The 61,929-nt window shown below is 51.7% G+C and overlaps 3 protein-coding genes and 2 non-coding genes across 6 annotated transcripts in view; 2 read left to right on the top strand and 3 right to left on the bottom strand.

Moving 5' to 3' along the window:
* Positions 1-25,455: 25,455 nt before the first annotated feature.
* Positions 25,456-32,437, bottom strand: RPL3 (ribosomal protein L3). Its single transcript, XM_069002752.1, has 10 exons — positions 32,373-32,437; positions 31,181-31,373; positions 30,527-30,695; positions 29,513-29,648; positions 28,133-28,319; positions 27,582-27,742; positions 27,207-27,308; positions 26,649-26,744; positions 26,212-26,331; positions 25,456-25,566 (listed from the first exon to the last, which is right to left on the bottom strand). Exons 1-10 carry the CDS (start codon positions 32,373-32,375, stop codon positions 25,522-25,524), a joined length of 1,212 nt encoding a protein of 403 aa, XP_068858853.1. The 5' UTR covers positions 32,376-32,437; the 3' UTR covers positions 25,456-25,521.
* LOC138104820 (small nucleolar RNA U83B) lies at positions 27,923-28,015 on the bottom strand. Its single transcript, XR_011148304.1, has one exon. It is a non-coding gene; the product is annotated as a small nucleolar RNA U83B (small nucleolar RNA).
* LOC138104815 (small nucleolar RNA U82P) lies at positions 29,649-29,697 on the bottom strand. The gene has a single exon (XR_011148300.1). It is a non-coding gene; the product is annotated as a small nucleolar RNA U82P (small nucleolar RNA).
* A 2,160-nt stretch (positions 32,438-34,597) lies between the features above and the next one.
* SYNGR1 (synaptogyrin 1) lies at positions 34,598-53,951 on the top strand. Of its 2 annotated transcripts, none has more exons than XM_069002750.1 (4): positions 34,598-34,790; positions 45,451-45,688; positions 46,549-46,694; positions 49,276-53,951. In XM_069002750.1, the coding sequence occupies exons 1-4, from the start codon at positions 34,692-34,694 to the stop codon at positions 49,492-49,494; spliced, it is 702 nt and encodes a 233-aa protein (XP_068858851.1). In that variant the 5' UTR covers positions 34,598-34,691; the 3' UTR covers positions 49,495-53,951. The 2 variants fall into 2 exon arrangements, with proteins under 2 accessions (XP_068858851.1, XP_068858852.1); XM_069002751.1 differs by having other exon boundaries at positions 48,037-49,368.
* Positions 53,952-58,856: 4,905 nt separating this feature from the next.
* Positions 58,857-61,929, top strand: part of TAB1 (TGF-beta activated kinase 1 (MAP3K7) binding protein 1) — an 8,879-nt gene continuing 5,806 nt past the window's right edge. Inside the window, exons 1-5 of the mRNA XM_069002748.1 lie at positions 58,857-58,941; positions 59,723-59,859; positions 60,052-60,205; positions 60,822-60,908; positions 61,465-61,603. Coding sequence (XP_068858849.1) covers positions 58,909-58,941; positions 59,723-59,859; positions 60,052-60,205; positions 60,822-60,908; positions 61,465-61,603 — 550 coding nt within the window. The 5' untranslated portion in view covers positions 58,857-58,908. The remainder of the gene's footprint in view (positions 58,942-59,722; positions 59,860-60,051; positions 60,206-60,821; positions 60,909-61,464; positions 61,604-61,929) is intronic.

Below are 61,929 nucleotides of genomic sequence, written 5' to 3'. Positions count from 1 at the left end.
TGCTGTTCCAGGTACAGTCCCTCAGTACCTAAGCAGAGACAGAGATGGGACTGGAGATGAAGTGACCCACAAAGCAGGTGTAGAGTCTGTCTAAGAAAACTGGTCAGGACAGCTGGAGACCGGAACAGGCATGGCTCTACCTCCAGAACAGCTGGGGCTAAATGGAGCATAACATCACGGTGTGTTCTCACACCTCGGGGAGGTCTGGGCTCCGTGGATGGCTCCTTGTAAAATGCCCTGGCTGCTATGCTTGGATAACACGCACCAGGGTCATGGAACTGGGTGAGGATGGTGGCACAGGACCAGTTTAAGGTCACAATGTGGAGACAGGGGACTTGGAGCCAGGTTGGGATCATAACTTGGAAGCAATGCAGGCACATGAATCTGCTTTAGAGACACAGAGATGAAAAAGGCTCCCAGAGGCAGGCAGACGTGGGGAGGGGCTGCCAAGCCCTCACTGTGGAGAAGCCAGGGAGTGGGAGGGGGCAAGGGAAAGCCAGTGCTGAGAAGCCACAGGGACAGAAAAAGGAATGCAGTAGTACCCTAAGGTCACTAGGGAAGCAGTGGGGTGCAAGGTCTGTGGCTTTCACCCAAGAAGGAGGTGTGGGTCTGGGTCACACGTGGCCCCAGGACCAGGCTCCAGCACAGCTCAGGACTGAGGAGAGCTCAGCTCAGGCCAAGCACACTCCCAGCATGGTCCCACAGGTGATCAACACCACAAAGGTGACAACAGGGACAGATTCCAGTCACAGCCTTAGACAAGTGAAGATCCAGTCAGGAGCAGCAGGAGACAGGGCTGAAGACACGGCTGCAGCACAGGTCCAAGGTGCATCCTGGAGACCAAGATACCACCAGCTAAAGGCTGGAGTCCACTTGGAACAACCAGTCAGGAAACCAGGACATCTGGGGACAAGGCTAGGCACAGATGCACCTACACCATAGCTCAGGCCAGGAGCAGGTACCTGGACCTGAGCTTAAATTGAGCTTATATGGGGTGAAGGTCCCAGGTGAGCCTGCTTGGGGCCACTGAGCTTCACCAATGTGCCCATGGCACTGCCAAGCATTAGCCATCCCCATGGCAGGATATTTCTGGCCTCTTTAGGGTGTGGGGCCTGTAAATTTGTCCCTGGTGAGGCTCACCATCTGGGCAGGATGTTGATTACCTAAACCAGCCAGAGGGAAAAGAGGCTCAAAAGCCAAGACACACCTGAGCAACACGTAGTCAAGCTGAACTATCCTTGCCTGGCCTCATCCTTCTTTCACTCACCCTCCCTTACTCTCTGGAATGACAACGCAAGATACTGCCTCCATCTCTGAAACCTATGCCAAGAAACTTTTATTTTTAAGTTCACAAACAATGACCTAGCAGCTGGTCCAAGGCTTTTTTTTCCCCTTGCTAACAGAGTGGAAATTATATATATATTTAATTAGCTCATCGGAGCTAAATTTCCCTTCCCACCATTCTTCATTAAAGGCAGATGTAAAATGACCCCCGACTCCAATCTCTATTGAAGGGGGTGTGACCCCTTGCCATCTAACAGAAGTTTCCAGAAAGCCAGTTTCTCCCATCCTGCCTCTTTGCTTTGTCCAATTGTTGGTAGAGGGAGCCAAGAGTTTAAAATGCCATTTTGGCTGCCTCTCCATTATCTTGGGCAGACGGAGGGTTGAGATACCTCAGAGAATGGAAAAATGCCGATAAAGGAGTGTGGTACAGATATACCCTCACATCTCACCAGCCCTTGGACCCAGCTGGGATCCAGAGATGCTTTCTTGCTGTTAAAAAAAAACAAACCTATTTTTTTTTAAAATACCAGCCATCTCGAGTTCTGGCTGGACTCGAAGTAAAGCCCAGCCTGCAGGTCTTTAGCTTCTGCACCCAAATATTAGGCCTTCCCTCTGCACTGGCCATGTGCCATTTCAGGGCAACTCTCCTGAGCTCAGGAGAGGGGGCTGCCTGCCACCCTCATGCACACCACGCTGCCAGCAGTGCCACCAGTGCCAGCAGTGCCAGCAGTGCCAGCAGAGGACCATGGTCACTGCACGAGGTCTACTACAGGTGCATGCATTCAACCATCTGAGGCACAGCAAGGGCATACAATATTCTGTTCACACCTCTGAAAACTGTGTTGAAACCTGTAAAACACTGCATTTTCTCCATGTTCCCCCTGAAGATATTCCCTGAAGGCATTGCTTTTCTTCTGTCCCCTTTTTTGAGGAAAGGTACTGGACTGACTGCCCTGGTCCCTAAAGTCTGAAAGGAGCACGCATCCCCTTTTTTCTGCCATTGCCAACCTGCCCAGATATTTGTGTGAGCAGCAGGAGACAGAATTCATGGCACATACGTCTCATACAACCACTGCTCCTCACCTTGAGAAGGGCCTTGTGCTCCAAGGTTCAACAAGGCCTCCTCCCTTCCACTGAAGTGGCCAACCAGAGATACATGAAACACGGATTTTGGTACCTTTGGTAAATCTCAATCTTTCTGCCATCCTTCCTGTCATTCTCTCCCCTCTCCTCCCTTCCCCCTATTATTTACGACCTGCATCTGGACTTGTCTTAACTAAGCAGAAAATAATACCATGATGGATGCTTCTGGCATGCTTGGGTGCCACAGTGACCTGGACTCAACTCCAAGCCATTGGTGGTGGTCGTCTCTTGCTTCAAGAGGCATCCTACAGGATTTTGAGATGAACAGTCACTAGATGCATATGCTGTGAGTTAGACCCCTGCAGATGCCCCAGCCTCCCAAGTCAATCTGCTTGGCATAGGTCCAGGACAGGGCATGCCAGATGGGCTGTTTTGGACCTGGCAGCAAGGCTGGGCTTCTCTGCATCACTGCAGTCCCATACTGGGTATGCCTCAAAGTTTGGGAGTTGTTTGATCACTGCCTTAATCTCCTTCAATGTTTGAGCCACAATAGAAGGTCAAGAGAGACGTAAAGGTCGGCTCCTGCTGTTGCTCCAGAGTGACTGCAAATAGGTCAGACTTATCTCAAGAAAACACAACTCTAGGAATGGCACAGACCCTCTTGTCCACCTGTCTGGCCTCTCCTTCTCCCTCGCTCACTCCCTGCAGGACTCTCTGCAGGGCTGCCAGGGCCGCGGGAATCTCAGCAATGCTGGTCACACAAAGCCCTCTCCAGTGACACTAGCTCCTTCCTTCCTTCTTTCCTTCCTTCCTTCCCCCATTCCTCCTTCCTTCCCCTATTCTTTCTTCCACCTCTGCAGCTCTCACACATTCCCGAAGTTGCTCCCAGGGCTTTGTAGAAGTTCCTGAGCAAAACCACCTTCCTGCCCTCCTCCCCCAGCATGGCTGGCTGCAGCCAAGCGGGTGCTTTTGGGGAGGAGGGATGTCCCACGATGCAGCTCTGCTTGGGAACAGACGTATTTACATCTCTGTCTGTGACTGAGGGTGTGGTTTCAAAATTGGCGCAAGTCACTTGGAAAAAAGCTTCTGGAGAAAGCAGCTCTGCTGCCTTCTCCCTTCTCCTTCCAGCTGTGCATTCTCTTTTTTAAACTTTTTTTTCCCCGTGGTTCATCCATTTTGCAGGGATTGTTTTCAGCCTTATCAGCTCCATCATGCCACCCTGCCACCTGCTCGCTCATGCTGAGAGAGGAAGCGGGAGAAGGCATGGCCAGGCTGGAGGCCCTTTTGCTGCCAGCAGAAGCCAAGACCAGTGGAAACCAATCCTAAAACCACTTGCTCCCAATCCCTCTCTCCTCATACTGGGGAGTATCCCTATGGTTATGTGGGGTATATGTACCTGTGGCTCCGCCTCTAAACAAAAGATGCTCCACACATCCCCAGAAGGCCACGTAAGTGTGTGCAGGGAGATTTTTGCCATACAATTTCTTACAGGGGAATGGATGCCATGAAAGTGGCCTGAAGGTTCTGTATGGACTCACATGTATCCCTGTATGGGACACATGGCCTGTGGGATCATCTGTGTTTCTTACATGAGGCAGCCATGCACAACTTTGCCTTTTTCTTGCCCCCATGGAGTTGGATGGGCCTGGAGCTGGGAATCAAACCCACACAAGCTGCTTTGTTCTTCTGGGACTTGGCTAAGGGAAGCAAGTCTGGAAGAAGCAGCAGGGTTGCTATAACCCACTATCTTCTCCCCCTCCTCCTCAGCCTGTTTCCTGACACAGATCCTATATAGGACAAGTTTCTGTTGCAATCAACTCTTAGGTTAATGAAACCCTGCATTAACCCCCCTTTTCTCCCACCTCTTCAGGGAAACAGCCCAGCAGGCAAAACAAATCCTGGGTATCTGTTCTCTGCTCCAAGGGAGGTACATTCCCAAGGACATGTGTGGGAACTCAGGCTGGAGTGGCCTGCAGGTCGAGGACCAGTTGATAAGGACCTTTAAACATTTAAACCCCACTGCACATAAGTGCACAGGGACATTTGCCACTCTCATGGAGGATGGTAGGAAGAGAGGGAGGGAGAGGCAGGGTTGTGTAATTGGGATTCCTTCATCCAACAGACAGTAACGCCCCAGGGCAGCAGCAGATAAGGGGCAGGGAGATCTTTCAGACATTGCCAGCAAGGTGTTCACTGTCCCCAGACAGGCTGGTTCACTGATGGTCTGAAGGGCAACCTGGCTGACTGGCTTGGGATAAAACACTGGATTTGGAGAGAGGATAGTCCCTTCCTTCTTGAGCTTTCCTACCAGGTGCAGGGGCACTCCAGCTGCTGGCTTAGCCAGGGGTGGTGAGCACATTTAAGACCTGCCTATGCTGGACTGATCAGTCCATTTTTCTAATATCGTGTCTTTCCTCATTCAGGGTTTGCACTGAGGTTTGTGCCTGACTACGCATATTTCCAGAGCCATTTTTTTGCCTTTAGCACTGATGGAAATTACCAATCTAAAGACTTCAGTATATTAAACTATATATTTGTTTTCCTGCCTCTTCTTCTGGATTGAGAGGTTGCACTTTAGCTTGTGGTGGGGCTAGTAAAGTCCCTCTGCCTTTGATGTTCATGCTAGGATGCTGAAGGAGCAGGCCTCCCTCTCTTTTGCACCTTTACTGCATCCTAGATCTGGAGTGATGCTGACCTCCTTCTGCTGAGGGACTGGGCTTGTCAGGAGTGAGATGTTCTCTGGTCCTGTTTCAGCTCCAGGCAGGGATGCAGCAATGGGTTCTGAATCATAAAGACCTGTGATTTTTGCCGAGAGGTGGTGCTGGGTAGAAATGTCAAACTTGGACTGATGTTTCTGTTAAAATGCAGGGAAGCTGTAAGGGGCCTGGGGGAGGGACCATGAATTATACAGAACAGATCCTTTGGTCCTGCCTGGCACTAGCACTTTTAGCAACAATGGTAATATTCATCATCATCATAGCATTCAGATAGCAATTTCCATCTTGCAATTGCTGTGTGTGCACTGACTCATTTATTTTCCCTTGTGAGACAGGGAGGAATTGTTAGCCCATCGCTAAGATGTGGGGAAGCAGACATCCCAAGCCCTGCAGAGAGGGTCAATAGTGGGGTTTAGTTGATAAAATGGTCCCTGCCTTCTAGTTCCACATCCAAAAGACTCTGTGTGAAAAGTGCCTACTAAAATACAGCTACACTGTCATGGTACCCCAGCCACAAAGGACTCGGTGAATCAAAGTATCCATCTCTCCCCAAACTATGTGAGATTTTTTTTCCCTGGCAAAGCTGTTTTGGTGCGTGGGCACGTGGGAAGGTTTTTACCACCACTGTAAGCTCCTAAAGTCCCGTTATGGGCTTTAATTTCTAGTGCTGAGGTTCTGGTGCCTTGCAGTGGGACTAAAGGGGCTAAGAAGCATATCTAAGCACGGAGCCACCCGTGTGACGCACAGGTCACCGAGTGCCATGAAAGGCAGGCTCGTGGCTAAAGCCTTTTTCCCAGGCCAGCCTCCCCCGCTCCCAGCTGTGCCGGGCAGGACCCTCTTCGCCATGACGGGACCGTTGCGTCTGTGGCTCTGTGTCATCGCTGGCCGTGCCTGCACGGACTCAATAGCAGCCATTGTCCCGGGAAAGGTCACCCGAGCCAGGCACGCAGACTGCAGCGAGCGTGGACGCTGTGCTGGAACAACTGAGCATGGGGAAGGGAAGCGGGGGCAGAGGGCAGAGGGAGATGAGGGGATAGAAGGGGCAAGGACATCAGAGAAGGTCTGGGTTGCCTCCTGCTTGGGGGAGGTTTTGTGTCTGTTCGCAGCGAGGAACTGGCCGATTTCCACAGGGTTAAGCTTGCATTTGTGTGGGCAGCACCTGGACCCTTGTTGGGAAATATCTAGCGCCATGAAGCTCAGGGCTTTCCTTGGCAATCTGCTTTTCCCATAGCTGGCTGTGCTATTCTCTTCTTCCCATCTTGTGCGAAGCGCTTGCAGCGCTTTAATGACTTTAGCACCACACCTACAGCCGACATCGCCTGATCTCCTCTTACACGTCTCAGTCCCCAGACAAGTGCCGTGATTTACTGTGTCTGACCTCCTGCTGTGTCACACAGTGAAGGAATGTCCTCTGCACAGGATCCCATCACCTTCAACACCTTTATCATCCCGATGAAGTGCTACATTCATAGTGCCAAGGATTTTTACGCCTGTTGAGCAAGACCTTCGATCCCTGGCCTGTTAACATTGGGTCATTTGTGCTTCTTTCTGAAGCTTCACAAAGAAAGCGGGGCTGGAGCCATTCTGGCAGTCATTTCCTTTCCCCTCATCCCAGCTCTCTGGAAAACACACTGGAATTTCAGTAACAAATATTCCTCCGATTTCACGTTCAGATGTCTGGGTCATGAGTCCCACCCTGGTTTCTTAAACACAGGGTTCACCAGTCCAGAATGGGTGTCTGCCTCACCAATTCCTGCGAGGATATCCATGAAACCACTCACAAAGTCAAAGCAATTGCCAGCATTTTTTCCTAATCTATTCATAGTTCTGTAGGGTTTTAGTCAATGCTCTGGAAGCATATGCCATTGGGTGATCATCTTGCATTTGAACAGCTGCTAATCTCTGCAAATTTGCATTCACTGGGTTTTTTTAGCCTCCTCAGTTAATCTCAAGGCATTTGCTTTTGGGGTTTCTGTAACAAGTACTTTTTAATTTTCGAAAGCAGTTCTCATTATCGGAGGGATCACCCTGGGACAACCATTCTCCAGGGAGAATAGAATGGAGATAAATTAGAGATGCGTTTAATTTTAATTCATTTAACATGCCCAGGATGAGCTGGAGGGTGGGCAGGGCAGCAGTCAGGGAGAAAGAAAAGTGAGAGCAGTTTGCCCCTGGGTACCTCTTGAGAGAGGCTGGCTCGTTAAGTTATGAGACATCCTCATTTAGGAAAGATCACAGACCTGGGTTTTGCCCTAGACCCCGTGGAACCTCACTGTGCCCCTGGATATGCCTGCAAGTCTCCAGGAAGCACCTCTGCTTTGGGATCCTTCTTCACAAACTATATCCTCCCAACACTCTCCATATGCTTCCTCTGCAAGCCAGGGGAATAAAGAATAAGGAGGGAAGGCAAAGCCACTCTTCCAAACTCTGCCTGCAGAAGGAAGTCCACCAAAGTGTGCTGCCAGCGGGAGACCCCGGGACTGCAGAGTTCTCTGCTTGCACGGAGCTGGTAAAGCCTCCAGAGCCCGACTGCCCCTGGCTGAACCTGCTTGAACCTGCCCTTGTGCTCTGCCAGGCTTCTGTACATTGGCACTGTCTCCTGTTCAACGAAAAATCAGGGGACTTTCCCAGGGATTCTCTTGTAGCAGTACCAAAATGAGGCAGCTCTGAGCAGGCTGTTCTCAGCTACGCGTGTCCCTCTGCCTTCCCCGGGCCTGACTCTGCCAGGAGCCCTGGGGGCTGTAGTTATTGGGGTTTGGCTGATATCTCCTTCGGACTCCAGTTATGATTTCTGATCAATTTTATTCCGAATCACCATATTGGCCACGGGCATTTCTAAACTCTCAAGTCCTTCAGAGACACGTTTTTTTGAGAGACCTCAGTGACCAAGAACAGGGTCCTTTGCAACATCCAACATGGGAAAAGAGTGGAAAAGTTTCCACTTCCTTTGGCTTTGACTCTAGAAAGATTTTCTCCCCCACCCCCGGGCTGAACAGACACTTTTATTCTGATTGATTTATGATCAGTTCATTGGAGGTTTGCCTACCTAAAATCCCCAAGGCACTGTCAGAAAAGGATGAAAATTAAGCAAAATTAAATATTTTCTTCTGTGTATTCATAATCCTGGGATCCTGTTGCCAAAATGAAGTGGTTTAGAGTCATTTGAGATGTCTTAGGGTATCTGAGACACATGAAGGGGGCTGGCAGATCTGCCATGGAAGTTACTGGAGCCCAAGACCGTCTGGAATAGCAGCTGGAGGCCAGGCAGGATACACTACCGCATCTAAAATGAAACGGGAAACCAATATTTGGGCAACTACATCAAACCACAGCTGAGTGAGTTGTGAGTGTATCCCCAACTCAAGAGAAACAACCTCAGGAAGAAGAAAAATCTGAGAACTGAATAAAAGTGGCACTACCAAGCCTTGCAAGCACCCTGTCTTCTCTGCCAAATCAAATCCGGTTCTTGCACTAACACTGAATTGAGCTGCTTGTCAGATCTGCTACAAAATAATTTCATCCCCGCTCAGGCTGGCCATCTGTTCACTCTTTGGATTCACATGATTTTATGCCACCACTCTGTAACCTGATGATCAATAGCTTCGCCATTTCTGGCAGCTGGCGTGCTGCATAAAATCTTTCCCAAGTGCTCTTCTTACAGGAATGGGTGGAAGGGGCCTTGAGATTTCATGATGATGTTGACCAGCATTTTGTCCTGCCTCTGCCAGAAAGGAATATGGGTCCCCTTTATGCCTGCCTCTCCCTCATGTGGTGTCAGGGACTATTTCAGCTCTTCTGCCTGCCCTGAGGACCTCACTGCTACAGGGGCATCCAACCACCTGCCACTGCCTCCTCCTGTCCTCAGCCATCGAGCCTGACACGCTGTGCTTCTGTCAGAGGGTTAATTGTTTTAGGTCACTGTGTAAGCACCCTGCAACTCGATGCAGGGCTGATAAGAGCCTGAGCTTTATTCCTCGGCCTCAGCTACCTGTTGCTGATCAAGTGAGCTGTGTCACCGTCATGTGGCTGGGGCCAGCAGGAATCATCTGTTCTGGCCACCCAGCTGAGTGTGTGCTGGGAGCAGCACCAAACCACGGTACTGCCAAAGCAAAGCAAAAGGTTCTCAATTAGCTGGGGGGTCGTTGGCGTGTGGGATGAGGGTTGCAAAGCCCAGAGGTGCTGTGGTGGACACTCAGGTAAGCACAGAGGTTCAGACATGGCAGGGAGGGTGTGCCTAAGGGTGTCTGGCGAGCTGCGGGCCGGGAGCCCCCATCACATCCCCAGGGGAGGGGAGTAGGGGAGGAGAGGCCCCTTGAGGAACAACAGAGCATTGAGCTGCTGCCCTATCTCTCCAGGGGGAGGGAAGCGGAAAGGTGATAAGAGCCCTCTCAGATGAGGAACTCCTTCTCACTTTCCCCTTTTTGTTTGCCTTTCATCAGAGATAATGTGAGTCTTGGGCAGCTTACCTGGATGCTGAGCTGCAGCAGAAGGGGTAGCCACCCCTGGACCCACCCCCCTGGGCCCCCCTGGACCCACGGCTGCCGCTGTCTCTGGTGGGTTCCACAGGAGCAGTCCAGCCCCGGCCCCTCTCCTTCCCCACCATCTGACCTGTGTCCTCGAGTCCGCTTGCATGACATCCCATTGATTTACATCAGTAGCTGTAATGTGAGGAGCAGTTCGGAAAAGGGGAGCAAGATTATGGGCAGTAAAGCTGAGGCTGATAAAGGTGGCAGAGTATTTGGGTAGCGTTTCACAGCACAGGCCCTACCTTCCTGAGAGGGAGCAGGAAGCCTCTGAATGCCTGCCCATGCCGTCCCCAGCCTGGGCTGTGCAGGCTTTGCATGGCCAGGCCATGACCTGAATTCTCAGAGGCCTTGGGTCTATCTCTTGCCCCCACAGATGTGATGGGCTTGAACTGAGCAGAGCTCTGGCAGGGGAGGCACAGAGGAGCAGCACTACCAAACCATAAGTCCTTTCTGTAACTATGGGAGCAATCTCCAGAAGGAGAGGCTAATTTCCAGCTGCCTTTTCTAAAGCCAAAGAAAATTGCCCTCACTGCTTGGTCCAATCCCCTTGTCCCCTGCACGACACAGCCCAGAAAATCTTGCTTGCTGAGCCTTTTCCCCAGACCATGTTTTTGTGGCTGTGGTGCCTCCAGTGACCAATCCTAGCAATGTGGCACAATGAGGTACAAGCGTGTTACGGGATCCCTGGGAAGTGGGAAGAAGATGGGAGACTTGCAAGCAGTCAGGCCCAGTGAGGCTCAGTCCATTGTCAGTTCTCTGAAGAGAGGCTCAGCTGCACAGTGCTTGGGAATCCCAGAGCAAGACGGGACTTGCCTCCTCAGCAGATGTGACTGACAAAGTTTGGCTGGAGATCTGGGCTGCGCTGGTGCCCCAGCCCCACACCTTCCTGCCTACACCCCCCTGACAACAGCAGAAGCATTGGTCATTGAGTCTGGCAGCTCAAGAGGGATACCCTGTCAGCTCCAGGTGGGCACAGAGATCAGGCCAGAGCAGGCCAGGGTCTACCCATTAGCATGAAGAAGCAAATGAGAGGGAAAAAAACAAAGAGAAAAGCCTGGATGATGGAAAAAGAAGACCAAAGCATGAAGCTGGTGTTCTATTCTTGACCTGGGCACAAATCTTTGGAGCAGGAGAGGGATCCTTCCTCTGTCCAGAGGAAGCTCTGGGGATGTCCCTTCAGTGCTGGAAAAGATCACAAGTTGAATTCAATCCTTTTAGGAAGGGACTCCTTAAGAACAGCTTCCAGTGAGATGAGTTGGAGATTTCTCTGTCCCCTGGGATCACCAGTCCTTGTCATTCAGTGGTGGGTAATGCCCAGACCCCTGTGGTGCTGCAGCTGGGACACATATGCCCGGACACCCAGGGATGGGCTTCTGGTCCCTCAGCCACCCTGGCCTCTGATTCATTCCTGCTGATTTTTGCCAGTCCTTGCCAAAGGGAAGGCTGAGGAGAACACGGGAAGAGAGGGTGACTCATCCTTGAAGCCCAGGTGGCTGTCCTAGCTGAGGGACACCTGAGGGCTTCCGGCACCACAGGAAAGGGGTAGGAAGGGCAAACATTCCCAGAGAAGCCATGCAAAATAACGGCAGGAGAACAGGGTTTCCCTGCTGCATTGTGTGCCTGTGTGTCTGGGAATCTCATCAAGACCACGCAGCAGAGTGAGTTCATAGCCAGGGTGGGAAGGCAAACGCAGAGCCTTTGTCTGCCCTCAAGTCCTGTCCAGCCATTGCTTTGGCTCCCTGTTGTGCTGCCAGTGCTGGTAACCCAGCATCACCCCGTGGCATCACCCCATGGCATCACCCCAATCCACTCGTGATGGCATGGGGAGGTAGGATGGTCCCCAGGATGTACGTTCCTGAAGGTGCAGGCATTCCTTCACCAGGATCTGTCACCTCCCTGCCACAGCCACCCCTGTGCCAGCACCTCCAGAGACCAAATGCTCAGGGCAAGGGGGGAGGACACATGACTTTGGAGAGCAGAAAGAAGGTAGGAGGGACAAGAAGGTATGGATGAGGGCAGTGGAGATGGTGGTGCAGACAAGGGAAACTGCAGCCAGCCAGGGATAGCTTGGGGCTGGGTTTTGGAGAAGTAGATGAGATGGAGGTGGAACCACTGCTAATGAATACTGTATTCGACCTGGCAATTGAGATAGATCGTACACAAGATTAGAGGTCATGGAAAGTGTATTACAAGCTCTGCATTGCTTTTATTCACTGGAGACTGTTGGAAAAACAAGCAGGAAGGCAGCACAATGGGTCCCCCAGCTACGGACATCTCAGCACACATTTGAAAGACAATGGAGAAAACTATTAACTCCAAGAGTCCTCTATCCTGTCCCCAGTAAGATGCATTCCTTGTCTGGCCTGGATAGGAACTAGGGATCAAACAGACAAAGCCAATTAAAAAAAAAATCTCCTAGAAATTTCTTCAGGGGAAAAAGGGGGTTGGGTAGAGGGGAAGAATGACGCAGCTGCCAGGATTATGCACAGCCTGAGTAAGGGCCTTGAGCAGATGTTGACTGGCAAAGGAAGGCAGGTTCGCTCATAGCCTGGTGCTGTGGGATCTCTCTGTCCTAGATATGGAACACTTTGGTTTGATCTGGCTACCAGTTCCCAGCATCCCCAGCCAGGCCTGCAGAGCGATCCCAGAACCCAGAGGGCCTCAGGCACTGGGGAGCAGCAAAGAGGGTCCTGGGGGGGGACCTGCAGCTTCTCTTTTCGCTTTGGCACTTGGCCTTGACTGGAAGGACAAGGTCAGAAGCATCCTTGCTTGAGGTCTCCACAAAGGTCTCCCCAGGAGGGAAATTTGTATCCTGTCACCTGTCTTAATTAGAGAGATTATCTAATGAAATTGCTCTTCCATAATTTCCTCTTTCTGATAGCAGATGGTGGCTTCCTTTCCCAGGAACCAGGAAAGCTGTGCATCTCTCCTCAAGTTCTGCCACATTCTTGCTCATGACCACAGCCCCCTCTCTTTGGATAACCATCAGCATTCCACAGGGCTCTGCTGAGGATTTTAAGGTTCAAACGATCACATTTGTCCTTCAGGTGACTGAAGGGACCCTAAGGGGCTGTACCACCTTCCCTGCCTGAGGCGACTGAGTCCTTCAGCCATAAATTTTCTGCTAGACAGAGGCAGGCCAAGAAGCGTGGGCATGGCCCCTCAGGACTTCTGATCCCTGTGCTGGCAGGGCTTCCCCCACCTCCCCAGGAAATCACTGCTGGGGTTAACAGCTTACTTAAGCAATGGCAAACTCCTGTTCAGATGGGCAGTGGAATTGGACAGGCTATTGTGCTTGAAGGGATCAATGTGATGTTCAGGCTGGCTCCTACTTCTCCTGCTGCTGCAGCACAAGTCTGTTTGCTCTTCCAAACCCCTAAAACCTGTCACATTGTCTCTATGGCTTCTCCCAGATCAGCAATCTCATGCCACTGCCATTACATCACTCCCTGCTCAGTCTTGACCCCTGTTTATCCTGTTTGCTTGGGCTTAGAAGGTTTCATTTGCTGCTTCTCATGTTGAAATGAAAAAAAAAAAGGGATGGGGGAACCTGCACTATAGTCAGAGGAAGGCCAGGAAGAGTGATGGAGCTGAGGAGAGGTTTGGAGCAACCTCTCCTGCTGCAAGTGACCCTCTCACCATTGCTCTCCATGGAGCCCTGGGGAGGTACGGTCACATCTTGGCTCTGGAGGAGAGGGGATATCCTTAACATCATTTCTTAAGGTATTTTGGCCAAGCATCCTGTCCCCTCTTCCTCTCTCTGAGTTCCTGTCCTCTGCAATGACCAGTGACCTCACCTTGCACAACGGGGTGTTGAACGCAGAGGTATGAGACCGTGAGAGCTCCCCATGGTTCCTTCTGGGCCTGTGGGCTACTTGGTTCATTTCCTAGGTCTAGAAATAACCTGTTATTTCAGAAGATCCGTCCCAACCTTGAAATTAGCCTCCTCAAAGTGCTGTTTTTGTTGTTTTAACTTGTATCTCCCTTTCCTGTCCCAGGCTGGAAGGTTTCAGACCCTAATTTATCCATGGGTTGGTGGGGTGCTATGAGGTTGCAAAGAACTGGAGAGTCTGCAGTTGAACAGATCCTCCCTGGAGGAAAACAAAGGTTTTGCCATTCCCTACCTTCCCAGTTCTCCCTCACATACCTCCGCAATCCACTTCCACTGCCCTCTATCCCTCAATCTTGCTTTTGGGTACCTCTGTCCTGGGAGGTACTCTGAGCACCTACTCAATTCCCAGCATGATCCCTGAAAGAGAAGTCTTCCCTGATCCAAACAGATCCCTGCTCTGCTCCATTCAGCACACGCCATTGCTGATCTCCCCTTCCTCTGCACACCCTTCCATGTGTCCTTTCTCAGCCCTGATCCTGGACACACATGGCAGTCCCCAGTTTGTTCTGCAGTAAAATGTGCCTCCATCCCTGCTCTCCGACACACCTCAGCCCCTGACTACATCCTACTCCCTGGGAGCACCTTAGCTTCGTGATTCCCAGCCCTCCTGAACCCAGCAGCCACACCCCTCCTCCACCACTTGCCCCAGGAAACACTGTTCAATATGAAGAGCAGCAGTGCTGGATCCTGCTCCCAGATCGGCATTTATCCCATGCTGGGCTCCATCCCTCAGAATCCAACACACATCCTTAAACCTTTTGTATTCTGCATAAACATGTTTGCCCAGACCTTCTAAAGGGCTGGGCAAGAGAGGAAGCAATAGTCTCCAAAGAGCATGAAACCTTTGGGTCACAGTCTTATCCCCTCATCCCTCACGGATGCCAAGCAGTCCGCCTGTGTGACACTGCATGAGGCAGGGGCTGCACAGGGAGCAGCATGAGGTATGTAGGATCAGAACGTGTGTGAAAGGCCAGCATGTGTCAGTGATAGATGCAGAGCATCGACTTCCTACATCCTGAGTCCCCAGTTTCCCACCTGGGTCCCACAGAGCATCCCACAGGATGCCCCACACCTGCAGCATCCTCCCTGTAACTGGAAGCTCATGAGCCACCCACTCACCATGGCTTTCCCTGCCTTTCCAGGTGGCCAAGCCCTGCCTGCCTGGCAGAGCTGGGCTTCTGGATTCCCATATGCAGAGTCAATATGGTCCACCCAGGAGGAAGAGCAGGTGTGGATAAATTCGGAGCATGAGGAGGCGGAAGGGTCCTTGCAGCCAGGAGGAAACCAGCTGCCAGTGCTGGGGTAGCTCAGGGGAGGCAGCAGCAGAGCACAGGGCGAAATTGCAGGAGCTGGGGGAGGCTCAAATGAGGAAGTTAGTGAAAAGCATCTGGAGATTTGAGGTCAGGTAATTCCTCATATAGCAGTTCCTGCACCGCTCTGGGAACAGACAAACAAGGCCTTCCTTCCTCCCAGCTTCCTCCTCCTCAGCAGCTCTCCTTTTCAGGAGAGGCAGGCAGCCAGCCCTCTCCTCCCACATCTCTGGCTGCATCCCTAGGGGTGACTCACCTGGCCCTTGCTGTGCTCCAGGGCTTCACACACCTCCCTGCCCCGCGGGGGGACGTGTGAGCAGTGTGGGCACAGGGACAGCCTGGGGCTTACACAGGACAGCCAAGGGCGGTGCCCTGCAGTGGCGCAGGGTGGCCAGGCAGCAGCTGGCACTGCTTTGGGCAAAAGTTGGAAAGCACCTGCCAGCCTCCCAGTGCAGTGAGGTGTGGCTGCTATTTTAGGCTGGAAAAGCGCAGGAGAATAGATCTGAAATCTCCCTGCAAAGCTGCGGTGGGCACTTAACCAGGTGTCAGCTCCAGCACGGGCGAGCCCAAGCAGTGGTGCTATTTTAGGAATATATTCTTTTTCTCTGCTAGGCTATTTTTGGAGGCTGGGTAGGTACCAAAAGGACCCAGATATGTTGCAGATAAGGGACCGATGACATTTTGACGCTTATGTTCCAGCCACAAACACTGCTCATGAAGGCAGACCCTGGGGATTAGAGGCACTCCTGGCAACAGCAGCATCCTGGCTGTGCTGCCCTTTTCGCAGGCAGCAGGGTAGGGGTGCTGTAAGCTTCCCCCAGCAGTGCTGCACCAAATGGTTCCATGGTCCCCAGTGTCCCACAGCACCAGCCAGCCTCATGGCATCACTGACGGGGGAAGTTCTCCTCCCTGGCTCTGGAGCAGGCAGTGCACATGCCATGGGGATGGGGTTATGGAAGGGAGGGGGGTCTACATCTGATGGGGCTGGGATGGGCTCTTACTCCTCAGCCACAGAAGGATCTGAGGCATGAATGCTGCCCCTTGTAACAGAAAATGTGTCTTCATTACTTGCAGTTTTGGTACATGTCCTCTTCTTGGAATTAGGGATATAGGGGCTGGATGGGGGGAATTGCCTTGGCACAAGTGCATTGAGGAGGAGGCTATGTCCACTGTCATCACACTCCACTGCCACGCTCAAGGCCAGGACTTAGAGAGCTCCCCAGCCCAGCCTGGCTGGGCATTTGCACCCCACAGGGCCAGCAGCTAGGAGACCCAAGGGCTTTGCTCTGTTTTGGGAGAGTGGATTTCCTGCCTCAGAGCCACACGGAAGATCCCTTGGCACTTGGGATGCAACTCTCCTGAGCTGTGCCTTTGAGAGAGGAAGCACGTGGGGGCTTCCTTAGGACCTGAAAGGTGCCATGGGTGGGGATGAGGACAGGGGCAGCTTGTGACTTTGCCAAGCAGGGGATTGCATGCTCCTCCTGGCCCTGGGTCAGATAGATGCCAGGCCCTCTGACCTTTTTACTCAGAGTTTCCTTTTGTGCCTGGGGGATAGAGGGCCCGTTGTGCGTGCAAGGCGCGGGGACAGCCCCCTGGCATTTGGGGGAGCTGGCGGGGAGAGCCTTGAGGCAGCAGCGAGGCTGGCGCCCACACTGCCCCCGAGTGCTGTGCTGTTCCCGTGGCCACTCTTGCTCCACTGCACCAGCCAAAGCTTCTGCAGCAGCTGGAGCTAGAGCAGAGGACAGCCCCCCTCTCCAGGGCTTCTCCATGCCAAGAACATCTGGCAGCATTAGTTCACAGCTGCCTCCTCTCCTCACCTGGGGTCCCCCCGAGGCCTCTTTGCACCCCAGAACTCAGTGCAGGGGGTTGGGCTGGGGGAGATGGAGGTGCAGCGTGCTGGAAGGGCGTGAGGTGTGCCGTAAGCTGGGACTGAGGCTACTTGTCTGGGCTGTCTCCAGCACAAGCCCACGTGTAACTCCTTCTGAATCTCTTTGTTCCCCTCAGTGGCGTCAGCAGCTCTTCGCTCCCTCCAGGAGATGATTCTGCTTCCGTCGCTACCGTTTCCTGTGTTTCTCCCCCCTCACTCCCGTAGAGCCAGGCAACACCAGCACAAAAACAGGATTCGAGCGGCTGGAGAATTATCCTGATAACAATGACCAAGGAGACAGTCCTCTGGATGGGACCCTCCCTAGAGGGTACCTTTGGCACCCCCCTCAATCCTGCCCCTGGGGCTACTTGTGCACAGGGGGGATTTCAGGCAGGGGAGCGAGCAGCCAGAAAGGGGAACTGCTCCATGCCAGCAGGTCCTTCCATCCCCACACCTTGGCCACGGTGGCCACGCAAAGCAGTTCTGACACTCACTGTCCCCAGTGTTCCCAGCTCCTGTTTCCATCAGTGGTCAGCAGAGCAACAAGGTACCATGCCATACTCTCCCTTGCCAACCCAGCTCCATTTCCCAGGGGACAGAGCATTTTTGGGGAGCAGGCAAGGGTAATTGCAATCTGTCCTCATCCATGAACAGAGCTGGAGGCAGCACCGAGGGAGCTAATGCCTGCAGACCTGCTCCCATGCACCAGCAGTCCTGGACCAGTGCATCCACCCCTCCACCCCAGGCATGCCCAAATGAGAGCTGTGATTGCTTAGCATCCCACATGGAGGTCTGAAATTCAGGGAACTGTCACCCATGGCCCAAAATGTTTGCCTGGATCTTCTGAAGGAGGTCCCATCCCCAGCTGCTGGCCACCGCTTCCTGCCGAGGAGCTGCCGCCCTCCCAGCCACGGGGGAAGCTTTGCCCACTTCACTCCGTGCAGAGCTGGCCGGCACAGCTGGGGCAAGGGAAGAAGGGGCTGGAGCAGGCCTGGCTGATGGTGCTTGGAGCAAGCGAGGAAGCACATGCAGAGACTGATCTGCTGGCAGGTCTGGAGGCAGCAACAAGCACTGGGAAGGAGCTGCAGAGCCGGAGCGCAGCTGGAGCCTGGAGAAGGTGCATCTGCAGCCACGCTCCAGCTTGTTGAACAAGCCGGGTCCGTGTCTGCGCCGCCCTCCCCCTCCCAGGTGCTGCACTCGTCCCTGACCAAGTGCTCCCTTTGCCTCGCACGGCAGGGACCTGCAGACTGGGGGACAGCAAAAACCGGCTCTGGGTGTGCCCTAGTGACACTCCCCTGGCTCTATGGCCTGGAAACCTTTCCAGTGTGCCCCACTCTAACACGGCATCTGCTTCCCACTGCGGCTCTGGGTGGCTTGGAGGGGGTGCAACCCAAGAGAGGTCCTAGAGATTAAAGAAGTCCTGCCTGATGCAACATCCAGCAAACACCAGCCTTGCAGAGCTGCTGGAGGGAGCAAGGTACTGCCTCCAGCCTTACTGATTCCTCCAGCCTTACTGAACCTTCCAGCCTCAGCCCTGATCTTGGCTGTTCCAAGGGGAGATCACCACTGCCCTACCCTGTAGATGCCCAGCAGATGTGCTAGGCCTTGGAGCAACTGGTGGGACCCAGGCCAACTGTAGACAGGAGTTTGTCCTGTCAGGGCCAGGGGGTTGTAATTCCCTCGTTACCATCAGTGCTGCTGATCCATAAATTCCTGGCAAGGGAGGAAATCTGATTTTTGGCCAACACAGGAGGTCTCTGACCAACAGAGGCAGGAAATAGCTACGGCGAGCGAATAAATAAATGGTGCAACTGTAGCTCTGCCTTACATGGTCTTCATGGGGAGTTTTCCTTTGTTTTTCAGGTTGGCTATTTATACCGCAGAGTGTGAAAATGATGTCAGCAAAGGCTCTGCTCCTCTCCACAAAGAAAACCACCCCTGAGAATTTTTGCAGGGCTGAGAGACCTTCTTGAACAGAAAGGTTCAGAGGCTGTTCACAAGGCTGGTGGACTTGGCAGGAAACCCCAGCTGCCGTGCAGTTCCTGAGGAGTCCCCTCTACTTCCACACATCCAGCTTGGGGGGACAGCTGTCCCAAACCCATCTAGGATATGGCTCTGCCTTGTAAAAGTCCATCTTGCCTAAAATGTACTCACAAACCCTTCCCAGAACATCTCCAACCCCTACACAGCCTCCCTTTTCTCACTGTCTTTCTCTATTGCTCCCTTTTTTTTCTATCCCATTCTCCATCGCAGCCTTTAAGGGGTTTGGCTCCTGCCTGCTCATCCTGCCAGTGTTGCTCCAAGTCTGCCCTCAGGGACAGGGGAAGAAGGAATCGGGAGTTTTCCTTGTGGTACTTCACTGCTCCCCTGGGAAATCCCAGGAGATATTTTGGAGAGCCAGACTCCAAGCAGGGTCATCCCCATATTCACTGGAGTTGGGAAAGAACAGACTCAGCCCGAGAAGATCAAAGTCCACCAAGTTCAAGCTGAGCTTGTTGGGCTGTGGGTGGTGGGCAGCAATGGCCATGCTTTGGGAAAGGAAAGGAGGAATAAAACTTTCCTTCCCACCATGTCTGTCCCCTGCCATTAGGAGTGGCTACAACAAGCCCACACCAGTCAGTGGCTCAGTTGCCAGCAAAGCCTCGGTGCCCATGGACAGGGGTGGCCGGCGGGGTGGGAAGGGAAAAGCCAACATGAGTTCAAGGATTGCCGGTGTACTTGAGACAAGAAAAACTCTTTCTGGTGACACATGCATCAGGTGTTTCCAGACGATAACAAAACCTGCCTGAGGTCATCAATATTTAATTAGCAATGAGCTCGGTTAAACATTATCCCGGGGGCAGGAGGGAGGGGAAAAGGTGCTGAATTGGAGAGAGATTTAACTCTTTGCAGAGGAAGAAAAGGAGCAGGGCAGGTTGCCTGTAAGGAGAAAGGGTCTCCATGGTTGGACCCCATCAGATTCTGACACTAGGGTGGACCCAGGGGTGGAAAATCTTTGGGGTACTTGTGTCTCTTGGGTCTCCAGGGGAAAGAGGTGCTTTTTCCCATGGAAATAAAATGAGCTGAATTTGAAAGCTCAGTGGTCCTGCACCCCAGCAGCCCCAGGGCAGCCAAGCACGGCTGCTGGAGCAAAACGCCGGTGAGCAGTGAGGCCAGCGGTGTGTCTGGTTTCCCCGCCGGAGCCCTCCCGGCCCCGGCCGTGCCGACAGCTGGGGCACCGCGGCGCTTTCTCTCGGATGGCTGAGTCACAGCCCTGCTACCTGTGTGGGTTCACACCTGGGTCCCTGCCCCGCCGCCGTCTCCGCTGTTTCCTCTGGCACGCATCCCACGCTCCGCACCGCAGAGACCCAGCTCAGCACCCTGGGGGCAAGGAGGAGGAGCAGAAAGGCATGGGGGGACAGTACTGAGGGCTTCCTTTTGGGATGAAGGCTTGGGTTGAAGAAGAAGGGATGCCAAAGGCTCGAAGTGGGGGGTGACGTGCATTTTAGCCCTCCAAGCACAGCCTGAAACCCAGGCATGCTCCACAAGGAGATGCTGTGAAGGTACCAAAATCCAGCTAGGGACCACCCTGCTCTGTCCTTCTCCAGCCACTCACACGTGCTGCTCCCTGCCACCTCCCCCTTCCAAAATCCCCTCTTGGCTGCCCCAAACCTGACACCCATAATTTACCCCTTGATCACAGGGACCTGTTGAAAGATTGAGCATGAGCTGTGCTGTGAGGGGGGACATGCAAAGCAGCTGTGTCTCCTGCCCACAGCCAGGCTCCCCTGCCACACCAGCAGCCCCTCAATACCGGAGACACCTGGGAAGACTCCTGCTTGGAGAGGGGAATGGAAACCTCCTTGGGAGATGGACAGGACAGCACAGCATGGCTTGGAGTATGGCCAGCCACAGCTTCAACCAACTGGCCGGTATCCCTGGGGCCTGCTCCTGCCTGGCAGGAAAACCTCTCTTGGAGAGGAGGCAGGTGAATCGGGGCTGGTATTTGCCAGTGGCTGGGTGCCAGGGGATGATTCCACTCTGCCTCAAGCAGAGCCTGGGAGACAGTCGGCCTTTGCCAATGTTGTGTCACCTCCCCAGAGGTGCTGCACACTGTCCCTCCTGCTTCTCTGGCAGCAGTGGTGGTGGTGGTCTCGCATTGCTCAGCCTCTGGGAGGGATCCCCAGAGCAAAATGGCCTTTGGTGGAAGGGTCTGATGAGATCCCCAATACGGCTGCATGGCTGAGGGCCTTGGGCTGGGATGAGGCCAGCAGCAAGAGGTTCCAACAGCAAGGATGTACATCCTGCCTCTGCATCATCCATGATGCAGACAACCTGCCCAGCACAGGTGTACTGCCTCCCTAGGACCTCACCCTCTCCTTATCCCTGCTTGGCACCAGGGCCAGCCACCGAAGAAGAGGATGGATGTGTGGGACAGATGTGAGCTCCTGCCAGGCACCTTGCCCTTGCCGTGGGCAAGCATACTCCTATTTTCTTGTCTCAGCTGCAGTGATATCCATGGGCAAAGCCTGCACGTGACCTGTCAAACACAGCTGAGGTCCTTCAGAAGTGGGAGAGGGAATGAAGCTGAGGTGGGGAAGGTGCTACAGTCCTAGTCCTGTACCCCTTGCCCATAAGCTCTGAAAATGGAGGGGAGCAAGGCGGGAAAAATGAGCAAGTCCCCAGTTTTGGGGCAGAAGAAACAGCAGCAGCAGCCCTCCAGGTCTTCGAGTGAAGGAAGAGGCTACAGCCTCAGGCAGGGCGGAGCAGGTCGGCAGATGCAAGAATTTCATCTGCAAGGAGCAAGGAAATGTCCCAGAGCTGTTTGATCTTATTGTATGGAGGGAAGCAGGAGTGGGCGTCCAGCCTTGCTGGAACCAAACAAAGATTATAAATACCTCCATCATCAACAGCTCCTCGCCGACCTGGCCTGCCAGAGCCCTGGTTGCTGGCTGTTTCCCAAGGGGAATAATGAGCTTTGGTTTCCATCCACCCCTCGAATACAGCGGCAGATAGGAGCAGAGCACACAGCAGACAGCTCCAGCCACAAAGCTGAGGGGGAATTATCCCTGTGGAATGATACATGTGGGGGTAGCTTCTTTCACTGACTGCCTGCATGGCTGTGCCCAGCGGGAATGGCCCCTGTTGGCTTAATTCAGTCTCTACTGCCACTGGTGTCAATAAAGAAGTTTAAAAATACATATTTAAAAAGCCTTGTGAAGTGGCAGTTGGCTGTGAAGTGATACCTGAGCCCAGTGGACAGTCTCAGAGAGCTGTCCCTGTGTCCCTTAGGTCTTCAAGCCAGATCCGGGTGTACGTCTTTCCCTGATTGGCTCCTTGGGTTTGAATTTGATGCCACACATGCTACCGAGAGTGCTGCCTGGCATCGGAGTGCTTTGGGGCTTGTGGGGAGCTGGGTGGCGCCCGGGCATCCAGGGGACCCTGGCACAGGGGCTGTCCCTACCAGGAAGGGAGGACAGCCCCAGTGTGTTGGGGAAGTTGGGAGACTGTAGAAGATAAATTTAGTCTTCCCCAGTCTACCCACTGGTCGCCACAGAAACACATGATTCTCCTGCACCATGCTGGGGGAAGGAACAAAAAGACTTCCCCAAACTCACGTGGGCTCCTGTAAGTCCCATGCCCAGCCAGGGAGCAGTGCTGCACCAGGGCTACTGACATCTCCATGGCAAGAAGGCCCTGGGAATGGGGGATCTTCAGCTTTGGCTTTGCCTTGGTACCGGGAGCTGCAGTCCTGGAGCAGGGCTGCCTGCCACCCTCTTGCCCCATGCTGGGAGTTCCTCTGTGGGGAACCACTCCCCACCACATCCATGCCCCCAGGTCCCATAGGCACTTCTAAGAGTTGGTGAGAAGCCAGCAAGTTGTCAGGTACAAAAGAAGTCCTCAGGCTGGGGGGGCTGCAAATCAAACACACGCCGCCCTCGGAACAGCCCGGCGGAGCTGCTCTGGCAGAAAAGCTGCGGCAGTGCGTGAACCCAGCCACGGCTCCCCCGGGGCACCTTCGTCAGCCCTTCTCCCCCATCGAGCATACTTGAAGCTGCCTGCTTGTCACTGGGATCAAAGGCAGGGGCCGGGGTGGGAAGGCAGGGTGTCAGCTGGGCCACTTGTGAAGCTGACTGTGGGAGCCAAGACCTCCAACTTGAACCCAATTTTTTTCCCCCCCAGGCATCCTTACACACTTCTAAGGTCTCTGCTCCAGCATCACAGCTGCATCTCGTTTCATCTTCGGCAAGGAAAAGAGGCGGCAGCACTGGGGCCAGATGCTGCTGGAAAAGTGGCCCCCACCCGGGAGCACCAGGTCCCAGCCGCTGCACCGCCAGCAGCTGGGGAGCACCGGGTGCTGCGGGTGAAACCCAGTCCCGCTTCCCAGCCGCAGCCCTCCCACCACCAGCTGGGACAGGGCACATTCCCACGGCATCTGATGTTATTTCAGCAGGGTCAGGGCTGTCCCTGTCCTCCTGTGGCTCTCGGGTTGGTCTGAGCATCACTGGGGTGTGGGATCTTTTCTGACTGGACTGGGATGTTGTTGGACATTTTGGAGCAGAGAAGATGCACTCAAGCAGCACCACCACAGCATTCATGGAGCTGCAGGATATGAGATGACAGTGCAAAAAAGAAAAAGCTCAAAGTCATTTGAAAAAAAGCCTAAGTCACCCTTAAAACATTTCTGGGCTCTCAGGAGCTGCTGGACCAATGTGTAACCTGCAACAATTGCTGCCTGTTGCATTGGGGATTGTCCCCAAAACAGAGGACACATGCTTTGCAGGAGCAGGAAGGATGGGAGATGACGGTTACAGGGTGGACCCAGGTTTTAGGAGCAGGAGGCTTTGCCAAAGCCAGCTTGGTATCCCATGGCTTCACTCCCCACCCACATGGCTTGGAAGGGACCTCCCAAACCAGGTTCCCAGGAACTCCCCAGCAAAGCAGCCGGGTGTTGCCGTGGGGCTTTCCAGGGAGCCCTCAGAGGGGTCGAGAGGACCCACACAGCCCGGGTGTGCCGGCTAAGCAGGGTTTTTCTCCAGGCCAGTCCCACCAGCCAGCCCTCGGCGACAAGTGTCTACAGAGGAAGGAGCGCCACCTCCTGACATTGGATGTCCCCGGGATTCCAGGAAACTGCTTTTGCGGTTTTTTTTCCCCCCACCATCCGCTGTTTTATCAGTCAGCAACCATTGCTCCAAAAATAAACAAACCCAAGTCTAGCACTGGGTTCCAAGACAAAGTAACTCCTTCTGCCAGACACAGGCCGAGCATCTTCAACAATGACATTCCTTAACGACTACTTCCATCTACTTAGGTGCCAATGTGACTAAAAATTCCCTCTGCTGCCACTGTCACTTCAAAATAAAATCAGCAGCATTCCAGAGCTCCCACAAGGGATGGTAAAATCAGGTGCTTTTAGAGATTTTCATCAAGGTAGTCCATATTTTGTCATGGATGCTCACCCCCAACACATCCATTTATCCTGATAATCCCAAGTCCCTTGGATGCATCTGACTGGTGAGATGGAAGCAGCAGCAGGCAGGGCTGGCTCAGAGCCACGCCCCTTCCTAGCCAGCTTTAAAAAGTGAAAAGCCCACCGAAGGCTAACAGGTGGGGGGAAAAAACCTCACTCCTCAGAGCTGTCCATAAACCTGCAGGCTCAGGACAGACGAAGGTTGGGAATTCCACTTTTCTGCATCAGAGGAATACTAACTTAAGGTTCTTCTCCACCTACCTGCCAAATTGAGACTTGTGAGGAAGGTGGAAAAAAAATTAGCAGGTGAGACCTCTCTTATTTCACTTGGCTGAAATGGGCCAGCAGGTTCCTGTGTTAAATGAAACTGACAGGGAGCCAGGCAGCTCTTTCAGTCATCCAGTCTGGTTTCTAGGGAAACAAGGTAAATGTTTTTCCTCCTTCTTGCCACCTTTTAACTCTTAGAAGGCTCTCATGCACCACCACAAGAAAAAAATCTCTACATCCCACCTTTCCCCTCTTCAGGTAAGAGCAAATAGGGCCAGCCCAGGTCCGTTTCAGGGCAGTGCTACACTTTGGTGTCAGTCTGGAATTACTGCCTCAATCGCTGCCATGTCTCCAATTATGGTCAGTGAAGGACACACCAAGCCATCTCCCCGGGAGCCAGCAGGGTATTTTCAGTCAGGCAGTAACACAACACCAGCGGCACTCACAGCTCTCCTCCCTCCTCAGAGGGTGGGATGCAGATCGTCCTCCCCACCCAGGCAGGCTTGCTTCCTGTAGCCTTTCAGCAGGGAAACCACGTACATTCAGGAATAGCCAGCTCTTGTGAGGCTGGGATTTTTCAGAATACCTGCTGCCTTCTGCTGCTCTCAGGGACAGCAACAAACTGCATTTGCAAAGTGTGCAGGTTACAGCCCCTGCCACAGAGAAATTGGAAGGTTTCCATGGCAACAACCAGCATCTGCCAGCTACAGAAAATTTAGTGGTTTGAACTGCCTGGGTTATTTCTAAACCCATTTGACTCAAAGCTCTCTGTCCACCCAAGTGAGGATTGACATGTGGACTAATACCTCAGCAACTGCGAACACATTTAGGGCCCTTGCTGATTTACTATTTCACACAACCAGAGAAGCCTTGCTCTGACCCACAATCTTTGCTCTCCAAAACCAGCAACAGCAGCTTCGTTCTCTTTAGAGGAACCCCACTATAAGGTGGATGCTCAAAGAACTAGAACTTTACTTGCTTCTTTGGTTTGATGCACATGTAGAACCTGCAGTCAGAGTACCAGGCTTGACACAGTAATGTATATACCAAGAGGCAAAGTTAGTTTCTTTAAAATATTTATTTTTTGGTCTGAGAGCACACAGGGCCACAGGACCATTCCACCCATTAGGCTGTCTCCTCTTTTGCAATGCGATCCTTCTTGAGTGGTCCCTGAAAAAAAACCACAAAAACCAAGCTATGTAAACAGCAGTCTGCACAAAAGACATCACATCCCCATCACAAAAGCTGTAAAAAAATCAAGGCAAAAAAAGCCCTCCATGTTGAAACCCACTGGAAACCCTATGCCCCATCCCCACAGCCAGAGGCTCTGGGGGAAGCCAAAGCTGGCGCAGCCGCACTGGGCTGACCCGGTGACTCTGGATGTGCCTGAGCAGCAACGCTGGTGCCACCTGGTGGGGAAGCTCCTGCTTGGCCCCAAGCTCCTGCCAGGGCCTCACCCGCAGAGCTCCCGGCTGCTTTTTCCAGCAAGTGACAAGCTGAGAATGCCACCGTGAGGACCCCTCCTCCCGAGCTACTTTAAGGGGATATGGAGCAGTGCTTGTTCCATGCTTCATCACTGAACAACTTGTGCCCAAACATGGCAACCCTCCTCAGACACCAAGAGTTGTCACAGGGGAAGTGAGACCCCAGGCCCCCTGCAGTTATAACCAAGTTGGCAGAAGGAGGCCTCTTGACTGAAGTTTCCATTCCACAGAAACTTCGGCTACGTGACAGCCCAAAGGCCAAGCTATCAGCTGCCATGAGCTCAAAGACAACACAATGGTACACAACAAAGGTACCAGGAAGTGCCCTTACCATGAAAGCCTTCTTCTCCTCAGCTGTCTGGAAGCGGCCATGACCAAATTTGGAGGTTGTGTCAATGAACTTCAAGTCAATCTTCTCCAGGGCCCGGCGCTTGGTCTGCACAAGCAGGGACTAAAAAGAGAGATGTCAGGTGAGTATACAGCAGCAGCACGGCCCTTTCAGCCTCCAGTACGCTGGCTACTTCTTGTCACCTCCATGGCTAACGCCCCCTCAGTCACTCTGACCTCAGCTGCTACCATGTGCAAGGAACACTTGACAATAAGCCATCCACCCTGCATCTTTGGCCTCCAAGGCTGAAGACTGGTCAGCTCCCAGCAGCACGAGCCCCACTCTGCCAGTGTCCTTACAGTCACAAGAGTTCTGCACCAGAGGCAGCACAACACCCTTAAATTGTTCCAGCCCACGTGACAGCAGGCTGCACTACTCACCTTGCGCAGGGTTAGGACCCTCTTCTTGGTCCCCACAACACAGCCCTTCACCATGATGAAGTCATTGGTCACCTCACCGTAGTGGACAAAGCCTCCCTGAGCAAGGAGAGAACAGTTAGTGCTCTGTACCAAGCAGGACCACTGATCACATCTGCCTACAGATCCACACCATTTCTGGGCCTTGGCCATTGCCACATCCACTGAAATCCTGTTTCCAGTATTGCCTTTCACTGGTGAAGTTTCTTGATACAGCAATTTACTTCTTGCTGTAAGGCTTTTATTAAGAACAGCAGAAGCTCTTCTTGCTAAATTATTCCATGTAACTTTACAAGTACCATTCAAGGTTTGTAACATCTTTGTCCTATTGCCACATAACAAATGCAATTTCCAAGTTACACAAGTCAATACTGAGACTGATTAAACACCGCCACCTCCAATAGCAGCTGACTTATTCCAAGAGCTCTTCATTCAATCATTTTGTGACTTATACCAGACCCATTTGCCTCTTAGGATTGCAGCTCAGAAGCAGACTCTTCGCATAGAGCTGCAGCAACTCACCAGAGGGTTAATGCTCTTGTCAGACAAGTCATAATCTGTTGACGCATTGTTTTTGATGAGCTTTCCATCCTTGATTTGGTAACCTTGGCCAATCTTGTAAATCTAAAAATGTAAAGAAATTCTACTTAGCAAAAAGTAGGAGAAAGCCTGTCATCAGATAAAACGCAAGGAATTCTACACAGGCTCAGAGGAAACAGTTTGTTGCACTTTGAAAACACGTGGCCACACAAGAATTTTAGTTATTCAACGTAACAGACCATAGCCATGATCCCCAAAACAACATTCTAACAGAGCAAAACACCCCACTCTGCTCACTGTCACAAAACAAGTGACATCAGCCAGCTCTCGTTCCCCCCCAGCAGCTGAGACACCAACCTTCTTGTTGATCTCGGTGCGGTGGTGGTAGCCCTTCTGGCCCGCACGGGCCACAGAGAAGGCCACGCGGGCGGGGTGCCAGGCACCAATGCAGGCCACCTTGCGCAGGCCCCGGTGAGTCTTGCGCGGCAGCTTCTTGGTGTGCCAACGGCTGGTGACACCTGCAAGGGACCAAAGCAGCCGTGACAAGTGTTGTCAAGCTGCGATTGTCACCAAACTCTTCAACCACAGCTTAAGCCACCTTTCAAGCTGCAGTGCGCAGGCAGCAAAAGGCAAGCGCAGACCCAACATCCCGGGAATCAACACTTCCCGGTGAAGCTCCCTCCCTGGTGTCCCTGGGCTGTGTTCTCAGAAGGAAGGCAGCATGGAATGACTCCTCACGGGTATCAGGCGCCGTGCCCAGCGCTCATTCCATGGTCTCATCATTGAACTGTGACAGCAATATGGATTTACCTCTTCAGCTCTTGGCACATGCACTTGTGAAAACTCAAGGCCAGGATTTCATTAAAAACTGTATCCTATCACAAAGAGAAGGACTTCCATGTGTTTACCTTTATATCCCTTGCCCTTGGTGACTCCAATGACATCTATCATCTCATCCTGGCCAAAGACCGTTGACACAGGCACCTGCTGCTCCAGCTTCTCCCGGGCCCAATCCACTTTCTCAGCAACAGTGCCTCCGTTCACCTGGATCTCCATCAGGTGAGACTTCTTCTGTCTCAGGGGAAGCAAACGCATCTGCAACACAGAGAGAATAACATTCAACTCCTGCTCTTCCGAAATGGACTCAGTATTAATTAATAAGCCCAGTATCCTTCTAGCCCTGGCCTAATCATTTTTTCTAATATAGTTTTCCAAGATCTGAAACTTAAAGAAGGCCCTACAATAAGGAGGAAGGTTGTACAGTGGTTTGCAAGTCTTTGCACCTGGAACTTAAATGCCACCCGCAGGAGCACAGAGTTCTCTAACCCCACAGCCACCAGCCAAATTCCACTGAGGAAGGACAAGAGACAAGGGGCAATCGCTTTGAACGGAAACAGGGTGGATTTAAACCGGACCCAAGAAATATTATTTTTATTATGAGGGTCGTGAGTCACTGGCATGGGTTGCCCAGAAAAGCTCTGGATGCCACACCCCCTACAACTGTTCACTCAGGCTGGAAAGGGGCCTGAGCAACCTGGTCTAGTGGAAGATGTCCCTGACCATAGCAGGGGGGTTGGAATTGGATGATCTCTAAGGTCCCTTCCAACCCAAACCATTCTGTTTGATAAAGCCTGCCACACTTAAGGCCACTTTGGGCTGGACTGCATTTACAGTTACTTCTACTGTATTTAGTACAGAGGGAACTGGTGAGAGAATCAATAGAAGTTGCAACCCTAACTCTACCGTCCACTACAGGAGATTAATTCTAGTAAAATTAGCCATCTTACTGTCCTTAAAGCCAACTCAAAAGATTTAATGCATCTCCCAAGAAAGTCTGTCAGAGCACTGACAGCTGGGGAGACACCACCACATCACGCAGTGGAATACATCCTCCCACTGAGGAAGACAAGCCACCAGAAGTCTGAGTGCAGAATGCAGCCTGAAATGACACTGCACACACAAACCCCTGAGTTCAGTGTTCAGCCTGGTTTTATTTGTAGCTGGAATTAATAGAGTCCAAGTCTACATGGCATTAGCAAAGGACTGTGCCCAAAAAGTTCTTACTACAGCTCAGTCTCCTTTGGACACCCCTTCAAACGATTGCCAGTGGTTGCCAAGGCTCCTCAAACATCCTGTGAGCACAGCTCTGTAGAGAATTAATTTGTAATGTACTGAATAGTCAGCATCGAGCTGTAGGGGAGGGCAGAAATCTCCCTGCAGAGAAGGATCAAGTTTCAAGCTTGCTGTCTCAGCTGTTTCCAGCACACCTGAGTCCCACAGGCACTTACCTGAGTGTGAGCCATGACTCTAATAACCTGGCAGTACTTCTTCATGCTATTGAAATCTTTCTCCAACTGCTTTTTGCCCTCCTCATCTTGCCACTTCTTGCAGTACTTGGTGAAGGCCTTCTTCTTGGACTTGTGCCTTCAGGAGCAGAGCAGAGACAAGGTTTGGCAAAGCCCTTCATCAACCCCCAGAGAAGTGGGGATGAGCGGAAGGAGCTGCCACCTCAGTTGGCTTTGGCTCATTGCCAGCTTCTAATGACTCTTTTCCACTGGCAAGCGGAGCCTGGAGCTCATCAGACAGTGGCAAAATTGCCAAAGCTGAGCGGAGCTGCCATGAATTCCAAAGCACATTAACAGTCACACTACAGAAAACAAAAGACTGTAGAGAGATGTCAAACAATAACAGAAAAAAAACAGATCTTTAAAGCAATTGTGAGATGACTGTGATCTGCTTCAAAACACTGTTAATTTCCCCCCCTTGTGTGCCCGACAGCAAGGTCGGTACTGAAACACCCTTGAGATCTTTATTGCTCCACTCTGACGTCTTTTCAGCCTGCCAAGTTCATAAACAGGCTGGAAGCTCCAGACATGCTGGAGCCGCACTCGGGCAAATGCACATTTTCAATCACAAGAGCGGTGCCTGGAATGGCAATCAGAAGTGACACCTGTCTTCCCCTTTCCTGAGAAAACAGGGCTACAGTCAGGACTCGACACTCAACAACAAGCGCCAGAGGCGATTTCCTTATGTCCGCCCGTCGAAGTATCATCATGTGTAGCCTGTCGAGGAGCTCTCAGGCAAACCCAAAGCCACCACACCCACACCAAGAAGGGCACTACCTAATGTTATGCTGTCACCCTCATGGAGCTATTCCTACAGCCTATCCCACAATTAAGCCAGTCCATCAAAGCTAAACCCTAACTACTGAAAAGCCTCCTCAAAAAGGAGGATCACATGCAAGCCAGCAGTAAAAATATGAACCATAGGGCGTGAGACCAGCCAAGGCCCTGCTCTCTCACCAGTTCTTGTAGAAGCGGCGCTTGCACTCATCACTGATGTGCTCAGCAAAGATGGTCTTGAAGCTACGGAGACCACGAGGGGTCTGCACGTATCCCACGATGCCCACAATGACCATGGGAGGAGTCTCTATAATAGTGACTGCCTCCACCACCTCCTTCTTGTTCACCTCTGAATGGAAACAGAAATACAGCACAATTAATTCCAGCAGCAACTCTCTAACACCACCTGCTTTTTCTCACTCCCAAGTCCTTCACATGAAAGGTTAAATGACTCCAGTTCTTTTCACAGAGATGATACAGGGTAAAGTGACCAGCTTTAAAGCCATAATTTAATGCCTTGCAAAACTTTGAGGCTGGCTTAGTAGAAAGGTCAGCAAAGCTGGACAGGCAAAATGGATGGCAGCCAGACAATCTCCAAAAAATCACTGAAGGCAACTGACTAGTGTCCCCCCATCCAGAAGAGCCACCCCAAGGAGCTTGTTACCATGCAAAACCAAACTAGCAGCTACAGCAGAAATACACCACCTACTAAGGACTTGGAACAGGGTGAAGTCAAGCTAGGACCAAAATCCAGAGCTGCTACTCAGCAGGGGCCCCCTGTTACCATTCCTGACCAAACCCACCTCCTCTACTGAGAGGAACATGAATACATACTAGATCCAGGTCTGTCGACTTCCCGGACAATGTGGGTCATGCCAGCTTTGTACCCCAGGAAGGCGGTGAGATGGACAGGCTTGCTGGGGTCATCTTTGGGAAAGCTCTTGACCTTGCCCCTGTGCCTGCTGCTGCGCTTGCGGGGCAGGAAGCCCAGGGAGCCGTGCCTCGGGGCCGAGAACTTGCGGTGAGACTGCGGAGAGAAAACCAACACTTAGTGCTTGCTACAGAGACCTGCTTACACCCACTCGAGGGCCAAGGCCAACTCTCTCCTTGCCTTAAAACATGAATATTACATATATCCAAAATATTTCGCATTCTAGAAATCCCCAGTACCAGCTGTAAGGTTTCTGATTTCCACTATGTTACAGGAATGTAATCCCCACGCCCCAACTATGTGTGTCCAAGACTTCTTCAACGCCCCTTCCCTTCCAAGCTTACTTTAAGATGCCACCAAGTCCCACTCTAGCTAGGGAGCCACAGAAGCTGCAATTCGGCCACACCGTGCCACCAGAATTTCAGTCCACCCCACAGCTTCACATCTTTCAGGGCATCAGTACCAAAAGAAGCATTACAGAAACAACTTCAGTTTGCAAAGCTGCAGTAATCCAGTATCTCAACATCCACCGTTGAGTCAGTCACTCTGGGTGGAAGCGCAATATTTTTTCCAAAGGTTTTCTCCTCGAGTACCACCCCTGCAGCCTCCGAGCCATGTTAAGACTGGGCTCCATCCGGAGACCTCTCAGCCCTAAGAAAGGTTTACCCGTCCAATCTCACATCCGAATTAAACAAAAATACCATGTAGCTACAGACAAAACTAAAAATAAAGATGGCTTTATTTTAAGAAAAAATCCTCGGCACGAGTCACCTTATGAGAAGTTTAAAGCCCCAAAAACCCAATAACCACGGGAGCTCTCCAGAGAAAAGCCGTCCCCCTCCCTAGAAAAAGGGGCCCCCAATGCCCCCACAGCCGCCCGCGCCCCCCACACCCTGCGCCCCGCCGGGCACCGCACAGGCCCGCCCGGCCTCCCCATGCAACGCCTCGCCCACGCCCCGAAATGAGCCCCGCACGGCATCCCGCACGGCATCCCGCAGGAGCCCGGGGCGGCGGGCGCGGGGGCGCGGCGGCCGGGGCCGGGATGGCGGCGATGCCCGCGGGATGCGCGGCTGGGCCCGAGACCTCAGCACCCACCATCTTGTCCACGCGCCGGGCCGGAAGGGCCGCCAGCGCCGCGCGCAGCCTTTATAAGCGCCCCGCCCCCGGTCTCGCGAGAGCGCGGGCGGCGCGCGCGGACTACGGGCGGCGAGCGCGGCCGCAAAGGTGTGCGGGCAGCGATGCGCGGAGAAACAACAGCAACAACAACAACAACAACAACGTATGACAACCGTCCGGCGGGGCTTGTGGGGAGCTTCGGTGCGCACGGTCACCGGTCACAACGGATAATGTTCATTTCATTTCACTCCATCCCATTTCATTCAACGGCATTTCATGAAACTGCAACATTTCACTCAATTTCATGAAATTTTGAAACGTCATTCCATGAATTTTCGTTTCATTTCCTTTCATGAAATGGAGTTCCAAAATTTCATTTCATGAAATTTCATCTGTGTTATTATAATGAACATGGGCCTTAATCCACCATTGCCTGTGGTATGGAAGGGGATGCAAACCCAAGGCAGTTGTATCAGTGGGACACAGAGCTGGGTGATCTGGAGCCTCCTGCATGTCGGGCACCCAGAGTTTGCCCTCAGGATCTCCTGGGACTTACAGGACACAACACTGTGGGGAGATTCCTGCACCCAGAATGAACTGGAGAGCTAAAGATCCAGCTGTGCTGGCACTGCAGCTCATCCTCCTAAAACAGGGATGCTCCATCCCTAGAAAGATTCAAGGTCGGGTTGGACAGGACTCTGAGCAGTGTGATCTAGTTGAAGATGTCCCTGCTCATTGCAGGGGAACTTGGACTAGGTAACCTTTAAGGTCGCTTCCAACCCAAACCATTCTAGAATTCTGTGGCTGGATGTGATGGAGGAATGCCCATCTTCTATCTCCAACCCACCCCTCAAAAGGAGCTCCACAAAAGGTGAGGGATGGCTGCTCACTTTTTGGGGTGCAACTCCCAGTGGGTACCCATGGGTTGGGCTTTAAATGCTCTTCCATCTCCCCCATACATTCGCCTTTAGCTCTTATACATTTTAGGCTTCCACTGCTGAGCTCAGGAAACCGTGTCACAACCCAAGGGCTTGTTTTCCATTTCAATCCCGTTAATACAGATTATCGGGGACTCTGCAGCAGACAGCAGACCGCTGGTATGCAGCCACTCTGCACAAAAGGCATGGGCCAAGCAGCTGGAACTGCCCCCAGGGCTGGAAGGCTTCTCCCCACACATCCCTTCCTCCCCAAAGTCTGGACTCCTCACATTCACAAAGGGCCTTTTTCCACCCCCTCCCAGGGACACAGTGCGGGTAGGGTGGTGGATGTTGGAAATGAGAGCCCAAGGTTTTGCTGCAATGTGTTTTTGAGGCTCACCGGGCATCTCTGTCCAGGGGCAGGCATCTGGTGAGAGAACCAACCAGCCTCTGGGATATTGGGTTGCACCCAAGGGCCCAGCCTTACCCCTCTATGGGGGCCTCTGTTGGGTAGCATCACAGAATGACAGAATTGCTAGGGTTGGAAGGGACCTCAGGAGATCACCTAGTCCTTTGGCACGGATACCTAGAGCAGGTGACACAGGAAAGGATCCAGGTGGGTTTTGAATGTCTCCAGAGAGGGAGGCTCCATGACCTCCCTGGGCAGCCTGTTCCAGTGCTCTGCCACCTTGAATGTAAAGAAGTTCTTCCTCATGTTGAAGTGAGACTTCTTGTGTTTTAGCTTACGGCCATTGCTCTGCTGGGTACCACTGAAAAGCGCCTGGCACCATCCACCCACCTCTGAGGTATTTGTATGCAATAATGAGATCCCCTCTCAGTCTTCTCTAGGCTAAGCAGGCCCAGCTCCCGCAGTCTCTCCCTCTAATACGTGCTCCAGACCCCAAATCATCTTTGAGGTCTCTGCGGGACTCTCTCCGGTAGCTCCTTGTGTACAGGGGAGCCCAGGACTGGACACAGCCCCAGATGCGGCCTCACTAGGGCCGACCAGGGCGTGTGGGCGGACGGGGGACTGGCCCTGCTGGGCCCTACAGAAACCAGGAGCAGCATGGCCCCCATCCCTCTCCCAGGGTGGGCTGCCCTCTGGGGCGGGCTGCCTTTGTACGGGGAGGTGTTCCCACCCCCCGCAGTGCCCGCACCCTCCAGCCCCGCGGCCCCCGCCCGCTCGGCCCCGCACTTGTCCTCGCCATGTGCCGCGGCGGGGCGGGGGGGAGGGCTGGGTGCGCGCTCCCGGCGCGGCGCGTCCCCGTGGGCGGGCGCGCGCGGCTCGTCGCCGCCGGGCTGCCAGGCACGGCTCGGCTCGGCGCGGCTCGGCGCAGCCCGGCGAGCCCCCCGCCTGCCTCCCGCCCACCCCCGCGCCGCCATGGACGGGGGCGCCTTCGGAGCGGGGAAAGCCGGCGGCGCCTTCGACCCGCAGGCCTTCATCCGGCAGCCGCAGACCATCCTGCGGTTCGTCTCCTGGGTAAGGCCCCGCCGCCCCCGGGGGCGGCACCGACACCGGCACCGGCACCGGCACCGGGGCGGGGGGCGACCCGCTGGGCTGCGGGGGGCGCGGGGCTCCCTCCGGGGCGGGCGGCCGGCACCGGCCCCGACCGTGACCTTCCTGCACACCTGCACACACACACACACACATATATAAACTCATTACGCTGTATGTTACATACCATATGTTATTATATGTTGTTATCATCATATGCTGTTATGTATTACATATTTATTATTATATGCTTTATATATGCATGTGTATGCGCATGTATCGACATATATAATATGCATGTGTCCATCAATATGCCTCCCCACAGCCTAGATCTGTACACACACAGATATGTACGTATATGCTTCCATAGCATTTATGGCTGTATTTCTGTTATGTACATATGTAGGTAGGTATGTTTGGAAATAGGGATCTGTCTCTGGGTTTATACATCTCTGTATGTATAAATCTCCGTGTATATCCACATGTATGTGTGCACACAGATGTACAGCTGTATGTACATATATCTGCGTGTGTGGATATAGGCCCATATGGGGTGAGAGCAGGCTGGTTTGGGGTTTCTTCCATGGGGAGGAAGAGGGTGAGTCAGGTTGTACCGTGACCCTGTCTCCATCTCAGGTGTGGGTTGTCTTCTCACTCTTCCACGCCAGTGCGTTTATGGTGGGTGCAGGGAGGCAGCAGGATGTGGGGTGACAGGGGGAACCCGGGAGGGGGGATGCCGCAGTCCTGGAATTGCTTCCCTGTGGGTCAGAGGGAGCTGGGCTCAGGCCACGCTGGGGTGAGTTGAAGCGGCTGTAGGGGCTGGACGTCGCTCTCTGTTTCACTCGTATCCTCTCAGCCCCCCAACCTGCTTTCCCTGTAATGTTTTTGTCTCTGTAATTCGTGGGGAAGGGGGCAGGGGGAAAGAGGCGCCTAACGGGGGTGTCATGGGAAGGTCTCTCCCTCTTCCCGTGACGCTGATCCCATGGCTGCCCATGGGGCTGGCGCGTTTGTGCAAGAAGGTCATTGGGATTAAGGGAGCGAGAGCTGCAGCAGCGAGCTGGCGGGGGAGAGATTGAGGTCTCAGCCGGGAGCGGAGAAGGGAGGGCAGGGAGAGGGAGCAGGGGAGACACATGCGCATGGGAGCTGGGAGGCAAAGCGGCAGGCTGGCTTTGGGAAAGTAAAATAAAAGCAGTGCCAGGTGGAAACAAGGAGGGAAAAGGAAGGTGGCCTGGCTTGCCGGTGGTGGTGGGGAGGCAGTCCTTGTCCTCCCAGCCGGGTGGGTGCGTGATGTCCCCTCCGGGTGATTCGGAGGGTGGCTGGAGAGCCCCAGGACAGCTGAGGACTTGATTAATGCAGGCATTCTGTCTGTCTGTCCATCTGCCTGAGCTTGTTTACAGTACAGCACATCACGCTGGGAGCGGGTTGGCTGCGCCGGGGGGCTGCTGCTGGGTGCCAGGCGAGGGGGTACGTGTGCCCCCCACCCCTGGGAGGCTGGAGTGGAGCCAGCCTGTGTGCCCAGGGATGATGGATGTGATGTGACCTACAAAGGCTCTCCCGTTGCTAATCTCTGTGGCAGAATTTCATCTTTCTCTAGCTGCCTCTCAGTCTGGTGGTTTTTTTCCCCTTCATCCAAGCACTGCAGGATTTTGGCTTCCCAGAGGCACCAGGTGAGGGAGAGAGAAGAAGAAATATGTTTGTTTTTTAATTAGGCACCTAATCTGCTCCAGAGTATCTCAGGCAGTGTTGGCTTGCTTGCCGAGCTCATTTGTGCACCGTGCAAGGTCCCTCCTGGCAAGAAGCACTTGCTGGAGAGTGGCATCTCCTTGGGACCCCACGCTATTTCTCCCTGCCCATCTGACCTTGACAGAGGACAGGACGGGATTTATCCCAGGCACTTCACTTGGCCCTGGAAATTAAAGTCCTTTTGCCGAAACTGGAGGTGCTCCAGGTCAGCAGTTCAACACAGGAGGGTGGCATGGCTGTCATGGTGCAAGGCTATGCCTTCTTCTCCTCCTTTTCCACTGGCTTGGCCTTGTCTGTCCTCCTGAGCATCTCTCCTTTAACAAAGCAGGGGAATCAAAAGCTCACCCCAAATATTTAGTTGTAGTTTTGGTCATTTCTTTAAACTTGATATCAAGAGGGGTCCTTGTGGGCTGTGAAGTCCTCTCTCAGGCTGTCACAAGTATCAGACTCTTTATGGCCCCTTCCATAAATTGGTTGAACTTTGCTGAAAAAAGACTAGTTTGTGGTTTTCTTCCCTTCTCACTTCCTTTGAGAGAGGGTTCCATGGTTCCAGTGGTCAGAGGCTTTCCACTGTAAATCTGTCTGCTATCCGTTTACTTTTGTGATCTTTTGCCCTTCAGTTTAAATGATGCTTTTCCGTCCCTGGTGTTTTCCCCGTGGTATTTATAAACTGTGATTGCATCCATACTTAGACTTTCTAGTGCCAGGCTCTATGAGCCAAGCTCTTCTGGTGGCCAAGGGCTTTCCCTCCTCGTGGTCTCTCTGAGAGTCTTTCCTTTCACACACTCTTGCACGCACACACTGAAAGTATTTTGCCTGCCATCTCCTGAGATCTCATTTGCCTTTATCCTGCTCATGGCATGAACGGTCCATTGTCTCCCCAGGGCAAGCTGGAGGCTCCTGTTGGCCTGTTTCACGTGATGAGCTTTCACTGAGAGCAGAAATTCTCATGATCTCTTCCTCAGGCAGTGACTTTGTGCTCGGGTCATGCTGCCTTTTAGCAGACTTCATGATGGCACAGAGGTGCATATGGCTTTCTACCAACAGGCACAAAACTGGCTCCTGCCCAGGGAGTTTGCAGCCCAACTGAGGTGGCGGCAAATCTCTGAGGAGAACTGCAGGATCAGGAACAGATGGGGTGACCGAAGATTATTTATGTTGCTCCTTGCTGAAGAGGAGATAGGATAAATTTGACAAGGAAAATGCTAAACTATGGAAAAAGTTTAGCAATTCTGGAACATCTGCCTACCAGGACTGTGCTGCGTGGCAGCTCAGGTTTCGTGGGTGCTTTGGAGGTCAGCAGGCGTAGCAGAGTGAGTGTCTCCCTACAGAAAGGTTTCCTGGTTGCCTGGTGTGTGTGCTGGTGATCAGTGGTGGCCCTGTGGGGTGCCCATGCCAGATTTGGATGTTTAGATGACCCAGAAGCTGGAGTTATTGGTGCTACAGCTGGAGCTAGTGGAGCTGGGTGACCCACACCGAGCTGGGGCTGCACAACTTCAGGATTGTTCTTGAAATAAAGCAGGCAAGTGTGAGCACATCCCTAGCTATTCCCATTGTGCCCTGACCCACAGGGCAGTGCAGCAGAGCTCTCCACAGGCAGTGCAGGGGAGCTGGGTGGCTCCTCTGCAACCCACAGGCGTTGGACGTAACGCTGGCACCATAAATAAGTAAAATGCTAATCGAAACAGGTTGTTCCAGGTGCTCCTGTCTGCTTGGAAACCTGCTTGCTGGAGAAACTGAAGTGCTGCTCGATGCAAAAGCCTAACAAGGCAAAAGTAACACTGTTTTTGGAAGCAGGCCCAGCTTGCTTGGATGTGGGCTTGACTAAGAGTATTTCCAACCAGAGCTGCACAGACAAAGCAGCCCATTAAAACTTGTCACATAGATTGAGGTGCCAAGTCCCCCTCCGACACCAAGGTCACTGCCTCTCCGAAGGGAGGTTTGGTGAGGAGAGGTGCTTCATCTCCTTTTCCATCACCTGCTGTTGCCACCATGTCCTCTGGCTGATGGGAGTATCCAGAACATGTGAGCTGGTACAAGAATTGCTGTCTCCTGCGATTTACATCCCAAGCAGCTCCAGCTGAGCAGACAAGGCAGGTGAAGGACAGGTGAACCACATTCCTGGCTTCCCCATGACAGGCTGGCACCTGAAAGCTGGAGGATGGGAACTAGCCACAGCATGGCAGAGAGCCCCATCTCCTGCTTTGCCAGCAGGTTCCTGGCTTGCCACATTCATGCTTGGCTTACACCACCACTTGTCTCTTCCCAAGGACACACAGTGTGGGCTTGTAATGGCGATTAAACTGAGCCTTAGAGCCTGGAGACCTTGTTAGTCTAAAACCAGCTGCAACTGGGCTCCCACCTTCTTTCTATCTCAAGTTAGTTTAGCTGAGACATTCCCCATGTTCCTGGCCCATAGCTCGTGCTTTCTGCCTCTGCTCCTGCACCCCGGTTTTGCTGCAGCCACCACGCTCGCTGGCTGCGTGCTTGCGAGGTACGTTGGTGCAGATGAGAGAAATGCAGCTGTTCAAAGCACGTGCTGTCAGTCAAGCCCTAGGGACAGTTCTTTGTGGGATGCCCTTGCCTTGGTCAGCTTCAAAAGGGTTTTTGGGGGTTTGCTGTCACAGGGATTGGGTGAAAGGCTGTGTCAGAAGATGAACAACAGATATGCACAGTTGTACAGTGATTCAGGTTGGATACAGCAGGTTGTGTTGTTTCCAGCATAGCATTTCCAGGAAGGATCTTGGAGCAGAAACAAATCTCTCATTAATGACATTTCCAGATTAAAATCTGAGAAGTAGCACAAAGACCAAAGACAGTCAGAAACACGAGCAAGAAGTAAGACAACCATACATAATCTGCTGTTTCAAAACATGAGAGGTATACAGGGGAGAAGCAGAGACTGGCCCCCTCCAGCACCTGCATGGTGATGGGACATGGCTAATGCAAATATTTGTGGCAAAACAAGGCAGCAGAGAGGATTCACGTGGCTGCAAGAGGAACAGTCACTGCGGGTGGCAAGGGGTGCAGTTCTCGTCCTATGCTGCCACAGCCAAGCCAAGGAAGGGGAGATATGTTGCTAGAAAGAAAACAGAACTCTTCCTCTTGGAAAAAGATACCACTTTTGGGTGGTCACTTCGCTGACCAGTGCCATAGCAATGTAGGGACCATCTAGAAAGCACAGAAGAACCTGGATATCACTATGGATGTGTGATTGTGGAGGGTTGCCACCAGTAGTGGTGGGACAGAAGATGCTGTTTAACCACGGGAAGTGTGTGCAATCTGAGCACAGGTCTGGTGGGAGGCAGAAGGGTTAATGGCCAGGCAGTCAGCTGCCAAACCATGTGTGAAAAAGAAGCTGGCTGGCCAGTAAAAGCGTGTCCCAGATCCCATGGCAGGAATTAGGGATTCGGAGCCTTTCTCCCTTCAGTCACCTGCTCCGGCTCAGCCCTGGATGAGGAGCTGGTGCCATGTGGCTGATGGCCAGGGAGGGTGAGCTGGGAGGGAGATGCTGGCATACCTGTGCTCTTCCCCTGTCCCATGTTCAGGGAAATGGGGTCCAGAGAGACTGGCCCCCTCCAGCACCTGCACAAGGCTCAGACACTGTCGAGACTGTGGGCAGGAGCTGTTTGCTGTCTGCGTGGTGCCGGCTGGGGGGAATAAATAGAGGCCGCCTGTTTCCAAGCTGCCAGTCCCATGCATCTCAAAAGCTGCATATGTTTTCTTCAAAATGAACTAAATACAAGTAGATTTAATGACAATAATAATAATATTCCATGTCTGTGCAATGCACTCCAAAGCTTTTCAGAGACTCCATTTGCAAGTGGCTGAATGAAAATGAAAGCCAGATCATCTCTGCCAGTTTATCATTTGCACCATCTCCTGCTCTTGCTTTTTTTTAAACGGATTTATTCTTGGTCATTACCAGATCAGACTCAGAAGAGGTTATGGCTTTGTTCTTCCTGAGGGGGATTTGATTTGAAGTCCCACGAGGAATATTATGTCATCAAACTATTTCCTCTCTATAACAGAATAAAAAAGGGGGTGTGTGAGAGGGAGAGGCAGCACGCAGTGCGACAGAGGCTGTGACTGGAGGGCATTGCAGCGAGCCCAAGCAGGCAGCTCAGCAGAAACCCTCTTCAGCCTCATCCCCACCACAGCCATCATGGGGATCTTGGGGGTGAAGTCAGGAAGGCAGCATGACCAAGTCCTGGGATGAGGTGCAGGAAAATCCTAGTGCACTGCCAGAGGCTGGCTGCGCTTTGTGTCCATCACATGATGCTCAGGAGCATCTGATGCATGGCTGGGGATGGGCAGCATGGTGGAAAGCGCCTCACATGATGTTCAGGAGGTTTTGCCTGGCTTTCTGCAGGGCTGAGCCTACAGTGGGGAGGGACTGGAGAACCTCTCTTCTCATCTCTCACCTTTGCCTTTGGCAAAATCAGATCACCCAGTTTACCAAGAGGAAAAAAAAAAGGTATATAATTCTGCAGGATGCAGAATTTTGCCTGTTTTGCACTTTTCTCACTGTAATGAGCCCTTATATGCCTGTAATGGCCAGCATGAGCCCCTTGAGAAACGAGGAGAGGAAAACTCTCGGATTCTCTCTCTCCTCCCCGCAGTGCTAAGCATTAAATTCATTTTGCTGCGTCTTCTGGCACATTGCTCTGCCTGTGTCAGCTTTGCAATGCACCTGGCTCTGGGCTGCACTTGGTGTCTTTGAAGCGCTTGGATGAAAACAGGAATCGAGGAAAATGATTGCAACAACCAATGTGGATGGACATGGTGTTTAAGGAGCAGTGAAGTGGAGCAAAGCCGGGTCCCAGCAGCAGGGCTGAGTTGCTCAGATCTTTTTCAAGTGCTCTTTTCTGTCCCTTTTTTGAGTGTAGCCCAAGATATCACTGCTTATAAATGTGTACCTCCAGACAGCCTGCACACCTGCCCAACTGATGTTGCTCTTGGAGGCTTAAAGAAACCTTCTCAACCTAAAAATCTATTTACTTTAGGTCTGTTAACTGGCCGAAGCAGCCTTGCTGAAGAAATGAGGCAGCTCAAGTGCACAAAGCTTGGGGATGGCTGCCTGGTTTTTGTTACCAAGCATCAGAAAGTGGCCAGTGATCTCCCTCTGCAGAGTGGAAGGATGGGCTGCATTTGGGAGCCTCAGGAGGCCTCTTGTTAGCCTGTGGACAAGTCCCTTGCCTGCATCTCACTGCTCAGTGAGGAGAAGACTTCTGCCATCTTCTCCTTGCCTCCTCTTTGCAGCTGGATGTGTATTTTGGGCCACTTTATCAGTGGCCATAGGCAAGGCTTTGTGCAGCGAGTGCCAAATGGGGGGAGACGACACAAGCAGCAGTAGCACAGAGCAGTAAGAGGCCTGTGCCAGTGCTGCTGGTTGCTGGCATTCCTTTAGAAGTGCTGCAGATGTGATGGGAACAGGAATGTAAACACTTCATCCTTGAAAACTTGGTGCTTTGTTTATAATCTAGGCAATCATTCATACTGCACCTGCTGCTCGGATCATCTTTGCAGGGCATGGATTGTGAAATCAAGGAAATAAAATGTATTTGCTCTTTCTAAGATGACTTGCCACGTCAGGGAGCTTCCACCCAGCTGCTCCCTTACCAACAAGGAATAGCTGCCATGGACAAAGTGTGCAACAGTTTCTATTAAAGGCTGCAAGACCTAAGCTCTCGTAACTATGATTTTTTTAAATAAAATTGTTTGTCACAACAGTTTCTGGGTACGGACATCATGGGAGTAAAACAGGCGATGTTGTCTGTCAGCAGCAGCAGCAGCAATTACCTCTTTTGCTGTCCAGCTCTGCCTGGAATCTCTGGTTTGAGCCTGCCCATTCTTGCCCAGTCAGTGTAATCCAGCCCAGCTCAAGGCTTCTGTGCACAGTGGGTCCTCACAGCGTTTTGCTGTGCCATCGGGGTGGTGACAAGCTGGCAAAGGGAGCACGCCCTCTCTTTGCCCTCTCTGCAGTGCCAGGGAGTGGAGCATGGATCAGAGCTGATGCCAATGGTGAGGAAAGCACAGAGAGAAGGAGACATCTTAAGCTACTATGCTTTGGTCCATAGAAAGCTTTCCTAAGGATAAAGAGTACTTTGGGATGGCTGTTTCAGGAGAGAGAAGATAAGCATCCACAGCGTCTTATTCTGCTCACAAGTGAGAACACGCTTAGTGGAATCTCCCCAAAAAACTCCTAAGATCATCTGAAATCAGATGCTTGCCTGTAAATCATACCTTGGGCACCTCCAGGCTGTGAAACTTCTCTCTTCATAGGAGAGAAGTCTGGCATCTTGGCTGACTGCAGATGGAGAAAGCAAGTTAGGAGTGCCACCTCTGCTTGAAAATTAGGGAGAGGGAGATGTTCCTCTAGTCTTGTGACTCTGAGCTGTGCCTTTATGATGAGCCAGCATAAAAAGGTATGGAAGAGCAAATGCAAAAAGAAATTACTCTGTCCAGCCCAGCAGCAAACCCAAAGCTAAGAGCAGAGAGAAGATGTGTATCAGGATATATCTCCACAGCTGTGTCTCTGGGGATAGACCATTACAGAAGTTCATTCATCCCGAATGAGTAAGCAGAGACTCACAATACAGCTCTTGCAAGGCTTTTTCTGACTCGGGGAATCAACATTTCACCAGTTTTGAGTCCTAAACCAAAACTGAACACCAGACTATGCCATTTTGGAGGCTGTTCCTCATCTTCCAAAGAGAAGATAAGCTTTCTGTTTAATGCTGCAGAAAACAGTGCACCCACTTTGAAAGCTCAATATATGGAGGTTGGTACTTCAGGTGTCAGCATCAGTGCTGGTCACAGCCTCACATTGGGGTGTCACTTCAGGAGTCTTGTCAGCTCTTCCTCAGGTCAGAGGAACAGGGTGTTATTGCCAATGACCCTAGGCAGACCTGTCAGCCCAGCCTGTTGTGAAGGTGTGTGAGACATCCCACTGAAAGAGCCTGGCTGTAATTGTCTGCAATTTTGCTGCTTTCCAAACCATTCAGGCTGAAATTTTGAGGACTAAATCTTTGCTTCTAGCAGACGAGATTCTTATTTAATTTTCACGGGCAATTTCTGCAAAATACGATCAATCTTGATTTGCAAGAAGAAGGAGGAGGAGGAGAAATAGGTTATTTTACTTCTAAACTTAAAACACTCTTGTGATTTTCAGAGAACCCATACAGTTCCTATGCTTAGGAACACCAGCTTCCAGCTTTTTTTACTTTGTTCTAGTGTGATACACCCAATTTCAGCAACCCAAGTGTGACCCAATTATGAGTCTTGAGGTGCAAAAATAATACCGGTGTCAGTGGATATTTGTTAGAGTTTGGCAGGTGAAATGTGGTTGGTGTTGAGTATCTGTCCAAGGGCTTTTGGGGGGCTGTGAGAAAGGTTTTTTCTCTGGTTCTCGACGCCACAGGCCAAGCAGCAGAGGTCTGTGCTGTGCATCTTGGGTATCCAACCCCACTGGCGATAGGTGGTGTATTGGGTTGGCATTAATCAATAATTTTCCTGCACTCGTAAAGCTCCTTCTCTGCTTTCTGGTTTGTCTTCTGGTGCTTGGTTGGATTAAGTGGTACTGGGGTCCTGACCAGGCAAACACTCAGACCTAGCTCCACTTCCGGCAGGAGACTTGGCCTCCTCATCCTCTTGTGTGGCTGCTTCTCCTTGGGGATAGGGTGGTGGTTCCAAGGGTGCCAGGTCTTGTTGTGCAGACATCTTCCAGGCTGGCAGAGTACCCTGGTGATGTCCTAGTGCACTTCATACGTAATTTCATGCCATGCTTGAGGTCCCATTCCCATTCCCCTGAGGCTCTTGCAGGCAGCATCCAGTCAGCTGTTCCTACTGAAGGTCTTCAGATGCCCTACAAAGAAAAATCTGTACATGCTGCCTTACTATTCCCCTCTTTCTTCTGTGGGGAAGGGGAAGCTGTTTATTTGAGAGGCAAGGTGCAGGACTAGGGCTGCTGTAAATAGCTCTCTGCTTTGGTGAACCTGCTGTGTCAAAGAGGGACAGCCTTGTGGCAGGCGATGAAGGCTAAGCCCATGAGCAAAGATTAGACCAGCAACTGCGGATTAGGGCATTTCTACCTGGAGTCATCCTTGACTCTGCCTGATTTAAAATAACATGCAGCGGCAGTGGTGGTGACAGGTAAGGAGGACTCACAGTGGCCCTGACAAGTGGACCTGGAGTAAGGATGTTTGGCCCCTAAAATCTGTTGGGAAGGTTGGAGGGTGTTGACATGGACAGAGTGTTGGTGTGTGGACAGAAGGATGGGTGGTGTCATGGAGTGGGCTGATGGAGAACCGGCGGACAGAGGTGTGTGATGTGGGGAAATGGGGAGGATGGAAGCCCGGCAGAATGGAGCTGCAGAGCAAGCAGGGCTGTGGATTGTGGGAGGGTGGATGGGGAAAAGAGCGTAGTAGCTTGCTAGATAAAATCAGTGATGCACGGTAGGAACAATTAATCTCTTGGAGGGGAAGGAGTGAGTGGGAGAATAAGTGCAGACTACAAGAATTTCCACTACTTGAAGCCATTGTATACAGGCACCTGCACCAAAACCATATCCCAATTTACCCTCCATGTCACCTCCCTGTGTGTTTTGTGGGAAGCCACCCTTACTCCAGACTACAACTGCTTTGCATCGCTTTAGGTCAGATGGATAAAAAGGTTCAATCTAAAAATGTCCTATTTTAAGTTAATCCTCAGAAATAAAATGAGACCACGTTCCCAGTAAATTCCCTGTGGCTACAGCCCAGGCAAGGCAGCAGGGCAGGAGCTCAGCAGAGCAGAGTGGTGCTGGCAAAGGGTGTCTGTCCCCTGCAGAGCTCTGCTCCTTTGTGCTGGTCCAGGGAGATGGGGCTTGCCCTGACGTATCTCCGGCCTTGCTCCCCACCAGGTGTTCTCCATCGTGGTGTTCGGCTCCATTGTCAATGAAGGGTACGTGAACCGCGTGGATGAGTTAGAAGAGCACTGCATTTTCAACCGCAATCACAATGCCTGCAACTATGGCATTACCGTGGGTGTCCTCGCCTTCCTCAGCTGCCTTCTTTACCTGGCTCTGGATGCCTACTTCCCGCAGATCAGCAGCGTCAAGGACCGCAAGAAGGCAGTGCTCTCGGACATCGGCGTCTCGGGTGAGCTTCCTGGCTGTTTGGCCCTAGTGGCTTGTTCCAGCCATTCAGGCAAACTGCTCAACGTCAGGCACTCCCCGAAGTATGTCAAAGGGGCCAGGAGTGGAGTGAGGGCAGGATCAGGGGAAGCACCTGAATTTGCTAAGGACTTTGGGCTTGCAAGTTCTCTCACAGTTAGCTCCTTTCCTAGCAGTCCTATGTACAGCTGACAGGAGAAGGGGAAGGATTGTGCCCTGTTTTGCTGCTGCTTTGGAATGCCCATTTCCCTCACTGCCAGGTGTCTGCCTGTGCCTGGCAGAGAGGGTGAGTACCTCCTACCTTCACCCATTTCCTGGGGGCATAGCATGTTAGTGATCCTTCAGCACTTTTCCTTGATGTGAGTCCCTGAGCTGTTCTGTCCTGAGCACAAGCTGGTCTCTGTGTAACTGCAAACCAGCTGCTTTCCACTCTCTTGCAGCTCCTGTGGAAGGAATTGCTCTTTGCTTGTCCTTGCAGGACAGGATTGTGAAGCAATGGCTGTTTCATAGAGCCCAGATGATTGCTTTAGTACTGGAAGCCCTTCAGGCTCCCTCCCAAGGCCAAATGCAAGTCCTGTGATCAATCCAAACACAAGCAAATGAACTCTCCTGAGGTTCTTTCTGCAGACACCTCTTGGTCACCTTGACAATTTGCTGTCAGGGAGCCTGCCAGCTCACTTAGGCTCAGACTGGCTGACCGGTCAGTTTTGCCCAGTCTGCAACATAGTGGTGGGTCTCAGAGGGTTGAAATTTCCAGAGGAATGTAATATATATATATATGTTATGCTCACACATAATCTTGTTCTTTGTCCTTCCTGTTGACATGACGGTGGTGGTCCCTCCCAGCCTTTTGGGCATTCCTCTGGTTCGTTGGCTTCTGCTTTCTGACCAACCAGTGGCAAGCTTCAAAACCAGAAGACAACCCACTGAATGAGGGAGGGGATGCAGCCCGAGCAGCCATCACGTTCTCATTTTTCTCCATCTTTACCTGGGTGAGTACAGTAGCCATGATGTTGGATCAGATGTCCTCTGTACTGTATTATCGTGTGGGGAATGAAAGGTGACTGGCTAAGAGTGATTCGCTCTGGGATCTCAGTTCACATGGCTTCTGAAAAGGAAAAGCAGGAGAGGAGGTGGCTGGGAAGTAAACTTGGGAAACGGAACTCAAAAACTTACGTGGAAGAAGGTTTTGGAACACTAATAAGCACAATGGGAGAGAGAGTCCCATATCCCAGTAAGGAGTGTTTTCAACAGACCTTTAGTATGGCCTCGGACAAGCCAGCTCCCCAACCATCACTGTCATAGAATCATACAATAATTTGAGTTGGAAGGGTCTTTTACAGGCCATCTAGTCCAACCCCCCTGCAAAGAGCAGGGACATCTCCAACTAGATCAGGTGGCTCAGAGCTCAGTTCAATCTGACTTTGAATGTTTCCAGGGATGGGGCATCCACCACCTCTCTGGATAACCTGTTACCATTTTCTCTGTGTGTCAGAGGACTTCAGCAGCACTTTCACCTTACAGACACTAAGCCAAGAAGGGAGCTGCAGGCCAGGGGTTGCACTCATCTCCCTCCCACCTTTGCTTCCATCATGCAAGATGTCATCATTGTTCTTCTGGACTCTGTCTGCACCCACCATTGGAGTGCCACCTCACTGGGTCGCCTTTTAGGAAGGTGATCGTGCTGTCTTAAGACTGCCCTTTTTTCCCCAGCAGTTCCTTATTGCTAGTTTCCTGGAAAAGCTGTTGTGTGCAATATAAATATCCCTGATGACTTCCTCCTGCCTCTGAAAGCACCAAGCACAAGTGATTTTTTTCTGAAGTGACGGGATAGTGCCAAGCAGGAAAGCATTTTAACCCTGTCTCCATGCATAAGCCCTTGTGGCTTTATCTTCTCCTCTTCCTGCAGGCCCTGATGTTGGGCAGGAGCCAGATAGGAAAGGTGCTGTAAGACCACAGAGCTGTCAGAGAGGAGGGGGGCTGCAAAGGGTTGTGCTCTCAGCACCCTTGCCATGGTGACACCAGGCAGGATCAAGGGACAGCAGTGTGTGTGTTCCCTTCATGAGCTGTGTCCTGCACTCGAGTGCTGCCGACAGCCCCTTGCAAGCTCCAGCAGAAAGTGTGACAAGGAGCAAGGCTTTTGCAAGGGGTCCCTCAGGACACTTTTGGAGGTGCCATCACCTGCAGTGATCCTCTCCCATGCACAGGCTTGCAAGTGGCTAAACAGGAATTCTCTTCGCCTGGTTCCTTGGGGTTTGTTTTTATTTCAGTCAAACACTCTGGTTTGCTCTACCTTACTGATTCTCCCTCCTGCTCCCCTCTCTCTCCTCACAGGGCTTCCTCGTATTTCTGGCTTTCCGGAGACTCAGAGACATTAATTTTCAGGAGGAATACAATACCCTGTTCCCTAACTCCCCATCCTTGCTGCCTTAGTGACCCTTGCTGATGGGAGAATTTTTGGGAAGGAGTGGAGGGATGCAGCTGGAGGAGGTCACTGAACAGAGCTGGTTCCAATGCCCTGACTATGAGTGTGTGGTCACTGCAGGGCACGGGATGGGAAGATATGGGCCAATGAATTGGAGTGGGGTTGTCCCCTGAACGGGGAATCTCTCTCTGGAGAGTTGGAACTGGCAGTTTCTTCTCCTCTTCTGCTCCCTTCTCTCCCTTACCCATACCCTAACTAATGATGTGTAACACTACTGTGCCTTTTTTTGATGACTGCTCAGACCTAATACTTCAGCCAGGAGATGCCCTCTCCCCCCACCATTTTATCTCTTCCATTTCTTCCCAGACCTCATTCCCCAAAAACCTCTCCCCCGTCACCTGCTAGACTGCTCACCTCTCTCAGGGATGCTCTGGGACAACAAGCCATGCCTGCTGAACCCTGTGCCCAGGCTCTCCCAGTCCACCAAAAGGTGCCCTGCCTGCAGTGCCTGAGGCAGGAGACAGCAGTTTGCTTGCTAACTGTCCCCTGGTCTGGGAAGCAGCTACCTTGCTTCCTGCTGCTCCTTCCTAAGGTCTGTGCTACACCTTGTGGATGTTGACTGGTGAAGGGATTTCAGGGGGTGACCTCTACCTCAGTACTTGTTGAATCCTGCTCTCCTTACTGGCCTTTACAAGCCAGATCAGCAGCCCAGCATCCAAGCCCTCTGGTGTTGCTGAGGCAGATTGCCTTCCCACAGCCAGGAGGGGCTGACTGGGATAACCACGTGCCAGCTGAGCCTCTGCGACCCGTGCGATGTTGGTGAAACCCCACCGGCAGACAGGAGGTGCCCCGAACATCCCAGAGAGAGCAGGGAGCCTTGGCAGGCTGCACACAGCCAGCTGGACTTGCAGCCATCCCTGCCCAATCCTCCTCTGTCCTTGTGGGCTCATGCTTTCTGTGGGACAGTGTGGACTTCCGTGCTCGTGGGGCGTTTCACTGGCAATCTGCCAGGCGGGCCTCGCACACTAATCCGTAACCACTACTAATCCCACTTTTGTTTGTTTCTCTTTTTCGGTACGTTCCCCCTCTTTTTCCTCTTCCCTCCCCTCTCTGCTTCCCATGTCTTCCCTTCACCTCCTCCCTTAAAGGTGGGCCAGGCATTCCTGGCGTATCAGCGTTTCCAGCTGGGTGCCGATTCGGCCCTCTTCTCCCAGGACTACATGGACCCAAGCCAGGACTCCGGCATGCCTTATGCTCCCTACACGAACGAGGAGGATGCTACAGATGCGGTGGGGACGTACCAGCAGCCCCCTCCAGCAGATGCTTTCGACACCGAGACACAGGGGTACCAAACGCAGAACTACTGAGCCACCGATGCCCCTTTCCCTTCCCCTTTCCCTTCTGCCCCCGTTCCCACTGCCGGCAGAAAGCCGAGGCACAAACAAGACACGTGCATAGTGGTACAAGAGGTGGCTCTCAGCTATGCTCCAGCCTTCTGGGTCATCTGTTTTTATTTATTGTTTTTAAAAAAGGAAAAAAAAAAAAAAGGAAAAAAGGTTTCCCCATCACCTCTTCCTTCTCCTCTCCCACCTGCCAGAACCAAATTTTTCCAAAATCTGCATTTTGATAGAAAGGTCCCCCCTTTCCTCCTCTCCCTCCTGCCTTGCTGCAGAGGGCAGAGTCTGTCTTATGGACAGGAGAGGAGCTATGGCACCGGCAGGGCAGGGGAAAGGGTGTTGGAGGCAGATGGAAAAATGAGAGGGACCGGGGCCCTTCCTGGAAGAGGTTGTATCGCTGAAGGTTGGAGTAGATGTGGGAGCATCCGAATAGTTCTGGAGCACCTGGTGGCTCAGGGAGGGGAATGGTGTTGGAGTCAGCATACAAGAGTGTGAGGAGGGGCCTGGAGGACAGAAGGAATGGCATCCTCCATGTAAAGACAAGGGGGGCTTTTCCCTGCCACATGCTAGCGAGGGAGGGTGCTTTATTTTTAGAGGGTTTGGGAGAAGTGGTATGGGGAGGGGGGGAGCACAAGGATAGAAAATGGGAAGGGAAAAAAGAAGATTTGCAGGTACAATCAGAAATCACAGGGACATCTGTAGGTTACAGCAAGAGACTGAGCAGAGCAGAGGGGTAGTGCCCTGAGATTCACTTCTTCCTCAGCCCCCTTGGATTGAGGTGGAGGTGATTCCCCTCGCCTCTATGTCCTGCTAGTCACTGCTCTTCTCAGACCAGTGTTTGATGAGGCAGGAGGGGAGCCATGCCCAGTCTCTGGGCCCAGATAGAGTGCCTGTGGGAGGAAGGATGGAGGAGGTGGGCTTCTAGAGAGCCCTGAGGGCCTTCAACCCCAGCTGGGCTGGTTTGAGGGGGAGAGGAGAGCTTTGTCATTTCACCCGGAGTGGGAGGAGAAGAAAGACAGTTTTGCTCCTCAGGTCCTGCTGAACCTTCCTCTGTTCCTCTGTTCCTTTACAATAGTGCAAAGCCTCTTGCTGACACCATCTTTGTAGCATAGAGGAATGGAGCAGGACCCCACTTAGAAAGAAATACTGCTGCTGGGGTGGCTAGCATGTGTCTGGCTCTTGCACAGGGGTGCAGCCAAGCTGGGAAGGGTCCCTGCATGGCTGAGCTTTGCCTCCCACTCAGATAGGGAGCAGGTCTTGGTGTGCAGCAAATTGGTTGGGGCCAGACTGAGTTGTCTGAAAACATAGACCATACCTTAGTGCTCTTCTGCAGCATCTCAGATCCTGGCTGACTTTAAAGCCTCGCCTAGGTGGCAGCACTGACTCTTAGATAGAGCTCGTATGGGTATCATTCCACACTCCTTATGATTTTGCTCCAAGTAAAGACGCAGCTGTGGAAGCTCACTCTCTGTTCCAGGTTAGAAGTTAGGTCTGTGCGTGAAGACAGATTCCCAGATTTCCCTTGAATGGAAATAATTCAGCAATAGCTACCTAGACAATTATCCTGGGCACAGACATCTCTCAGAGCACAAGAAGCAGGGTTTACCTTGCAGCAGTGAGGAGCTCCATCCCCCAGGCAGCCACCCTGCTTGATGCAACTGTCCCAGTAGCAGAGATCAGGAGCACATCCAAAACCTGTAGGTGCCTGCACTGCACATGCAGCCTATTCCTCATAGCACCCTTAGGAGTGGAGAGAATGGGACACAGGTCTGGCCTGTGGCTGTGTGAACATCTCATCTGGAGGGCACCAAGGTTACCAGTCCTTCCCTCCTCCCAGTGGCCCACAAAGATAGGGAAGGGGTAGAAACTGTAGAGCAGCAGGCTCCCAGAGGGAAGTGGAGCAGTGTTCTCCACTGTATACAGGCACTGTTTCTCCCCGTTCCTACCAGCACATTTGTGCTCCTGGTGGCTGTCCCCATGGCTTGTCCTCCCCAGGCTTGCCCCGCCTTGCTGGTGGTTACCCACTGGTGAGGATGGGAGCAGGGGATCAGGTAGCCCTAGGGACACAGCAGGAACGACTGGGCACAGGCACACATCCCTTGCTCTGTGGCTATGAGTGAATGCAATACTGTAAATAGGAGGGGTGCTTTTTGGAAGGAAGCCCCTCGACCTTCATTTTCTGTGGGTTCAGCCTAATATTTAGGCTTGGGACGAGTTTAGTTTATTGAGAGAGGTTTGTTGTGGCTGGATGTGGGGGGAGTACCCTCCTGTCTGTCTCCCACTAGGGGAGAAGAACGAATGAATGATGAGGTGGAGGAGGAGAGAAATTAGTTGTACTCACCCAGACTCATCTGTGTCATCCTTCATGCTTTCATTTGGGGTGTGGGGAGGGAACTGAGAGGAGGAGGAGGCTATAAATAACCACCCCTTAGCACAAAAATGTGTTGTACCTTTTGGGAGGTCCCTCCTCTGTGAGTGACCAGGCACCTAAGGAGAGGTACAGACAGTATGTGGGGGATGTACCTGGGCTCTGTTTTGGGGTGTGGTGCAGGAGCATCTTGCATGCCCCTTCTCCCATCAGAGTTACATAGGTGGCTAAACACCATTTGGGGCTGATTAAATGAGCAGGCTTTCCTTTATCCTCTTCAGCTTGCTTCCCTCATGTAACCAGCTGATGGGCTCAGGTAGGCTTGAGGCAGGAATGAACCTCCCCCTCAGAACCAGCACTTCAGTGAGACGTGAGCCAGGTGGCTTCATCTTGGGTTACTTCTTGGTTGTTCTCCTTGCTTTGTGTCATAAGAAAAGCATTGATGTGACAGGGGACACTACAGCAGTAGATACTTGGACAACTTCTTGCTTTTGCTCATGGGAGAAGACTTGCTCTGCTTGGGTTCACGGGCTTTCAGCCTTTGCAGTGGAGGGTTGGTGGTGACAGACCTGGGAGTGGGACTCTGCTTGTTTGCAGGTAGCCATTTAAAATGCAAAATGCAATTTCCAGTGGCATTTGGCTGGTTCTGCAGCTGATGAGACATACAGACCTACCCAAAGGGCTTGTTATCTTATCTTAGGTGCTTCTGATAAGGTGCTGCCTATTTCTGGTGATCATAGGCGTGACCTGAGCAGCTGACTGGAACATGTCCCTTTTGCATTCTAAGTGTGGGTGAGATCAGCCCCACTCTAGAGATTAGGAGATCAGAGGGAAGGCTGTATAAGTGAAATGATAAGGCGGCTTTCTTCCCCCTCTGCCATTTGTTCAGATTACAGAGGATTATGCATCCCCTGTTGGGAGCAATGGCCCCTTGATGTCTTCTTATCTTACAAAGCCCCCAAATAAAGGACTGTTCTGTGGAAGCAGAGGCTGTGAAGGGCAAAGAGATGATGAAACCTTGCCCCAGTTCTGTCTGTGGATTCAGCCTCCTGGTGTGTCCCCATCCCTGGCTCACCCATATCCCCACCACCCTGTTCATCACCTCATCACACACCCTTCCTCTCTGCGTTATTCCTGGCAGTTCCCTCGGGGGAGGAGGTGTCTTTGTCCCTGTACCCTTGCAAGCACTTGGGAGGACCCAGGAAGGCAGCATTGCAGGGTGGTTCCCACAGGAGTCTCAGCTCCCATCCCCAGAGCAGGTACAAGGTAAGGAGCCCAGTGAGGCCACCTCACGCAGCAAGTTCAAACCATCCATCCAGACAACTCCCTGCTGCCTGTGTGGCATTTGTAACACCACCTGGGCTGCCCTGCCCCTTGCCCTGCCACATTACTGCCTGTGTATAGTATATATATTATATATATATATTTAAAAAGATGTATAATATAAAGCTATACATATATACGTATATACGATGACTCATGGATGGCCTGCCGCATACAGGATCCTCTGAGTGGTCTTGTCTAAGCCCGAGTGTCCCTTCACCCCTCCTCCCCCTGCCCCTGTCCGTTCCAAAATTCAACTACAGCGAACCCCGCCACCTCGGCACCTGTGTTTACAATGTCCTATATATTTGTGGTTAACAAAGTGAAGGTGGTAACTACTGGTGTCTCAATAAAGTTATGACGTTCAAAATAACCATACTATATGGAAAAAAAAAATGGTCTGGCTTTTCTTCTTTGGGGAGGGATGGCTTTTTTAGTTTGGTTTGCTACAAGAGCATTGGCTCCTGTGCTCCTGCATGGCCGAGCTGTCAAGTTTAGTGACAGTCAGTGGCTTGAATGGAGGAAAGAAACTTAAAGAACTGCCCTTATTGAGGTGTTTCAGTGGAAGCTAATGGTTACTTGTTTTACTTGGCCTAAGTTTCAAATCACACACCATCAAGTGTCTCTCACCTAATCAGTAGGAAAACCTGAGGAACCTGACATGCCATGTTAGAAGTGGACTCTCACTGTGAAAAGGATGTGGCAATAGGGGGTGTGGATGGGGGACTTATAAGAATATAGGATACAAACCTATATGAAAATAAACACCTGTATTTCCACACCCAGGGAAGCAGATCTGTTTAGTCTTTTGATGTGTCTTTATTCATCTATATGTGATCATTGCTCAGGTGTCTGGTGTACTGCAGGTTTTCAAAACATAATCAGACCCTGGGAAATGGGCTCTCAGGTCACTGCCGACAGTGGGTGTCAGTGATTGGTAGCCCACCACTAAAAAGGATCTTGTTTCAACAGGCTTTGCAATAAAAATTAAATTCAAAATCCCATCCTGTGATGATGCTTAGCTAAAGCTTCCTTCTCATTCCCTTCTAATGAGTCAGTCACCCGAGTACCTGAGTATCACATTTCCCAGCCCTTGTGAGGTTTGAGGACAGTAAGCAGAAGCACATGATGGTGAACAGGCTCTAGCCATTCCTCCAAACTGTCTCCCCTCTTGGGGACACTACTGAGCACACACTGCAGCTGTGCATCAGATTATATGCAAAAGTGTTGGTGGACCGACCCATCTGTTTCATGATTAATCTTTGTTTGGACAAAGACCCTTCCTACAGTCACAGCTTTTGGGGTGGATGTGTTGTGGAGATACTGAGCCCACGGAAAGGCAAATGTCTGTGTTGGCAACAAGTAGAGTTAAAAACTGGTGAGACAAAATGTTGCCAAAAGCAAGCATTTCAGATGAATAGGACTCCAACATTACTAGTTTGTTAGTGTTTTCTAATAATTTGAAATCTCTTTAATTTTGCTTTCTGGTATTTCACATGCTTATGAGTCATGTTTTGAAGCCTCTCCGTGCAGCCATGACATCTAGAAACAATTCTGTTATAAAGTTGTTTTCTTTTTTTATTTTAAAGTTCACATAATCCCAGGACTCAGAGATGAAAATTTTAGTGTATCAAGGAATTCAATAAAATTATACTAAACAACCCATTTCCCTCCCTCAAAAATCCAGCTGGCCTAAAATTGTACAAACTCCGTTTTGCAGTCGTATTTGACTCTCTCTTGGGGGGATCAGCACACCTTCATCATCCTCCCTTTCTCTGGCAGTAGGTCTGCACATTGGCTCTCCAGGTCTCAGAGGGTGCTGGGGGAAGGAATCTGTTGTTTCCAGCTTTCCTTCCTTAATACTTGTTCTTTCTATTGCCCCATCTTATTTCTCTGCCCTTCCAGCATGCCTCAAAACAGTGGCCTGCGAAGAGGAGCATTAGGGCACCTGTACCTGTGAGAAGCATCAGGCTGAGGTTGGTAAAGGTAGATGAGGTGACCTCGGGGTGGAGCTGTGTGAGGCCTCACAACGCCACCCCCCACCACCCCTTTCTGCTTGCCGTAGGAGCAGAGCAAGTGTGGAAAGCTGGCTCTGTCGCCTCCTGCAAGCTTTGCCAAAAATCATTGCTTTCCTTTCCAGCCCCAGCCTGCATTATAATCAAAACAGAAAAAAAATCCCCCTAAACATATCTCACACATGATCAGTAGAGAGAAGGTAAATGATGTGATGGCTTCTGCCGGCAATCCGGTAAATGCTTCCCGGTTTCTGAGCACCTGCAAGAGCACTGTGCCGGGGCTGCCCCAGGCTCCCTGCTCCCCATGGCACGTTGCTCAGTCATGCTGTTCATCTTTCATCCAGCAGCCAAGTAGTGACCATGCTTCTTCCTTTCCTGCAGAGAAAGCTTTGATAAAAACAGGAAGGCAGCGGTACAGCTTGGCACCAGGAATACTGTGTGCATAATCCCTAGCACTGGGGACAGAGAAAATGGGAGAATAATTAAAAAAACAGAGAGAGGGAGGAACCAGAAATATGGGAGTTTAACATGAGAGGGGGAGCTGTATATCTGGTAACCACTGAATCATATAATTCATTTACTTGTGCATGGATGGTGAGGTTCAGTGACCAATAGCCTTCATTCCTGGGGAGATCTTGGCTGCATGGAAATACACATGGCATTTTCTGACAGGATTTGCAAAAAGTAAGAATAAATGAAGATTAAAATAAGCTTGATCAATACAGCCAACAGAAACTCGGTGCTGTATTTAATCTTCCAAGTGCTGCATAAAGCTTTTGGTGAGCAGACATTCATGGAGTAGCTCACCAGCTCCTGTAACACTTTTGTTTGGAGGACTGTGAATTGTGGACAAACATGCATTTAATGCTGCAAATGGCCTTGTTTGCTAAATCCTACTGTTCGCTTTTTTTCCAGATCAAGTAGTTAATTGACTCACTCAAGGTTAGGGCAGAAGCTCAGTGACAGAACCACAGGAGTATCCAGGCAGAATCTGGCACAAAAATTTTCACCAAGAAAAAAATGCTTTGCACCAGGTCTGTGTTCCAGCATAAACTGGCAGAAAAAAAAAAAAAATAAACCCAAATGACAAAGATTAGTGTCTACAGGCTGAAGCCAGATATTTAAATTAGGAACAGGGCACATTTTTAACTGCAAGAGGTGACAAGCCATTGTACAAACAAGGAAAGTGGCAGATTTTCTATCTTGTATCTTTAGGAAAGTTGTTTTGCTCTCTCACTGACTTCACATTCTGCCTTATCGCACTCTCACACAGACTCTGCTCTTGTTAGTCTCAAAAGGACTCACTTATGGATAGAAAAAGACAGAAATTACTCCTGAATTCCCAGTCCTGCAATGCAATGCATGCTGACAGTCTCTGGGTACACCCAAAGCCTTGCTGATTTCAGTGTCGCTCTGAGCAAGGACAGAGTCTGACTGTGCTCATCAAGGTGCATGACTGCAGCCTTCAATGGCATTAAATAACCATGAGCTGCTGCTGCAATGCTGAAGAAGTGTCATCCTGTTTTAAAGCAAAGACTCTTGCCTGTAGCTTTTTAATGACACGGACAATGCTGTGCTATGCGTTTTTCAGCAGCACCGGGAATTCTTCTTTTGATACTGGCAAGAAAACAAATCTTTGTCAGTACTAAATCTGTCCATCCTACTTCTAATACAGACTTCATACCTGTTCCTATAATTATTTGTACCTATTTACAGCTTTACCCACAGGAATACTCTGAATGACATCATTGAGACCAAGCTAATACAGAAGCCTAAACCTGAGGAAACTTGTTTGTAGACCCAGGTTCTAAATTTAGCATTTTCTTCTATCTTTGCACAATATAAGCTTTAAAAAACGTAATTCTGCCTGTGTACCTAACTCTGCTTGAATGTCTATATATTTGTGAGCCTGGCATGAAGGGGAAGGATCTGTAATCTTTGTATATTTTGGAGATGTAACAAAACAATAGACAAAGGATTCACAGGAAAGGAAGCTGGAATCATCTGGCAGAAACCCCTGCAGCAAAAGGCATCATTCCACAGAATGAGGTTAATTAACTGGCAATTATTTCTGAAGTGCATCTGAATCAAATATATCTGCCACAAAGATGTCATTATAAGTGTATCAAGCCACAGCTGGAAGTCAAGACTATTTGACACTCCCACCCTCACCACGACTGCACTGCTACCCATGACTGAAACTGCACGTCTCTCATGTTGGAGCCCCTGCAGCCACAATACACACAGGGAAGCACACGAGGCTCTTCCCCAAGCCGCCGCTGCCACAGCCTGACTGCTGGCCATCACTCACATTCAGATACGCCATTCAAGCTCCTGGAGGGCTCTTTTGCTGACTTGTAATATTGAGAAAGCAGTGAGATTGAATCTTGTGTCTTCCCTCCTCCCCCAGCTGAGCTGATACAGTGGAAACAGCCTATGTCTGCTGAGAAAGGATCTTAAACAAGAGCAAAATTAGTGATCTCTTCATTTTGCTCAGGCAGGCACACAAGGGATTTTACTGTTGTGCCTGACTTGAGACTACCAAAAACTGCTCCAAACTGCAGTGAGTATTGAGAACCACTTGTCAATTGTTCTAGACACCTTCCCACTGCTTCCCTGGAGGGCATGGTCCAACTACATCCTTGTTACGGCCTGCAAAAGAGAGAGGGAAAGGGCAGGAGACAGACTCCAAGCTGAGACACGTGGATGCCATGGATGTGGTGTCTATGGAACAGGATGCAGCTGAGAGCTGGTACGTGGGCTAAGTCTTCCCTAGAGGTTCTTGGAACATGATGCATTGCTAAGAAAACCTTTTCAACCAGGGCACTCTGGCACCCAGGGTGACCCCATTTCACGGGATCCAGGATTCACAGTACCGATTGCACCTCGAGTACTGTGTTCCGTTTTGAGCCCCTCACTTTAAAAACGACATTGAGATGCTGGAGCAGGTTCAGCGAAGGGCAACAAGGCTTGTGAAAGATCTAGAAAACACATCCAATGTGAACAGCTGAGGGAGCTGGGTTTGTTTAGTCTAAAGAGGAGGGTGGGGGGACCTCATCGCTCTCTACAGCACGTGAAAAGAGGTTGTAGTGAGGTCGGGGCCAGTGTTTTCTACTGTGCCTGCAGTGAGAGAGCTAGAGGAAACGGCCTTAAGATGAGACAGGGGAGATTCAGATTAGATACTAGAATTTTTTTCCCACTGTTATGTTGGTCAGGCATTGGAATAGGTTGCCCATGGAGGTGGTGGAGTCACCATCCCTGGGGGTGTTTAAGAGGCATCTGGATCTGGCGCTGGGTGATGTGGCTTAGGGTTTACAGTGGCAGTGCTGGGTGGACAGTTGGACTGGACGATCTCAAACGTCTCTTCCAACCTTGATGATCCCATCATTCTCTGATCCTCACAATCCTGCCCCTCTTTCCTCCACATACACACGCTGGCAGTGGCAGCCAACAGGTGCTTCTTTCTCACAACTTGAAGGCCACAGGTAAGGAATGGAGAAGCCTGCACTCCGCCTAGACCAGAAGGAAGGTGTAACGACAGGCACATTCCCAACCATTCCAGTTCCGTGGGCTTTCCCTCGGACCTTGCCCGGCGCCGCCTCACGCGGGGGCGGGGCCTGAGCGGGCCCGAGCTGTGGCGGCGGAGGGCGGGCGGGAGGCGGCCGCTCCCGCTCCAAGATGGCGGCGCAGAGGAGGAGTCTGCTGCAGAGTGTGAGTGGCACCTTCCCCCCCTCCGTGCACACGCACCCCCCAGGTGGGTGCGAGGGAGTCCCCGGGCCTCCTCCTCACCCGCCCCCCGCGCTGCCGTGTGGGAAAGGGGAGGTCTCCCCGCAGCGGGGCGGTGGGATGCTGCTCTCTCGCCCCCTGTGCCGCCTCAGGGCAGGGGGTCTCGGCCTGCGGGGGTCCGTGCGTGGTCAGCGATCCGCACCCTGGGCTGGCTCTGCAGCGCGCGGTGAGCGACAGGTGGCTGCGGGGGCCGTGCCAGTGCTGCGGGCTTCGGGGTGCCCCGCTGTGTGAGGGGGCAGCTGGCGTCTGCAGGCCGAGAGGGAGATGGCGGCCCCAGGGATGTTTCCTCTAATTGCTGGCTGCAGCAGCCGGCCCCAGCCCCTTGTCCTGGGTGAGTAGTCCTGGGAGAATCCAGAGCTTTCCCTGTACTCCCGTGCCACGGGTGCGCGAGGATCTGATATACCATAGGAATAGCTAAGCTCGTGCTGTGCTGTATGGAGTGTAAAACTTGCATGCAAATTTCGCTTCTGGTTTCTTGTTAGCAAGAGCCAAAGTGCAGCCAGAGCTCAGCGTCAGAGGGAAGGGATGTGGTAAGCGATCCTGTTCTGCAGCAGGGAAATACGGAGTTATTGGCTGTGCTCCTAGTTAGCAGAGGGAGAAGGGTTGAGAAGAGGGTGGGGGTGGACTGGTAACCTGTTCTGGACTACAATCCTCACTTCACACTGCTTGAGGTTTACATGGTCTCTTCCCTCTTCTTGTCTTCCAGGAACAACAGCCCAGTTGGACAGATGACTTACCATCCTGCCATCTCTCTGGGGTGGGCTCAGCTCCAAACCGTTCCTACAGTGCAGATGGCAAGGGGACAGAGGGTCACCCCTTGGAAGATAACTGGTTAAAATTCAGGTAAGTGGGTTGCACCCGGGACACCGACTCCTGCTAGCACAAGACCAGGTAAAAGAGGTATTGTCCCACAGGACTTGGAAGAAGAGGATGGCGCCTGAGCATGCAAGAGGTGTCTCCGGGAACTTGCTACTTGTATCTGTGTCTTACAGACCTTTGTGACCTTTTTGCTTCTCGCTCCTCCCATTTTGGCAGGAGTGAGAACAACTGCTACCTCTATGGTGTCTTCAATGGTTATGATGGCAACCGAGTCACCAACTTCGTGGGTCAGAGGCTCTCTGCAGAATTGCTGCTGGGCCAGCTCCATGCAGATCACAGCGATGCTGATGTGCGTCGAGTTCTGCTGCAGGTAAAGAAGCTTTGAGTGGGAGCAGCTCCTGCTTCTCGCACTACCCACCTCCACTTTGCTGTCGGGGGAGCAGCATCTGGTTTCTGTGGGGGTTGGAAACATCTGGTGGTTGCAGTTGCACTCATCCTGAGCATCTGTAGTGCTTTGTTTCACTCCCGCCTCATATCCATCTGTCCCCTGGCTCCATCAGCACAGTGCTGAGAGCTCTCCAGGAAGCTGCAGCCAGTCTTCACTGGACATGTAAGAACAAGTCAGCCTGTGGAGGAGATGACAGTGAGTGAAGGGGAGAAGTTAATGTGTGGGGAGATGGATTTGTGAGTGCACTTTCTTGAGTGACAGGATTAACACACAAGATCAGATAGGTCTCTGACGCTGCTGTGAATGTAATTTTTATGGTGTTGTCTGCTGTTTTGAGTTGTTGCGGATTGTTTTTACAAGCTGTTAACTAGTTGTACTGAAACAATTGTGTTTCGATGTGCTGTAGTGATCCTTGAATGTCTGTATGTACAGTGATCATCCAGTCTTACGAGCTGGTCTTAGAGAGGTGAGGATGGGTAGCCCCAAAGGTCTGTAGGCATTGGGTAAGAGTTTAGTTTCTCTTCATGGTCTTTTTTAGGCTTTTGATGTGGTGGAAAGAAGTTTCCTGGAGTCCATTGATGATGCCTTGGCAGAGAAGGCCAGTCTGCAGTCTCAGCTGCCAGAGGTAATGTAACTTTAAGAGCAGAGCTTGCTGGAGGTTCCACCTTCCAGATTGCTGGATGAGGTTTGGGCATATTAGTCAGTTTGATCCAAGGGAGGCTGTAAGTGAAAGTTACTTCTCTGTGGTTCTCTTCTGGACGCTTGCACGAAGTGAGGCAAGTGCCTTGGTCCATATCCCAGAGTTCCCACTGTTCATACTGGCACTGCTTAGACCTATCATTGGTTATCTGAATAAGGAACCGAGTGTATCACAGAGAGGAGTTCAGCCTGTACATGTGGCTCTTCCAGGACAAAGCCATGCAGATGAGAGGCAGGGCCTCAAATTTGCATGGCATCTGGGCAGATACGGGCTCTGTTCTTCAGGTGTACTGGACTGTCCTCTCCAGAACCATATCAAAGCTGTGTCATTCACTAGGATTGAACAAAAAAATTATATGTCTTCTACAGGCATGACACAAAGCATGTCAGGATGAGTCCCTTCCCTACAGAATTTTTATTCCAGCTGTGATTTCTGTGTTGTGGACTGTGTGTTTAAGCTTCTCCCACATTTTGGCTTCCAGGGTGTTCCTCACCACCAGCTCCCTCCTCAGTACCAGAAGATTGTGGAGAGATTGAAGGTTGTAGAGCAGGAGATCTCTGGAGGAGCCATGGCTATTGTGGCTGTCGTTCTCAACAACAAGCTCTACATCGCCAATGTGGGTGAGTTGGTTTTTGTCAGTGGCTCAGTCTCAGCATTCCTGTGGATGGCAGGGGCTCTAGGAAGTAAAAGAAATTTGAATGTGGGGGACAGTTTCTTTGGTCTGTGGCCAAGTAGTGATATGCTTGCTACTTATACAAGCACTTGAAATCAGCCTGGCTCTTCATCCCTGCAGATGTTGGGTGATGTGGTGTGTATGGCCAAAGAACAGAGGGAAAATGGGTTGAGAGGAGTAGTGCAGGTTCTCTGAGAAATACAGAACTTTCTTGGGAGGTACTGGCTCAGGTCTGGATGGAGAGCTGCCTAGCAGACCCACTATGCTGCTAGC

This window comes from Aphelocoma coerulescens, chromosome 1A, assembly GCF_041296385.1.
Source record: "Aphelocoma coerulescens isolate FSJ_1873_10779 chromosome 1A, UR_Acoe_1.0, whole genome shotgun sequence".
Lineage (NCBI taxonomy): Eukaryota > Metazoa > Chordata > Aves > Passeriformes > Corvidae > Aphelocoma > Aphelocoma coerulescens.
This window is presented reverse-complemented; position numbering and strand designations above follow the sequence as displayed.

Excerpts from the sequence above, each read along its gene's own strand:
- RPL3 (XM_069002752.1), bottom strand. Across the intron at positions 27,743-28,132 it reads CAAGGGCAAGGGATATAAAG|GTGTCACCAGCCGTTGGCAC; the intron begins GTAAACACATGG and ends GGTCCCTTGCAG. Across the intron at positions 26,745-27,206 it reads ACAAGAGCATTAACCCTCTG|GGAGGCTTTGTCCACTACGG; the intron begins GTGAGTTGCTGC and ends CTCCTTGCTCAG.
- SYNGR1 (XM_069002750.1), top strand. The coding sequence starts at position 34,692 with ATGGACGGGGGCGCCTTCGGAGCGGGGAAAGCCGGCGGCGCCTTCGAC. Across the intron at positions 34,791-45,450 it reads TCCTGCGGTTCGTCTCCTGG|GTGTTCTCCATCGTGGTGTT; the intron begins GTAAGGCCCCGC and ends GCTCCCCACCAG. Across the intron at positions 46,695-49,275 it reads TTTTCTCCATCTTTACCTGG|GTGGGCCAGGCATTCCTGGC; the intron begins GTGAGTACAGTA and ends CCTCCCTTAAAG.